The 72,089-nt window shown below is 36.8% G+C and overlaps 1 protein-coding gene and 1 long non-coding RNA gene across 2 annotated transcripts; one reads left to right on the top strand and one right to left on the bottom strand.

Moving 5' to 3' along the window:
* Positions 1-20,273: 20,273 nt before the first annotated feature.
* On the bottom strand, positions 20,274-40,959 carry LOC122689682. The gene is made up of 4 exons (XR_006339883.1): positions 40,839-40,959; positions 37,258-37,367; positions 26,622-26,716; positions 20,274-20,304 (listed from the first exon to the last, which is right to left on the bottom strand). It is a non-coding gene; the product is annotated as an uncharacterized LOC122689682 (long non-coding RNA).
* A 336-nt stretch (positions 40,960-41,295) lies between these two features.
* On the top strand, positions 41,296-43,840 carry DCAF12L2 (DDB1 and CUL4 associated factor 12 like 2). The gene has a single exon (XM_043896585.1). The coding sequence runs from the start codon at positions 41,439-41,441 to the stop codon at positions 42,828-42,830; it is 1,392 nt and encodes a 463-aa protein (XP_043752520.1). The 5' UTR covers positions 41,296-41,438; the 3' UTR covers positions 42,831-43,840.
* The last annotated feature ends 28,249 nt before the right edge of the window (positions 43,841-72,089 follow it).

Genomic DNA, 72,089 nt, shown 5'->3' with positions numbered 1-72,089 from the left:
TTTGGTGTTCCTACTATAACTTGCTTAAAGCTCAGATGATGGTTAGCATTTTCAGCTGTAATTTTTTAATTAAGGTATGTACATTATTTTTTAAGACACAATGCTATTACCCAGTTAATAGACTACAGCATAGTGTAAACATAACTTTTACATGAACTGGGAAACCAAAAACTTCATGTAACTCACCTTATTGTGAAATTCACTTTATTGCAGTGGTCTGCAAATAATATCTCCAAGGTATGCCTGTATGGCTTTTTTTGAAGGGTGACACAGTTCAACACATAACAAGTGGTACCACAAAGTGCCCTTCACCATTCACACCACCCTTGTCAAATGTCCCTTCTACAGCATGATGTCCATGACTGAGTACTCTACTACACAGAAGCTTAACCCATACAGTAGACTGATGCCCAATCCCCTTTAGTCTGAACATTACATATTTATTTTAGTCTGGACACTATATATTTATCAGTACAGGCAAGGATGGTACTGACTTATCTTTATCAGTTTGTGTTTTTGAATCTGAGGTCTTTTGCACAGACTACTGTCAAGCTAGGCCCCTTCCACCAAAATACACGATGTTCATTTTTTTATTCTTTTTTTTTTACATTTTTCCTTGTGAAATTGTCTTTTATTGTTATTTTTGTCTTTAATTTTTAGTCCATCACTCTAGCCCCTGAAAAAAAGTGATGAAAGTGCTAGTCATTCAGTAGTGGCTGACACTGCAACCCCATGGACCACCAGGCTCCTCTGTCCATGAAATTCCAGGCAAGAATACTGGAGTGGGTTGCCATGCCCTCCTCCAGGGGATGTTCCTGATCCAGGGATTGAACCCTGGTCTCCTGCATTGTAGGCGGATTCTTTACCATCTGAGCCACCAAGGAAGCCCTGTGGGCTAGCCCCTGAAGTTACACACAAATATTCTATGTATAAAAGTATCTCTTTCATCACCTAATCAGAGGATTCTGAGAGCTTTGTGAATATTCAGTCTATCATTTAACATCTAGTTACCACTCCAGGTTTGTGTTACCTGCAGATTAGATAAACTGGATTCTGTTTGCTCACTGAAATTATGACCCAAGTGTTGACCAAGATAAGACCAAATTCAGAATCTGGCAACATGGGAGGAGACCTCCCCATAAACTGACTGATCCATTGATCAGCACATATGAAGAGGAATACAAATTTACCTTATTCTACTACCAGGCATTCATCATGGTAACCATTCCACAAACACCTGTAAAGGAGCCACATGTTCCAGTCACTGTGTTAGCTATTCAGAAGCACCTTATTGTGAAGGAAGACAAAAATAGCACAGTAAGTGTGAACAAACAGACAAATGCAGTAAGATACAAGCAAGACAACAGATTTTAAGAGGTGGGATATGAGAGTGAAGGGAAACAAAAGCAAAGATTTGAGAAATGACCAAAGTCATCTTTTAGTATTTTGGACAATAATCTTTTGAAAAAATAATGTACATCTCTTGCCTCATTCTCTTCACCCAATGATCACTTCTTCATTGCTTCCAACCAGTCTCCTGCCCTTGACAACTCCAGTGGATATGTCTTAAAGGAGGTCATGAAGTATCTCTTCTCTATCTTTGAGATATTTACAGCTAAACTTATCCTTCATTATCAAACCCCCTCTTTCATTCACCTCTTAAACCCTTGGTTCTCTTCTCACTTCTGTGACCACATCTTACATGTTTGCTTTGTTGCCTGATATTTCTCCTTAACATGGGCATTGACATGTTCTACCCTCAATTTTCTCTAAATCTGATGTTATAAAATAAAAGATGGCAGGAAACCTATAGATCATCTTCAATCTCCTCATGAAGAAGAAATAACTTCCCCAGCCAATCTTTCCATTTGGAAAAATCTGTTTCCTCTTTTGCATATCAGACTATTATATGCTGCACAACTCTACTCTCCCTTCTTCAAATAAATGTGGATCATTCACAGGCTTTATATATGTATACTTTTCAGGCTTCTATAACAACATAGCTCACACATGTTAGCTCATAAAGAACAGAAATGTGTTTCTTAAAGTTCTGGAGTCTGCGAATCTAAGATCAGGGTGCCAACATGGTCAGGTTCTGGTGAAGGTCCTCTTCTAGGTTCCAGGCTGCCAACTTATCTCTGTGTCCTCACATGGTGGAAGAGGCAAGGGATTGCTCTAAGGCAGGAGCCTCCAACCCCCAGGTCATGGATCAGTACCAGTCCATGGCCTTAGGAACCAGGCAGCACAGCAGGAGGTGAGTGGCAGGCTAGCAGCAAAGCTTTATCTGCATTTACAGCCACTCCCCATCACTTGCATACTGCACTCTGCCTCCTGTCAGACCAGAGGTGGCCTAAGAAATGTAAGGCGTGTGAATCATCTGGAAGCCACTCCCCACTCCTGGCCCTCCACGGAAAAATTGTCTTCCACGAACCTGGTCTCTGGTGCCAACAAGGTTGGGGACCACTGCCCTAAGGTTTTATTTATAAGGGAGCTAATTCCATTCATGAGGCTCCTGCTCTCATGACTAATCAGCTCCCAAAGGCCCACCTCCTAATACCATCACGTGGGGGATTAGGACATAAACAAATGGATTTTAAGGGACACAAACATTCAGACCATAGCATTAAGGTTAGTAGTGCTTTTGAAGAACCTATCTTTGTCTACAGAGAACTGACTAAAGCTGCCAATTAATCAGGAACAAAGCTTGAAATTATTTTGAATTATTTAATCTCCCTTATTTCCTATATCTAGTCATCATTGTTCCTTATCTTTATCTGGATGGTTCTTAACCTGAATTCTAAAAGCCCATGGATAACAGAAATGGAAATAATAAGTATATATTTTCACTAACTTCTGATCGAGCATTTCCTTCAATAATGAATGTAAGTGGCTTCTCTTTAGTACTTCAAATATCCAGTTAGTCCACAAAATCTGCCAATGCTTTCCTCAGGCTATTATTGCTATAATATGGGTTTACAAATATCTGTTCAAACCTCTGCATTCACTTCTTTTGGGTGTAGATGCAATATTGGAATTGCAGGATTATAATTCTATATTTAATCTTTTGAGGAAATGCCATAATGCTTTCCACAGTGGCTGCACTATTTTATATTCTCACCAGCAGTGTGCAAGAGTTCCAACTTTTCCACATTCTCACACACATTTGTTATTTTTGGCTTTTCTTTGATTTTTTTTTTGTTTTTTCTTTTGTAATAATAGCCATGCTAATGGGTGTGAATTGGTATCACACTGTGGTTTTCATTTGCATTTCTCTAATGATTAGTGCTACTCAGCATATTTTCATGTGTTTTTGACAATGTATATATCTTCTTTGGAGACTGTTTATTCAAGTCATTTGTTTACTTCTAATAGAGTTGGTTTTTTTTAAGTACTGAGTTATAGGTACTAAATATCAATCTTATTTTGAAATGGGATATTAATTCCATTTCAGATACAAAATTTGCAAATATCTTTGCTCATTTCATGGGTTACTTTTTAACTCTGTTGATAGTGTATTTTGATGCATGGAAGCTTTTGATGAATTTCAACTATTTTTTTCTTTTAGTGACTGTATTTTGGTGTCATATCTGTGAAATTATTGCCAAATCTAATGGCAGGAAGCTTTTCTGCTGCTTTCTTCTGAGAGTTTTATAGTTTCAGCTCTTACATGTATGCCTTTGATCCATTTTCAGTTAATTTTTGTATACAGTATGTGTCCTATTTCATTCTTTTATACATGGATATCAATTTTCCCAATACAATTTGTTGAAGAGACTATCTTACCCCAGTGAATGGTCTTAACACTCTTGTTGAAAATCCTTTGACCATATTCCTGGGCTGTGTATTCTATTCCATTCGTCCAAATATATTGGTCCAAATATCTGTCTTTAATATAGTACCACTGTTTTAATTATGGTAACTCTGTAGCAAGTTCTGAAATCAGGATGTAAGAGACCTCCAACTCTGTCCTTCCTTTTCAAGATTGGTTTGGCTATTTGGGGTCCCTTGAGATTCCATCTGAGATTTAGAATGAAATTTTCTATTTCTGCAAAAACAATCATTGGGATTTTGAGAGGGATTGCATTAAATCTGTAAATCACTTTGGGTAGTGTTGATATCTTAACAATATTGTCTTCCAATCCATGTACACAGATATTTTCCATTTATTTGTATCTTTGAAATTTCTTTCGGCAACATTTTGCAGTTTTGTAGTTTTTAGTTTATAAGACTTTACCTCCTTGGTTAAGTTTATTCTTATTTTTTATTCTTTTTTGATGTTATTATAAATAGAATTATTTCTTAATTTCATTTTTGATTATTCATTATTAGTGTGTAGGAATGGAACGTGACGTTTAGTATAGACTTTTATATTCTGCTACTTGGCAGAATTCATTTATTAGTTCTGGCAGGTTTTTGCAGAATCTTTATAGAGTTTTCTACACAGAAGATCATGTTATCTGCAAATAGAGATAATACTTCTTCTGTTCCAATTTAGATGCCTCTGCAGGTAACTTTTAGGGAAAGTCTTCATCATTAATTTCTAGATTCTATTCTCAAATACCTTGAATACTCTTTGTGGTAATGTGCCTACATTTGCTTCCACACTGCTATCCCACATTTACTTTCATTACCAATGTCTCATTCATTGAAGAAATATTTGGACATAAAATCCTACTTATGTGCCAGACATTGGGACCCTGGGATAAACTAGGGTCCTCTCTCCTCTTCTGGAATCTACTGCACACATTCACTCCCTAGAGAACAGCAGCACAAAATTTGAACAATATGATCTTGCAGAACCTCAAGACACTAAGTTTTTCATGATTATTGTGTGATTGACAGTCAGCTTTTATTGACACTTGAATAATAGAAATACAGTTTTATTTATTGTAAGAATGACTTCCTAGTTATATCTAATTTTGGTGCTACAACATTACCAGTAATTTCATTTGTCAAACACAAACTGTATACTTGAAATGAATGCCTTATTATACCTCAATAAAGTTGAAGAGAAAACTTATTCTCAATAAAGAGGACCCCTTTAAGTGAAGGATGGTGCATACTAGAATCCTACTTAGACTGAATAATTCAAGCTAAAGCTTATTTGCATTGGTAAGAAAGACTGAATTATAGCAATTTGAAATAAAATATATACATATATAGATAGATTAGCTATATACATATACCTTTAGGTACATATACAAAACTGTTTTTATTAAAAAGATTTACCTATAAGCCCTATAAAATCTTAGTTCAAGAAGCAGACAAGATTCAGCTATAATTGACCTGTTTGCTTGCAAATTAATGATCCACTTAAGACAACTGACTTTTATTTCGAGTAAATAATTTTCTTTCTGCTTTATTTATACTTTTAGTTTGCTCAAACAGGGTCCTCATTATTGAAACACAATAGTAATTGATCTATTGAGATCAATTGAGATCTGTGATTAGATTAGTAACTGAGTCTATGATCTCAATCTGACCTAATAAAATTAAAAAGCTCAAGTGCTGAATTCACCACATGCCAGCTATTTGATCTTGAGTAATTTATTTACCTTGCTGTGTCTCCATTGCTTTCCTTCTAGAATCAGAAAATGATAGCATCTACTTCACTAGGTCTTTGAGATAATTAAGGGAAGGGATGAATGGGAAGCACTTTAAAAACAGTGACCAATACATAGTAAGTACTCAATAAATACTAACTGCTATTTCTGATGATTTTCCAGCTTTTTGAGAGTAATTATTTGAGACTTACTTTTGGTTCTGTCCAGAGAGAGGAAACTGAATATAGTTTAATAACTTATTGTGCAAATAGCTTTAGAGTTATTTTAGATACTGTTTTCAGTCCATGAAATGATGAAAACTGCAAAGATTATCAACTTTTTACTCATTTTCCCCTCAGTTATTTTTTTAATATGTGGTGTATTAGTTTTGAAAATTAAGATTGTCTTGTCTCTTAATCACTTGAATAATGTGGTTAAGACATTCAACCAAACATCTCCATTTTGTTGGCTATCACGTTAGTTTTTTTTTTTTTTTTTTACTGATGATCAAACTGGATTTGCTCTACTAAAAGACCTAAATAACTAGACTCAAACAGTTTAGTTACTACCTTTGGCCTTTGGAAAGAACCAAGGTGATAGACAAGTTGGACTTCCCTGGGGGCTCAGACAGTAAAGAATCTGCCTGCTACCTCTGGGTCGGGAAGAGCCCCTGGAGGAGGGCATGGCTACCCACTCCAGTATGCTTGCCTGGAGAATACCATGGACAGAGAAGCCTGGTGGACTACAGTCTATGGGGTTGCAAAGAGTGGGATATAACTGAGCAACTAACAATTTCACTTTCACTTTGAATGTGATAGACAAATTTCTTTGATAGACATTGAAAGATCATATTTACTCTTAAGTTTTAGTTATTTAGCTTAAAATTAGCAAAATTCAAATCAAAACATCACCTTTATAACTCAAAATGTGCTTCTGGCTCAGAGACTGGACATTTCTATGAATCTTCAGAGTCACAGTTTCCCAAAATGTTAGAGCTGGAAGCAACCTTAGAGTTCATCTAGACTAACTCTCATTTATGTTTTGAGACACTGAGATCTACAGAGGCCAAGAGCAAGTTCTAGAGAAAATTTATGTCTCCCAAGAGTCAATTTTTAAAACATCTCTACTTTTATAGGTCTTTGATTAGGAAGCTGGAAAACATATGTGTGTTTATGCATGTATGTCTGTTTTGTCTTCATAATCATTTTATAGGTTTCTCAAATGCTCATGACTCTAGTATCTAGATCAGTTGGCTCCTAAATTGTATTAAAGTCTGTATTAAGTCCCTCATTCCCAGGCTTCACTTTTAATCATTATATCACTATTTGGGTTCCTCAGTCAACAGTAGATTACAAGCACCAATGAAGAGGCTGCCAGACCTGCTGTACCAAAACTGAAAGTGTGCTTCAGCTATGATGAAATTCACCAGAGTAAAATATTTTAATTTATAGATCTATTTATCTGTCTCTACCCCTATCTATTTATCTATTGAGGGAGAGATTGTGTATACTGTTTTACCACTTTGGGCTTCCCTAGTAGCTGAGATAGTAAAGCATCTGCTTGCAATGCAGGAGACCCAAGTTCAATCCCTGAGTCGGGAAGATCCCCCGGAGAAGGAAATGGCAACCAACTCCAGTATTCTTGCCTGGAGAATTCCATGGACAGCTGAGCCTGGCAGGCTACAGTCCATGGGGTCACAAAGAGTTGGACATGAGCAACTAACACACACACACATTTTATCGCTTTTTTATTTCTAAATGGTCTTTCAAAAGAAGCACATATAAACATAAGAAAAATACAGATTATGTGTCCTAGCCAGCTTTTTTATTCATAGGTCAAATAATTATTAATCTCAGTTAAAACAAGCAGAATTGGAATTGAATTCCACTGTCTATGGAGCTATAGCATAATTAAAAATGTGTCTGCTTAAAGCCAACACTCCTAGTTTTGTGACAGTAAACCAAAAGGAAAAATAAGAAAAGAGCCTTTATACTTATAAATATTTCTTCATGAATTCTAATCAGTTATAATTCTATCACACCTATGCACATGTGAACAAGAAGTATGATGAGGAACAATAGAGCATTTGTTTAGTAAGAGGTTGATTCATGTCAGTTGGTTATCTAGTGTGTTGTACAACCAACACTTAAGATATACAGAGACAAGTAATTTCAATATAGTTTAAGAATGGGGCTTCCCTGATAGCTCAATTGGTAAAGAATCCACCTGTAATGCAGGAGACCCCGGTTTGATTTCTGGGTTGGGAAGATCCACTGGAAAAGGGATAGGCTACCCAATCCAGTATTCTTGGGCTTCCTTTGTGGCTCAGCTAGTAAATAATCCACCTGCAATGAGGGAGCCCTGAGTTCGATCTCTGGGTTGGGAAGATCCCCTGCAGAAGGGAACAGCTACCCACTCCATCATTCCATGGACTGTATAGTCCATGGGGTCGCAAAAAGTTGGACACGACTGAGCAATTTTCACTTTTTCTTCACTTCTTATAAACCATATGGTTGTGGTTTCCTACCACATCAAAGCAATCAACTCTAGTCAATTCTGCCTCTTAATGTATCTTGAATTTGTCCCTATTTCCATTACTTGTACCAGTACTTTTGTATATGACCCTCATCAGTTTCATTTGGAAGTTTGTAGTTGCCTAACAACTGTCCTCTTCATCTACAGGCTTTCTCCAATTACGATTAATCCTGTACTCATCTACTAAATTAATTTTCTTAAAGAATAAACACAATCAAATCACCCCTGTACCCAAAAACCTTCACTAGCTCTCCACTGACTACTAAATAAGCCCAAGTACCTTATTTTGTCCAAGAATGTGGACAATCTAGCCCTAAACTACGTCTGCACTCTTATGACTTACATTTTCCCTGTTACTATAACAAAAATTGTTAATACTTTCACAAACAGTCCACTCTTTATGCCTTCATGTCTTTTCTCTTATTCATTTTAATTCAAATACTGCCCCTTCATTTGGTGAATATTTCCTTATCTTTTAAAACTCAAGCCAGGTGCGGCTTCTTCTCAGAGTTATTCTCTGACCCTTTTAAGATGTATCAGGTGTCCCATATGTATAATTATATTAATTCAAACCTCAATGACTGAACTTACCATATTTAATCATAATTTTCTATTACTGAGACTTTCCCCCTTATTAGACAATTAGCTCCCTGGAGCAAGGGACTGTGTAGTATTTACCTTTATACCTTTAACTTCTGGTATATCTTGGATGCTCATTAAATGTTAACTGAATGAATGCAGATGCTTCCCACATCTGTTAATGCAGCCTCGAATTCTCTGGACACCAGTTACACCTTTCCATATGCCTGCAGTACAAATTTAAAATAAATCAAATTTACTTCCTATCCTCTTTTTTAACATCTACTAGTTAATTTTCTTATATTTCCCATCACTGTTAATGGCAATACTACCCTCCTGGTTCCCCAGGATCAGCATTTCAGAGGCATATAGCTATTCGTGATGTATCTAGAAAAGCATTTTTCACATCTGTTTCATCTTTTTAATTTTTCTTGCTTCTACCCTAATTCAGGTCTTACAATATCTCTCATACGGACCATCACAATAGCCTCTTAACTGCCTCCACACCTATCATCTGTTTTCAAATTTTGAATTCATTATTCATGCTTCTGCCAGATTAATCTTTGTAAAACAAAATCGTATCACCTCATTCCCTTGCTCAGGAAAAACTTCAGCAAGTCTTACCGCTTAGGGAAACAAATTCCATTTCCTCAGGCTTATGCTTAAGTCTCTGCATCATCTGACAATCATCCATCTTTCAGGCCTTACCTCTACCACCTCAATACAAGTTCCTTGTAATTCAGCTAAATAAAGCTGCTAATTTCCAAATCTGCCCCTCACTTTCCCCTTAGATTCCTTTTCACATACAGTTTTCCCTCTACCAAATGCTTTGTTTGACCTTTAATTGCTCAAATCTTTTAAAGATCTGCAGAAATGCCACACACTCTATAGAATCTTCGTTGATCCTCATAGTTGGAAGCAAACTTTCCTCCTCTGAACTAGTGTAGCTTTTTCGCTCACTGTGTTTTTTCATGATATTCATCATCATTTTTTAGTAATGAGTTGTCATCTCCCTTACTAGACTATAAAGTACCCTGAAGCAGTGATTAGGTCTCTTTCACCTTTTTATTTTACTTCATTGTATTTTATATGACACTTAGTAGAGTATTTTGAGTGGTCAATAAATATTTGTTGCAAGAATGGATCTGAATGTGTTTATCAAAATGCAAAGTATTGTTAGGTTATTAAAATAGTATATTAGAGACAGAAGATAGAAGCAGAGGAGAATTTCAATCCTGTGGATAATCTTTGGGCTACATATTCTCATTGGAATACGATAGAATAAAGGCAGTAGAGTAGCAAGTTATAACTGATAGAATACACTTGAAAAATATGTGACCTTTGAAATGCCAATAGCATAGGCTTTGGATTTATCTGCACTAAGGCTTACCAAGCAAATAAACCATGTGAAATCAAAGCAGCAGGGGAAATAAAGATGATTTTAGGTGTTTATACTATGTATAATTTTTCATTGTTTATGTTTACTACCAAATAGTAAAAGGTGGTGCATAAAAGTGACATGTGCATCTCTTTACAGAACATAGTATAGGAATGTAGTATGTATCTTACATATACACACTCATCTTAATACTTATAAAAGAGAGAAATGTGTTCTTTACAAAAATAAACTCTGACCCACTAAAACAGATCACTGAAGACAATTATATCATGTGATAATATGCCATTTAAATGGTAAATCATTACCATAGAATCATTATCCCCAATATATATGGGTTAATCTGTACTTGTAATATTTGCACTTGGTTCCCCCAACTAGATTTAAACCCTTTAATATGAACTATTTTTGTATTACTCTTAAACAAAAGTTGTTCTACAGTTTCTCAATAGTTAGTTGACCAAATGCATAATGAAGTGTCTTTTAGATAGAAGCCTAAATCTTGTTCCTGCAATTTATCATCTGCATTTTTATTTATATAATGTGCCTCAGTCACATACCTGGTATAAACTATGACTCACTGGAAGACTGTTTTTAAGGTTTTCTTTAATGGGGACATTTGTAATTAGGGTCTTTGAAAGTCTCTAGAGAAAAGACATTGCATTCTAGACTTTCATCTATGTGGCAGATTGAATTGTTTAACACTGTGCCATGGTTTTGCCTGGGTCATATTGAAATACTTCTATAGTACTTCCAGGATTGCTTTAAGTAATGAATGTACTGTAATACTGTAAGGAGACATGAGGATTAAGGTTGACATAAAAAAATGCTAACGTTTGTAAAAGGAAAATTGTTATGGATTTCTTATTTATTTCTTGATATTTGGAACTTTGAAAGGTCTGGGATTTCATTACATAATCTTAATGTGGCATGGATAGTGAATTTTAGCTTTCACAAATATGTCTATAGATTCTTATAGGAAAAAATAATGGTTTCCTAACATAACACATATCAACATAGTGTCTTCTGGGAAATACATTTTATTAATGATTTAATTTCTTATTTTTCCACAGGATTTGAGGTTCCAATTAAAACCCTGTTTGGGCCATTGCGTTACTGTCTGCAAGTGCTTAATCTTCACTGAAAGCGTCATCACTTATTTTAAAACAAAAGAAGAACGTGGTAAGGAGAAAAGTAATGAAATGCAGCATAACACATCTTTCAAAGTAAGAGGAAGCAGCTTTTTAAAAATGATCTAGGATCAGTGACATTCAGAAATTATTTGCTGTACACTAAATGTGCTCAAGTGTGGCATCTGAATTCCAAGGACTCTATGTCTTCTATTATGAACTGAACCACACAGTGTTAGTTTTTTCTCTTTGCTGTTGCAGTAGCCTAAGGTAATAATTATTAATGTCACTGATATACCACATATGGTAATATGGATTGCAAAATGAATATTCTTCTTTAATAGAGATTCTATGATGCTCTGGTGCTAAAATAATGAGTATAACTGACAACCTTAAATGTTATTTTTTTTAAATTCACAATTCTAGTATTATTCTCAAAAACAGATCATGTCTGTATTTGCTCATATCTTGGGTCATATTTAACAGCTTTCTGTCTAATACATCATGATGTCTTTTAATTCTTATGTTGTTAATCCATCATTTTTGAAACAGCCTGATGGTTCTTTGGAGTGTTATGTTGTACTCAGTAACATTGCCTATATCAGAGGAAAGATATAATCAGAGATGTCATTGAAATATTCAATGAAAGTGAAAGTGTCAGTGACTCAGTTGTGTCCAACTCTTTGCGACCCCATGGACTGTAGCCACCAGACTCCTCTGTCCATGGGGATTCTCCAGGCAAGAATACTGGAGTGAGTTGCCATTCCCTTCTCTAGAGGATCTTCCCAATCCAGGGATTGAACCCACATTTGCAGACAGATTCTTTATATCTGAGCCACCAGGAGAGGCAGTATCAATTCCCAAATTTAAATCTAATGAAATATGTAGATATTAAAAGATAGTTGAAAAGTATTCACACTTTCCCCCTAGTAGTCTCTAATAATGGGATGTTTTACCTTACATTAAAAACTTGAATAAACAATTATTTGCCACCAAAGACAGATCACTCCCAAATGAATTGACATGAAACATTTATATTCACAACAACTGGAGTTGACTTATTGAAGATGACAATTATTAATTCTGGATTTTCAAAGTATAAACATGTTAGGTAGTTACAATAGGAAAAAGGAGTCCAGAATGATGGTGGCTAAAAGACAAGGAAGGGAAAAGCCCGCGAAAATAGAACAAAGGAAGGTCCAAGGACCGGAGTGAGGACCTCAGGTAAAACAAACAGCATTCCTGACTAGCCCACTTTACACAGGGCAGGCCCAGGGGGAGGAGAAAAAACATATAAAAAGAGGAGCCAAAATTGGGCCGGGGGGCCTCTCTTCTTTTTGCGTCTTTTGGGTTGGAATGCCCTCACAACTCCAGGATGTATGTTCCTTTACTTTCTAAATAAAACTGAGCAGTGATGTGAAGCTGTAATACTTGTCTGTTTGAGGGCTGAAATGCTGGTCCATCCGTCACTTCAAATTTTTGTTGCGACGAGACAGAATCCAGGAAATTACAAACTCCCCTGACAAACAGGTAAAGCTATGGCTATAGTAGTGGTAAAGTTGCTAGTTTTGTTGGATCTGTTAGCCTTAGAATGAACAATACTTTCAAGTGTCTCTGGAACTTTCATTACGTTTGATAAGATTCAGGAACTGTGTATTAATCTCTGAATCTCAACCCTTCTTTTAGGGTTTATCAGGGTGCCTATATTTGTTGAATGTTGGAAGGTAGAGAGCAAGGGAGCAAGGGAGAAAAGAGTTATGTTTCACAGCAGCCAAGAAATTGGTCTACTGCCCTGTGTAAACAAAGTTTGCTATTTGGCACTAAGGATTTTGATAAAATACTTCGTTTGGATTCTCTTTCTTATAGTGGTCTCCACTTAAGAGTTTATTAATGAGCTATGCCCATGGTCCTCATTAATTCATCAGCAGCTTCGTTACTGTCTTTAACTTCCTTTTAAGCCCCAGATCGTAGCTGCTGAGAACACCAATGGGAAAAGTTTAACAGCCAGCATAATATGCTAATCTCTTTTCAATAAGATTTTATTTTCTTTTACTCTAATAGTTGACTTATGTATGAGATTCACCCTATAATTTCATGATACCCCTTTTAGTGTCTGTATCCTAAAAAATTAAAATACATCTCTGTGAAATATAATTTATTTTTATTGGAAATATCAGTGCTCATATGTTTATCAGGTAAATGGTAGCTGGCTTATGTACTGCATGTTTGTATATTACCTAGTCTTAAGACCTCAAACTAAGAGTTTGACTCACTGATTCTCATAGTTTTTTTTTTCTTCATTTATTTTCATTAGTTGGTGGCTAATTACTTTACAATATTGTAGTGGTTTTTGTCATACATTGACATGAATCAGCCATGGATTTACATGTATTCCCCATCCCGATCCCCCCTCCCACCTCCCTCTCCACCCGATTCCTCTGGGTTGTCCCAGTGCACCAGGCCCGAGCACTTGTCTCATGCATCCAGCCTGGGCTGATGATCTGTTTTACCCTAGATAATATACATGTTCCGATGCTGTTCTCTCGATAGCCAGGACATGGAAGCAACCTAGATGCCCATCAGCAGACGAATGGATAAGGAAGTTATGGTACATATACACCATGGAATATTACTCAGCCATTAAAAAGAGTGCATTTGAATCAGTTCTAATGAGATGGATAAAACTGGAGCCCATTATACAGAGTGAAGTAAGCCAGAAAGATAAAGACCAATACAGTATACTAATGCATACATATGGAATTTAGAAAGATGGTAATGATAACCCTATATGATTCTCATAGATTTTATAGGTACAAGTAAGAGGAGACTGCCCTCCCTTTAGGATGTGGAAAAGGAATGCCTCAAGGCTACCTCTGCATTGAATCACCGCTTAAGTCCAGTTTGTCAAATAAATATTGATCACATTCCATTCCAGGCAACGTCTCTAGGTTTATAAAAATTAATAAAACACGACTTTTGTTTTCTCAGATCATATAATGATGGAGGAAGCCAAGTATATACATCATTTAATATAAACTTTCTAGCCTTCTGAGATATGTGTAGGATGATAGTGAAATCCTAAAGAGGGACATTCAAATCCGCTTGAAGAGGAGGTTAGGCCAGTGAAGAAATACTTAAAGGGATAATTCTTAATCTAGCAAAATATGAGTAGAAGGCAGTCAGGCTAAAAAAAAAAAAAAAAACGGAGAGTTTCATGGGGCAGCAGGGAGAGGAGGTGTAAAGTCACAGATCTGATTAAAATGAAGGTCACCGCTCAGTGGATGATATGGCAGTGAAAAAAGAATGCTTCCTGAAGAAAAGAGGCTTCCTGAATGAGGTAAAGGTTGATAGAAGTCTGGAAGCATAAGTATGAGTAAGCCCAATAAAGAATTGAGAAAGAATGTTTTCTAAGCAGAAAGAATAACATCCAAAGATTGTGTTCATAAGCTTGCTTGACGTCCATTTGCATGCCATCAGTGAAAATAAATTTAAGAATCAATGGTCCTTTTTTTCTCATTCTCTACATTGTTAAGTAGTCAGTGCATTGATTTCTACCTCTTTGAACTCTGAGAAAATCATACAAATATAAACATGAAATTACAAAACTGAAGAAAACGAAGTTTCTACTTCATTCAGACTCTCATTTTCTAGATGAAGAAATTGAAGAAGCTCCGAGGAGTCATATGACTTGTTCAAGGGTGAGCTGTTTTGTTATTTTCAGAGCCTCAGAAAAATCCAATACCCCCATATCAGCAGAAACTTAAAAACTGAAGTATTTTAGTATTGTTTCCCTCAATTCCAGCAGATTACCATTAGAGGCAGTAAAGTGTAGAGCTTAAAAGTGTCAGCTCTAGAGTTAAAATATTTGCTTTCACAATGTACACATTAAGTGACTTTAGGCAAGTGATATAATCTCTTTTTGTTTCAGATTTATCATCTATAAAATATGAGATAAAAATGCAAAATGCTTAGATCAGTGTCTAGCTAATAATAAGCACTCCACAAATGTGCTATTATTATCTGTCATTAGGCAATCAAGCATTAGCATACATGCAGAGATTGTGCTATGGGCACTCTTGAAATTGATTTGATTATCCAAATAATTTTAAAAATTTTGTTGTAATAACTGTCACATCACCAATTTTACCAAAACCTTTCTAATTTATGTTTTAGAACTGCCATGTACATAGAATCCAAATTATATGATTTTAAATTATTATCATTAATGGAAAATATTAAATTTTTATAAATTAAGCAATACAAAATACCTGTTAATGGACAGTCAAGTAAGAATTGGAAATCTATTAATTTCAAATGTGAAAAACATTCTTACTCTAAGCAAAATTGTCCATGAATCCATTTCTTATATGAGAATATAAGAATGGCTATATAACCTCGCATTCGATCACAATCTTATGTTCCAGTACCCCTACTATATAAAAACTACAACAGATTAAACCTGAAAGCAAAGAGTATAAAGTCCATACTTCATGGAATAAAAAGATTAGTACTGTCCTGCATGTCAGAAGGATGATGGCCTTTGCTCCTTTGGCAAAACCACTTTAAGGACATTTTTATTCTTAAAATGTTTTGGTCTAATACAAATTTCCTACCCAGTGGATATCAGACTTTTGCTGCAAGTCTTTTGGACATTAGATAGCTATTTATGTCATGAGATACCTCAATGCTTCCAAAGTCATTATATTCAGTGCTAATGAATTGAAACGTTTAGATCTATAGTGTGGTTCATAAATCAAGATAACATTTTATACACATTTATGCGATCTATCTTTATGCACAAAGAAATTAACTAAACAGAACTATTACCATCTTGGGGAAAATATGAATTTCTTTTGCAATTACAAAGATTTTTAAAAATAATTTTCTATGTTTGGAGAAATAAGTAAGTAATTTATAAAATGCAGAGGATATGATTTTAAAAATAGAGGTTTACAGTACATGACCTACAAATAAAACTGTTACCTAAAATATCCAATGAGGAGGCAGTCATATTTCATAAATCATAGAATGCTGGGTTTTCTTAACACAATGATATCATCAGTGTTACTGTATTATGGTATAAGTTTCTATATACTATTATGAGAAACATTTACTTTCTGCTATTTAAAAACTATAGTAGTAATAAATGTTCAAAGCTTACAAGTTTAGATTACATTCTTTAGGAAGCAGAATTCGACAACTCCTTTCTCTCCTTTTGGAAAAAGAAACATAAGGGAAACCAGATATTAAGAATCTGTTTTAAAAACATACTTTCAGATAAAAGCTAGAGTGTATTTTCTCTCTCCACACTGTTCTACTATGAGAACTACTATGTAAAACAAATTTTCAGGTAATCCATGGTTTACATTTATGACCTGATTTATTTTATGCTCACAATAACTCAGCAAGGAAGGCAAAGAGGCTATACAATTTAGAAAGGTATTCACTAAAGGTGGGATAGAATCCACCAGGGAAACAAAATGGTCCTGAGCTTTTCTTTGCTCGAAGTTTTATTCAATGTCCTTTTATGCTCATTCAATGTCCTTACTCATCTTCTCAGATTTTCTGTCTCTCTATGATTCAGTTTTGGTAGGATGTATGTCTCTGGGAATTTATCCATTTTATTTTCTAGGTTACCCAATTTGTGTGTAATTGTTTATAGCAGTTTCTTATGATCCTTAGTATTTATGAGGTATCAGTGTCATATCTCCTCTTCAACATCTGAGATTGAAACAAGAGATCTTCTTCCTAAGACTTGGTCAATCAAAACAAAAACAAAAACCAGCAGCAAACAAAAACTAAAGCCTGCATTCCTCAACCATTCGTATTAATTGAAGTTTTACTAAGTTCATTATATTTTAAAGATGTTTTAAGTGTGCATTTTCATATCAGAAGTCAGCCTTCAATTTCAAACATCTACTGACAGCTAATTTTCTATGCCTATTATTCATGATGTTTTTACTTTCTTTTGTATCACTTTATAATATCCTCCTGAAGCTATTCTGTCTCAAATTTTTAAGTTTAGACATGAAACTCCTTGACCAAAAGTGACTAAGTATTACATAGATTGTAAATATTGTCCTCACAGCAACTGGTTTCCTTGAAAGAATGGTATGCGTGAGTGTATAAGTGTGTGTTTCTGTGTATCTGTGCCTGTGTCCATGTGCATGTGTGTGTCTGTAAACATGATAGAGGGAAGAAAAGAAAGAGGGAGAGACTGAGAGGGAGAGAAATCACTAACTTTTATTGAGGAGAAAATTCAAGTAAGTTAAATAGGTGAGGTATACTAAAATTCAAGGAAGGAAGTAAACAGTAATTATTCATTCCTAGCTTAACCACACATATATATATATATACACACACACTAATGAGACTTCATTAAATTTTAATTTGAGGCTGGGTTTGGAAAAAAAATTTCTATAGTAAACAATAAATTTATTGACCTATTAAAAGTGTAGTTTATTTCAAGTATAACTGAATTCCTCATAAATGGAACAACTTTTGGAAAACAGTCTTCATTACACTTGATATAATCCAAAAAAAGTTAATCAATTTTTAAGGAGTGAAAATGTTTTTTTTCCCTGACCTTTTATTCCATTTCAAAACCATTATTTTGGGTTCTATTATTATTGTTGTTGTTGCTTTGAGTTGACTAAAGATGCTTTGGGGCTTCCCAGGTTGGCTCAGTGGTAAACATATTCCTGTTGATGAAAGAGACATAAATTCATTCCCTGGGGATCGCCAAGCAGGAGATGCACATTTGATCCCTGGGTCAGAAAGATCCCCTGGAGAAGGAAATGGCAACCCATTCCAGTATTCTTGCCTGGGTAATCCCATGGATAGAGGAGCCTGGCAGACTAGAGTCCATGGGGTCACTAAAGAGTTGGACGCGACTTAATGACTAAACAACAACAACAAAGATTCTTTTACAGCATTGTATTAAAGACAAAAGAACATTAACTTCCTTTCATTGGAAAATTAAAGTTATGCTTGCATTCAGGATTGTTTTATGGGAGCATTCTCTTACTTTAGCAAACATGTTTTGGTTTGTACCATTAACTGTGAGTCATTTGGATCTACAGAAAATGAATTGAATGCCTGTAACTTACATATTTATTTTCACTAAGGCCTCATCAGTAAGATGGAAAAACAATGCAGAAAAAACTCTAGCTCCTGGATTTCTTCTCCATCTTAGTAAATACAGCCATTTCAGTAATATTTTCCATTTTGGATGTACATCACCAAGAAGGTAATTTGTGGAAGATAATTTGTCGGATTTTGTGATTACCTATTTCTTGGACACATTTGATTTCCACCAAAGTCTCTCTCTCTGATTTTCTGGCTTTAAGATTTATTCTCAAATTCCTTTTGTATTTACAAATAACGTGCTTGACAGATATGTTACAAGGGTTGTTATACATGTAGTAGAGTGTTTAAAAAAATTACTCTTTGCTTATAAACCAATTTATTGTCCTTTGTGCAAAGTAACAAGCCATTCTGTCATGGATGAAAGATCTTGATTTGAGTGTTTACAGTGCACAACTCCTTCATGGCTGAAAGCTTCTAGTGATTTCAATCTTTCTGTCACCCATGCAAATCTCCTATCTACATACAGTTTGATTACAATAGATAAAGATTTATTTTCCAGTTATTAATTGCAATAGTTTCTTGATTAAATGTCTCTATTACTAACTGTCCCATCCTTTCATGACTTCTACCACCCCCTCCACCACCACTCTTCACGCAGCTGCCATCATAAAATTCATTGACAATAAAACACCATTTCAGATTTTTGTGTGGATCAGGGCTCTCTGTCAACTTATTTTAAATTAATTCTTTGATTTTTAGCATATCACTCAAGCTTAAAGACATTATCATGACAATGCTTAATGTCAATTCTACATGTAAATGATTATACATTTAGAGAATTTTAAGGTTCATATTTGGGTGTTATTATCATGAATGAATAAGTCGGATTCTTACAACGGAAAAGCTACTGCCTGGGAGTGAACTACTTTTATTGACATTTTGGAACTACGACAGTTCCATTTAGTAAAATGTTAACATAGTATTATAGTTTAACAGCAGGGGAAACTCTGACTCAATGCCTTTCTTAGCCAAAGAAACAGACTGGATAATGAAAACTCCTTATTGACAATAAGAAACACCCTGTTACATTTGCAATTACAGTGGTTCTCTTAATCCAGTATCTCAGTATGTGTTATCACCCTTGAAATTCTAATATTAATCTGCACTAATTGGAGTAATTCTTGCTCCCATTTTGAGAACTAAGAAATGAAAAAGTAATTTTTTCAAGGTCACGTATCACATCTGTGATAGAGAATGAAATAAAAATTTATCATTGCAGATTATGTGTGATGTGTTTCTTAAGCAATTTCTGTCATTATTCTCAGTCAATTCTCTTAACCATGAAATAACTGCTTCTGACAAATCAATGAAGACCAAGTCAAATCTAACACATGGAAAGCAGATCATGGATCTTGGCACTTTACAAAGTATTTTCACACCAATTATCTCACTTTTTTTTCTTATAACAACCTTAGAAGCAGGTAAGGTGGGTATTTTATCCTCATTTTAGAGATGTGGAATGTAAAACTCAGAGAGGTGAAATTACAGAGTTAGGAAGTGGAAGAGCCAGGATTCTAATGTATATCTTTTGTTTCCAAACACAGCAACATCAATACTAAAATATAGTGCCAGTCTTAATACTAAAATATAGTGCCATCCAAAAACTTAATATTGAATCCAGACAAATATCTAAGCATTCTTGTCAAAACTCAAACATCATTTATAAGATAATTGCATTTTAGTTAAGTATACCTTTTTCACAAAACTATGCATGTTAAGAAAGAAAATATTCAGAAAACATAGATTTAAGAAACTGTTGTATCTAAGTATCTGTTCTATTCAACTATTTATACACCGATGAAATTTCATATCTGTTATTTAGTTATATAAGTTGAGTATGATTAACCACATTTCATATGTGAAGAAACAGACTCAGAAGAGTTTAATAACTTACCTCAGTTTGCAGTTTGTAACATGGTAGAGCCGGTATTCAAGCCAGTATCTGTCTTGTTCTCTAAGGCTTTGCTTTTTCCTAAGCCATGTAAACAATCAAGAAAGAAAAGAGCTATTTTATCGATGGCGGGAATCCTTTCTCAACATTCACATATATCAAATCATGTCCAGTTCAGTCACTCAGTCAAGTCCAACCCTGTGACCCCATGGACTGCAGCATGTCAGGCTTCCCTGTCCATCACAAACTCCCCAAGCGTGCTCAAACTCATGTCCATTGAGTTGGTGATGCCATCCAACCATCTCATCCTCTGTCTTCCCCTTCTCCTGCTGCCTTCAATCTTTCCCAATATCAGGATCTTTTCCAATGAGTCAGTTCTTTGCGTCAGGTGGCCAAAGTACTGGAGCTTCAACTTTAGCATCAGTCCTTCCAATGAACATTCAGGACTGATTCCCTTTAGGATTGACTGGTTTGATCTCTTTGCAGTCCAAGGGACGCTCAAGAGTCTTCTTCAACACAACAGTTCAAAAGCATCAATTCTTTGGTGCTCAGCCTTTTTTATGGTCCAACTGTCACATCCAAACATGACTTCAGGTAAAAACCATAGCTTTGCTAAGATGAAGCTTTGTCCGCAAGCACAGAGTCGGACAGGACTGAAGCGACTTAGCAATGTCTCTGTTTATTAATATGGTGTCTAGCTTTGTCATAGCTTTTCTTCCAAGGAGCAAGTCTCTTTTAATTTCATGGCTGCAGTCACAATCTGCAGTGATTTTGGAGCCCCCCAAAATAAAATCTGTCACTGTTTCCATTGTTTCCCCATCTATTTGCCATGAAGTGATGGGACCAGATGCCATGATGTTAGTTTTCTGAATGTTGAGCTTTAAAGCAAACTTTTTCACTCTCCTCTTTCACTTTCATCAAGAGGCTCTTTAGTTCTTCTTCGCTTTTTGCCATAAGGGTGGTGTCATCTGCATATCTGAGGTTATTGATATTTCTCCCGGCACTCTTGGTCCCAGCTATCAAATCATGTAGTACACTTTAAATATATTACAACTTTATTTGTCAACTATACTTCAATAAAGCTGAAAAAAGTTACTTTGATACTGTAGGCTTCCTTGTATAGGAATTATTTGCATATTTCACATATAAAAGTTTTTGTTAAATATATAACCGACTATAACTGGGATGGACATCACCAGATGGTCAAAACAGAAATGAGACTGATTATATTCTTTGCAGCCAAAGATGCAGAAGCTTTATACAGTCAGCAAACACAGGACTGGGAGCTGACTGTGGCTAGGATCATGAACTCCTTATTTACAAATTCAGACTTAAATTGAAGAAAGTAGGAAAAACCACTAGAACATTCAGGTATGACCTAAATCAAATCCCTTATGATTATACAGTGGAAGTGACAGATAGATTCAAGGAATTAGATTTTATAGACAGAGTGCCTGAAGAACTATGGACGGAGGTTCATGACATTGTACAGGAAGCAGTGATCATGACCATCCCCAAGAAAAAGAAATGCAAAAAGGCAAAATGGTTTTCTGAGGAGGCCTTACAAATACCTGAGAAAAGAAGAGAAGTGAAAGGCAAAGGAAAAAAGGAAAGATATATCCATTTGAATGCAGAGTTCCAAAGAATAACAAAGAGAGATAAGAAAGCCTTCCTCAGTGATCAATGCAAAGAAATAGAGGAAAACAATAGAATGGGAAAGACTAGAGATCTCTGCAAGAAAATTGGAGATGCCACAGGAACATTTCATGCAAAGATGGGCACAATAAAGGACAAAAATGGCATGGACCTAACATAAGCAGAAGATATTTAGAAAAGGTGGCAAGAATACACAGAAGAACTATACAAAAAAGATGTTCATGACCCAGATAATCACGATGGTGTGATCACTCACATAGAACCAGACATCCTAGAATGCGAAGTTAACTGGGCCTGAGGAAGCATCACTATGAACAAAGCTACAGGAAGTGATGGAATTGCAGTTGAGCTACTTCAGATCTTAAAAGATGATCCTGTGAAAGTGCTGCACTCAAAATGCCAGCAAATTTGGAAAACTCAGCAGTGGCCACAGCACTGGAAAAGGTCAGTTTTCATTCCAATCCCAAAGAAAGGCTATGCCAAAGAATGCTCAAACTACCACACAATTGCACTCATATCACAGGCTAGCAAAGTAATGCTCAAAGTTCTCCAAGCCAGGCTTCAACAGTACGTGAACTGTGAACTTCCAGATGTTCAAGCTGGATTTAGAAAAGCAGAGGAACCAGAGAGCAAATTGCCAACATCCGTTGGATCATTGAAAAAGCAAGAGAGTTCCAGAAAAACATCTATTTCTGCTTTATTGACTACGGCTTTGCCATTGACTCTGGATTACAACAAACTGTGGAACATTCTGAAAGATATGGGAATACCAGGCCACCTGACCTGCCTATTGAGAATTCTGTATGTAGGTCAAGAAGCAACAGTTAGCACTGGACATGGGACAACAGACTGGTCCAAATAGGAAAGGAATACGTCAAGCTGTATATTGTCACCCTGCTTATTTAATTTATATGCAGAGTACATCATGAGAAATTCTGGACTGGATGAAGCACAAACTGGAACCAAGATTGCTGGGAGAAATATCAATAACCTCAGATATGCAGATGACACCATACTTATGGCAGAAAGTGAAGAAGAACTAAAGAGCCTCTTGATGAAAGTGAAAGAGTAGAGCGAAAAGGTTGGCTTAAATCTCAACATTCAGAAAACTAACATCATGGCATCCAGTTTCGTCACTTCATGGCAAATAGACAGGAAGACAATGGAAACAGTGACAGACTTTATTTTTGGGGGATCCAAAATCACTGCAGATTGTGACTGCAGCCATGAAATTAAAAGAGGCTTGCTCTTTGGAAGAATAGTTCTGACCAATGTAGACAGCATACTAAAAAGCAGAGACATTACTTTATCAACAAAGCTCTGTCTAGTCAAAGCTATGGTTTTTCCAGTAGTCATGTATGGATATGAAATTTGAACCATAAAAAAGCTGAGCACCAAAGAATTGATGCTTTTGAACCATGGTGTTGGAGAAGACTCTTGAGACTCCCTTGGACTGCAAGGAGATCCAACCAGTCCATCCTAAAGGAAATCAGTCCTTAATATTCATTGGAAAACCTGATACTAAAGCTGAAACCCTAATACTTTGGCCACCTGATGTGAATAACTGACTCATTTGAAAAGACCCTGATGCTGGGAAAGATTGAAGGTGAGAGGAGAAGGGGATGACAGAGGATGAGATGGTTGGATGGCATCACCAACTCAATGGACATGAGTTTGAGTAAGCTCCGGGAGTTGGTGATGGACAGGGAGGCCTGGTGTGCTGCAGCCCATGGGGTTGCAAAGAGTCAGACATGACTGAGAAACTGAACTGAACTGAACTGGGATTCCTCAAATACTTAAGAATTCAAGATCAGAGATACCTTGAATAGGTTAAAGGTTGTAGGGAAGGACTTAAAGATAAGCTTGAGATGTATTCATACTTCTATTCTATATTTTAGAGTAAAGGTAGAATAAACTCTTGGTGAAGATTTCTGTCAAATAATATCCTGAACCGTGGGGATAGAGAGATGTTTAAATCATGGCTCCTTTCCTTTAGAAGCTAATAGGAAATTCACTCATTTATTTATTCAAGAAGTATTTATTGAGCATCTAATAGAAAGATAAGAACAAAGAAAAAATGGTATATACCTACTTAAACAGTTCAGTCACTCATAAAATAGGAGGTATTTATTTTCTGAAATTCTCTAATCATTCTAGTTTTTTTCATCTTTAAACTTCTATGTTAACTTAAAAATAGTTAAAAGAATCACTTTTAAATGCTCCCAAATAATATTATTTATACTCTTTCATGCTGCATAGTGAATATATATTGAAAGTCAGCATTCGCCCCAGTTTTGCTTAGTGACAAAGTGTTGTTAAGACTGTTAATTACCAAAATCAGAAAGGGTTTTGGATAGTTGAACTTCAATGTGATACCTTGGGCCAATTTACATATTATAGAAAATATAAGTGAGTCTTAATAATATATGTATGTGGTCATTTGAACTTATCCCAATAATCTCTATTTAGCTGGTCAAACAAACAAAATAACTCTGCAAAATTGTCTACCTTCATGCCCCGAAGTTTGTAAATCAATTAATCAATAGCTCAGAGGGGATGAAATTAATCCATGATAAAAGCACAAGGCTAAATAAAGGCAAATAAATGCCTCTTATATCCCTCTCTCTGTATAATATTTTAACCTTAGTTCTCTTTCGCTATTTTGCTGGCAGAGGTTGTGAAATCAGATAATTCTTATCTTTATATGCTTCCAATAATAATACTTTTATTAGTATGAGAATTTCAAGACACAATGAGTAAACCTTATGACATTCTATCATCTTTTCTTTACCTTTGCTGGTGTCAATGTGTCAATAAAAGTTAGAATGTCTGATTCCTCCTAATCCTCAAAAGCTTATAGAGTGACACATTTTATTTACACTTTTAAAATGCATATTTAATTCTTTTCTTCTGTGAACATCAATATTTTTCTGCTCAGTGGATGAATATTGAGTAGGGCAACTTGCCAGCTCTCCATTGGAGAGCTGGGACCTGGCACTCCTTCCACTTTCAAAACACACTCAAGCAAGGCTCCTTGTTCACATAGGGCTCACATTAAAAAGCAAACTCAAAATATCTTCAAACAACACGAGACACCCTGCTTTATGTACTTAGAGAAGGTCAGTAGTCTTTCTCATGCCAAGGAAAGCATATGATTTAAATTTCAGAACATGATTTCATCTAAAACTTGCAAAAATGTTTTTATTTGACTGGAAAGTTAAAGAAGAAAGGAAAGTTGTTGCTGTTTGCATATGTTAACTCAATGCCTTCAGTGACATTTCTCTAACAACCACAAACTGTTGGATTCTCTATGGCGGGCAAATGTAATTTTTTAGTTATTAGGCTTTCAAAATGACATTTTGTACTTTTGTGATAAAATAGCTTGTCTACCAACCAAATAAAGAGTTTTTGAAACTCCATGGCAAATCGCAGTAGGTGGGGTGGGGGGGAACAACTTAACGAACATATACAAGAACAGCATGTTTAAGCTCTTAATTTTATTACTGTAAATTTATTTTGATTTGTCTCTGGAACACAGCAGGAACAGAAGGGGGAGATTGCGTGCAAGAGAACAAAAATAGCTCATTTAAGTGCATAAGTTCTGTAGATGTAAATTAAGTTCTCCTTAGTTTCAAAGCTTAGAAAGTTTTAAAATAAATCATTAGATCTCTCTCTTGTTACCAGTGACATGTTTCTATCTATTATCTTATTTTCATTCTTTGTACTCTTGGAACAGGCCAATTTGTACAAAGAGAAAAGAGACTGAAACAAAATTTTAAAACTTGAAAGTTCTTGTCTAAGTCCCTTTGTGTAACCCAGGACTCCATACCTAGTCCAAAGAGGAGGCAGGGTGTCCCAGGTTTTTCTTTTTTTTAATTTCTTTAAAATTTTCTTTTCTGTTATTTTTAAATGAAAAGTGTATATGTTTAAGGTGTGCAACATGATGATTAGATAAACATATACACAGTGACAGGATTACTACTATATTCATTGCAGCATTATTCACAATAGCCAATGCATGAAAACAAACTGTCTATTAGTTGATGAATAGATAGAGAAATCGTGGCATATATGTGCAATGAAATATTATTCAGCATTAAGAAAGAATGTGATCTTGTTGTTTCTGACAATATAGATGAACTTAGAGGACATTACACTAAGTGCAATATATCAAACACAGAAAAACTGTACGATCTCACTTATATCTGAAATCTAAAGAAGTCAACTGCATACATCAAAGAGTAGAATGGTGAACACCATGGTAGGGAAGTGAATCAGATGTTGGTTAAAGGATACAAAAAAAGAATTTTGGAGGTGACCAGTATAAACAATTAGAGTTGTCAATATTTTGCCCAATGGGTTACGAAGTTTAAAATTTTATTAAATCACTAGCATCATTATTCATATTTATTGAATAGCTACTGTGTGCAGTGCATTAGAATCCACTCCAGTCAAATATAGCATCAAACTGGTCTGAATGCACTTTTCTTGGAATTTTCAACCAGTCGTTTTGACATAATATAGCCATGAACCAAGTTCTAGAAGTTCACATTTCTTGAGTTTTTTCTTACTTTTTTCTTCATGTTTTCTTGTCCCATTAGCAATTTCATAGAACATTTGGACATGAAAGAATACAGTATTTACCTTCAAGTTTCCCACACACACATATAGGATGCTTTTGCAAACCACGTCAACTCCTTGTATTCCCACTGTCATTTGGGCACAAGTGAGATTATACACACCTGCCTTCAAAAAGCAATGATGCTGGGACTTCCCTGGCTGTCCAGTGGTTAAGACTCTGAGTTTCCAGTGCAGCGGATGGATGTGTGTTCAATCCCTACATGGCAAAAAAAAAGAGAGATGATGCTGAAGGCGGTTGTTTTTATAAGCAGAACACAGTTTTCCTTGCCAAGAGATAAGAGAACATCTGGATGAGATGAAATGACAACCAGCACTCAGTCCTCTACTTTTCACAATGCTCTCTCCACCATCCCTCAGTATTATCTTTTGCTAAGTTTCTAAAGAATGGGAGTTATGATGGTGCTACAGCATTTTCTGTTTTCCCTAATACCTACCACCATATTTTATTTAGGAATTCATAACATGATTTTTAGCATTTCAAAATAACAAATCCTAAAATTTACTTTATACCTTCCAGTATAAGAAATTAAAGAATACTAAGGTTTCGTTATTTGTGACTGCTATTATGAGGAAATCAGGAGAGATGTCTCAAAGGAACTTTTCAAGTTAAGAGGAGGATTCATTTCTTTCATTGCTTTTTTAAAATTGAGCCATCTTAAATTCACTTGTTCAATACTGAATCAATTTAGAAATCCACATCCTCACTTTCTTTGTGTCCTCCTTTTAAATTTTGTTTTCTCTGTCAACTCTTAAGCTCAGAACTTTGTAGCCACTTGACTACTTCTTCATCTCATCTGCCCAGGCAATACACAAGTCTTGTTAGCATTATTTAGACATGTTTATACCTTAAATTTCATTTCCAGAGAAAATATGTCATTCTAAAACACTATTCCCCTGTGAATGGATTAGTACAGCCTACTTGTCTCTACAGTCTTTTTTATCCTTGATTAAGTCCACTCATAAACCATGGCTAATCTAATTTCCTTTGAATGATACACCCATCATCTCATTCATCTTCTCAAAAACCTATGGTATTTCCCTATTTACCAGTTCTACTCTGCATGACTTCCAAAGCCTTCTATAATTGGATGACCCTTAGCTTAATGTTCAAGTCAATTTCCCACTTTTCCATAACACAATTACTCTGCTTTCATCAGGCTATTTTATACACTGTGCTGCTCATGTTATCCAGATAAACTTCAAGGTTCAAGGTCACAGCTCCTCCATGAATTCTTCTCTCTGTGTCACAGCCTATACCAAGTAATTTTCTTCACAATTGTCCTATCAGTATAAGACATTTTATGACTTCTTTATGACTACTTATGTTGGTACTTAATTTTATACTTGGGAATTTTAAAAATTATTATAAATGTCATGCTATTTTCATCTTACTTTTCTAACCAAAGTAGGATGGCATGGGACGTTATTTGTTATATCTTGCAGATGTTCTACACAACCAAGGATATCATTACATATGTAATATATCCTCAATGAGTATCTGCTGATAAAGAGACTGTCAATATTTATTGATAAGGAGAATCAAATGAGTTAAATCTCATTTCTGAATTTTTTACTTACTGCCATCACACAATCCACCCAGTAAATGAGAATGTCTGCCATATATACCTTCTTCCATCATTTAACAGGAGAACAAAAGTGGTTCCTTGTTTAACATAGCCTGTCAATTTATAAAACTTTACCAAAATCGAGCTAATAACTTATGCTTTAAAAAGATATTTTGGCAATTTTGTGATTCTGTATATTGTGTAGATAGACAGTCATCATCTACTGTGTACTGTGGTAGTCGACATTTCTGTAGCATACAGGTCAGAATATGCCATTATTTTTCCTTTCATTGTCACATGTATAGCCTCCACATTCTGAAATTCACAGTTTACAAAGATATATAACATACTTATATTTTTCAGTTTCAGTCTTTTTTTTTCCATTTATTTTTATTAGTTGGAGGCTAATTACTTTACAACATTGTAGTGGTTTTTGCCAGTATAGCCTCCACATTCTGAAATTCACAGTTTACAAAGATATATAACATACTTATATTTTTCAGTTACAGTCTTTTTTTTCCATTTATTTTTATTAGTTGGAGGCTAATTACTTTACAATATTGTAGTGGTTTTTGCCATATATTGACATGAATCAGCCATGGATCTACATGTGTTCCCCATCCCGATCCCCCCTCCCACCTCCCTCTCCACCCGATTCCTCTGGGTCTTCCCAGTGCACCAGCCCCAAGCACTTGTCTCATGCATCCAACCTGGGCTGGTGATCTGTTTCACCCTTGATAATATACATGTTTCGATGCTGTTCAGTTACAGTCTTAATCCCAAACTTTCAGAGCATGACAGAACCTTAGAGTTTATCTAGTTCAAATGACCAATCTAAAGCTTGAATCTTTAGATTCGTGTTGAAATTTATTCAACACATAGTCCCTGAACACCTTATATGTACTAGTCACTCAAGCAGATAGTACTTGACTATATGTAGTAATTTGCAACTCTCAACAGCATGAAGTCACCAATTCTATCAGATAATGTCTGCTTGGAGACATCTCTCTTGCATTTCACTAAAATCTGCTGTCTGGAATTTTCTTTCTTTATCTCATTTTAGTTATTGGGACACCATGAAACAACTATAGTATCTGTTCTATAGGACAAGCCATCAGTATTTAAAATAACTCTCATGCTACCCTAGACTAATATTTCTCTTCTCTCTGTCACACTACTTCACTTCTTTCCAGTTTCCCAAACGATTTGTTTCCAAGTCTCCTCTCCACTCTGCTTGTTCTGCCCTAAATATGTTCCAGTGCTGTTCTTATCAAGCTTATCAGATTTAATGACCATATTTTGCAACATCCCCTTACTGAAATTAAACTCATAAATAGAGCCTACTTATACACATCTATTACAAAAATCTATATAATTCTTGAAATTTAATATAAATGAGAAATTCAATGAAATAAATTTATAGTAAATACAATAATTTGCAATGTGTAAGTTACAACTAAAAATTTTGTTTTTTAATACAAAGAAACACCCCCACAAGTTTTCAAAGTTTTTCTGGGGGGCAGCAACCACCCACACAATACCGTGATAACATATTTTACCAGTGGGTCGAAAGTTCTTTAAAATAGGTGACTAATTTGAATGCAGCCCTTCAGAGGTAATCTAGCCTACTCATAAAGAGTAAAACTTGCTTTTGCTATGTTCTGCACTTTTATTATTACAGTCTAAAATCAGAGGACCTTTCTTATTCACTCTTTGGTTTTATTATTAAATAAAATCCCAAAGTCCTTTAACATGGATTTCCAAGTGTGAAACCATGTCACTTTCCTTTTATACCTGAAAGTTTAAAATATGGAAAGACAGCACATGTTCCAGTTAAAGGTAATCATGCTAGAACTGGAATGTAGCTCCAGTCTATTGATATCTTTGAATCATGTTTCTTATGCATCATATTTGTTCTGCTTCCCAGTTTAATTTCATCTATAAATTTGATCAATATTCCTTTTATGTCCTTATCAAAAAAATAAAAGACTGGGAGAAAGAATCACTTAGGTAACCTCTAGGAAATATACTGAGAATATGTATAGTTGAAACAACATGGCTATCTATTTAAGAATGCTTACTCTAGAGTCACAGTGCCTGTGTGCCTAGTCGCTTCAGACGTGTCTGACTCTTTTTGATCCTATGAATTGTAGCCCCCTAGCAATACTTTGGCCACCTCATGCGAACAGTTGACTCACTGGAAAACACCCTGATGCTGGGAGGGAGGGATTGGGGGCAGGAGGAGAAGGGGATGACAGAGGATGAGATGGCTGGATGGCATTACCGACTCAATGGACATGAGTTTGGGTAAACTCTGGGAGTTGGTGATGAACAAGGAGGCCTGGTGTGCTGTGATTCATGGGGTCTCAGAGAAGTCGGACATGACTGAATGACTGAACTGAACTGAACTGAGACTCCTCTGTTCATGGGATTCTCCAGGCAAGAATACTACATTGGGTTGCCATTCCCTCCACCAGGGGAATCTTCCTGACCCAGGGATGGAACTTGCATCTCTTATGTCTCCTGCACTGGCAGGCAGGTTTTTTTTACCAATAGCGCCACCTGGGAAGCCCACAGTCACACTATTAGGTAAGAATCAAAGTTTTACTACCATATTGGCTGTGCAAACTTGGAAAATTCTGTTCCTCAGTTTCCTTATCAGCAAAATGGGATTGAATACAGTATTTCCATCCAGTTGTTTTAAAGAACTAAGATAAACTCCTATGGGTCAAGTACTTGGTAAGTGCTCAGTAAATGTTTTAATGTTTCAAGAACTCAAATCATGTATTTGTTGCCATGTTGAGTCACTAGCCCAGCCATTATTTTGGTTGGACCAACTATTAAGAAATTTGGGAAAAATTTCCCTCCAGTATATGAATTATTTATTGCTATGGAAAAATTATCCCCAAACATAATAGCTTTAAAAAAATAAACATTTATTATCTCAGTTTGTGTAGATCAGAAAAATCTGGGCACATGTGAGCTTCAATGGCTCCAACTGTGTCATCAGGTTACAATCAAGATGTCAGCCTGGGCTGTGGACTCATCTCATAGCTCACTTGAGGGCACGGTGGGGGAAATCCACTCCCACTCATGTGGCCATCAGCAGGCTGTCACCAGGTCCTTTACCAAGCGAGTCTTTCCAAACGGCAACACACAACATGGCAGCTGGCTTCTCCCTCAGAGTAAGTCAGTGAGAGATCAAGGGGGAAGATGGAGATCACAGTCTTTTGTATTGGGTTGGCCAAAAAGTTCATTTGGGTTTTTCCATAAGATGCTACAGAAAAACCTGGATGAACATTTTTGGCCAGCCCAATAAATGACTCATAGACATCCCATCATTTCTGTCATATTAAGTTGATTAGAATCAAGTCACTAGGCCAGTCTGGTGCCAAAGGAGAGGATTATATCAGTTCAATTCAGTTCAGTCACTCAGTCGTGTCCAGCTCTTTGCGACCCCATGAATCGCAGCATGCCAGGCCTCCCTGTCCATCACCAACTCCCGGAGCTTATTCAAACTCATGCCCATTGAGTCAGTGATGCCATCCAGCCATCTCATCTTCTGTCGTCCCCTTCTCCTCCTGCCCCCAATCCCTCCCAGCATCAGGGTCTTTTCCAATGAGTCAACACTTCGCTTGAGGTGGCCAAAGTACTGGAGTTTCAGCTTCAGCATCAGTCTTTCCAATGAACACCCAGGACTGATCTCCTTTAGGATGGACTGGTTTGATCTCCCTGCAGTCCAAGAGACTCTCAAGAGTCTTCTCCAACACCACAGTTCAAAAGCATCAATTCTATAAGGGTATGGAAACTAGGAGCTCATTGGAGACCACCTTAGAGGCTACGGACACAACTAGCAAGATGCTGGCAGGGCAAGATATGAAGGCTGGGAATTACCCAGGTTGGGGTAGATCTCCAAATCATTCAGTGGCCAGGCAACATGACTGGAGCATATTGATTTACCTCGTGCCACACTCAACACTTTTTTGGTACTAGGAAAGGTCCAGAAAAGAATATTGTAATGGACACAGTGTGATAGAGGAAAGGACACTAGCCTGGGTTGGAATCAATCTTGCCTCTGTCACTTATTAGCTAATCACTAAACTGGAGTGTCTTTATCTGTAGAAGTGAAAGAATGTCCTCTGTCACACAGATGTGTTGTGAAGAATACAGATAATATATGCAAAACCTGTTGTGCAACATAAGTAATCAAACACTAGAAGCTATAATAAATATAGATAAAATATATATATGATATTTTATATATATATATATTTAAATAGATGCATATATACATAAGGGCTTCCATGGTAGCTCAGCAGTAAATAATCCGCCTGCCAATGCAGAAGATGTGGGCTTGATCCCTGGGTCAGAAAGACCCCCTGGAGAAGGGCATGGCAACCCACTCCAGTATTCTTGCCTGGAGAATCCCCATGGATAGAGGAGCCTGGTGGGCTACAGTCCACGGGGGCGCAAAAGAGTTGGACATGACTGAGCGACTAAACAACAACAAAATATATGTTAATAATAACTTTTAATCTAAAAAATATATGTGATATACCCATACATCCTGGCAAAGTTCCCGATATATAATAGTTATCCATGTAAGTGTTTGGTGAATGAGTTTTGTCTCCTCTCTTTCCATTCTGTCTTTTTGTCACACTATAATGACAATTCATTGAAAGACTTTATGTCTCATTAATCTTAGTATTTGCTAATATTTAATGCCATCTAGCATATCATAGGCATGTAATAAATCCTTGTTGAGTAAATACAACCATTAATCATTAATCATTCACACTGCAATCTATCTTATTGTCCAAGGATATTGCCCATTTTTTTCCATATTTTTTTCACAATGATATCTATGATCATTTTAAATGCATGTTCCATAATAAGAAGTCTCTTTAGTTAGAGAACATATTGTAAAGCAATTGTTTCTTCTTTACTTTATATTCTAAAGAACAGTATGATATGATCTACCTGAAGGAAATTAGGATTATGAGCCAAATCAGTAATCTGCATTCTTCCCTTATTTCCAGCTTTTTTTCTTTTTAAAATATTTTTACCATTTTCCCCCTTCTATTCACTTCTTCATGCCTTTTTCCTCTAAGCAATCCTTCCTGTCTTTGATCTTATTATTTCTGATGACAAGTTAGTAATACTTTAATGCATATTTGTGTGTTTACATTTCAAGAGTTCTGTTGGGAGAGGAATCTCTAATGGTGAGATTTAATATATTGTGGCACCTAAAAGGGGGGATATGTAGAAATACTGGGGTTTCTTCTCTGTGCCTTAAATCTCAACATTCCCTACACTACATTAGTCTATGATAATTATAACTTTAGGGTTTCTAACTAAAGGAGATTTTGTTGTTGTACTTCAGAGTTCAGAGGTAATAATCCTTTTACACAGTTTATATGCATTCTTTCCATAATGAAATAGTTTTAAGAATAAAATTTTTAAAAAAATCAAAATCAGCTCAAGGAAACACGGAAAGGTTGACATAACTGCTATAGTTAAGTATCACGTTTGTCTCTGTGCTTCCTAGCAGCCAAGGGGAAAATATTATATGATTTTTATTGCATACTGAACACATATTGTGTGCCAGGAACTTTGCTAGCTGCATTGACCTTATATCTATCTTCACTACAGCCATGGAAGGTAGGTGTTATAATCCTCATCTTGCAGGGAAAGTTTCTGAAGTTGGAACATTATCTTGCCCAGTGTCACAAAACTAAATCTTTAAGTGGACCCAAGATTCAAATCCAAGGACTCTCTGACTTCATAGTCTGTTCCCTTATATAATTCTCATGGTCAGAAAGGAGAAAATATAATGATTCCAGAGATAAAGACTTTTGTCATTATATTATAAAATCAATTTTCTGTGTGGCATTGTATAAAGGGGACATTGAGCAATGTGATGAACGGTGCCCTTCATAACAGATTTACAATAAATGAAGAAAGAATATCCACATAGCTGTTTGACTATTTTTAATGACCTCTGATAACTGTCTAAAGCATAACATTAAAGTGCAAGTGAGTGAAACTGATTCAGCAAATACTAAGCTAATACGATCCTATGGTACAGTCCTCTGGTGGCCTAAGGTGATTAAAAAATAAAACTGAAAATACATGAACCAGACTTCAGAATGCTATGATATTATCAAGGGTTTTGATAAAGACCAAATTCAATTGTTCATTCATTCAGCAGAAGATTATGGGTCATCTATATGCCAGGCATTGTGCTAGGTTCTGGGGATCCAAATATATCTTGAAAAAATATTTCTACTTCAAAGGAGCTTGCATTTATTTTAGAATTAGATGAGCCAGTGCCTGCAATGAAGTAAGTTAATTGCTATAATGGAAGTGTGTACATATTGTACAAAAAAGACACCCTTAGACCTATCTGGAAGAATCAATGAAATAATCACAGTGGAGGAGTTAATGTTTGACTAGAAGGTAGCAAAAGTTCTTCCCCTCCATGCTGTGTTCAATTAGAAGCGGTTGATCAAATAGCATGAAGTTTTGAGTTCTGATGTACCAGTTAAAGATCTGAGGCCTCTAAAATTTCAGTCAGTATTATTAAAAAAATATTGGCTGACTATTTCTGTGACATGCTCAACACTGGAGTTACACTAGTGAGCATAACAGATACTGCCTCTGTCCTCATGAATTTTTCATTTGATCTTTTGGTAGATACAGACATTAAATAAACAAAGAGTCACAGGAGTATCAATAGTCATGCCATTTCACCTATGGTAAATGACACGAAGTAAAGTTAAGGGGATCTCCATGTATAGAAGATCAGACCTAGTCTGGGTTGGTCAAGGAGAGTCTCTATAAGAAAGTGAAAACTTACCTAAAATCTGAAGGATAAGAACTTAACAAGGTCAAGTACCTGTGGGAAGTAAAGGTGGGAAGATCTACAGGTAGAAAGCATTCCAGGCAGAGAGAACAGCATGCAAAAAATGATCTGAGGCATGAAGTTATGTAATGTCACAGAGGAAATTAAGGGCCAGCATGTCTTGAGCAGAAAAAGCAATGAAAAGAAGATAGTAATGTAGCTGGAGAACCTAAGAACATAAGATCATGCTGGGTCTCGTAGGCTATGTTAGAGATTTTGGTCCTTATTTTAAGACTGTAGGAAAATATCAGTTTGTTTAAATCAGATCAGTGACATGGCTATATTTGCATTTTGAAAATAGTACTTTGGCTGCAGTATGGAGAGTTTAATGGAGGAGACCAGAAGCAGTTGTAGGAAAATCAGTTATAAGACTATTCTAGTGTCTGGTCAAGACCAAACAGTGGCTCAGGAAAGAGTGGCTGCTGTGGAAAGGGTGAAAAATGAGTGGATTTGAAAACTGTTAGAAGATGGATGTTGGACCCGAAGATGGGGAGCACTGTGTGTCAAGGACAATTCTTAGGACTCCAGTTTACTCAGCTGAATGGACGATGGTGCTATTCATTAAGACAGGAAATGATAAAAGATCAGGTATGTGGGAGTCAAGTTAAGATCTTGAACTTACACGTGCTGAGTTTGTGTTTTGATGTCCAAAATATCAAGTAGATAGTTGGCCATGTTAGTTTCAGACAAAGAAACTAAAGGTGAATTTCTTCATTTTGGAAAAGAAACTGAAGTAAGGTTTAAGCTAAGTGTAAGTGGGTATCTAAGTTAGGGAAAATAATAACTGGTATCTCTATCCAGTTAAGACACTACAGAACATGGAATAGAACTGTTTATCAATGAACTTCACAGGCTTCCTTCATGTATCTATCTGATATTACACCGTGGTCTGTATAGATTTTTAGTCATTTCTGTCCAGTTTAACTACTATCATCAAGTGGGCAATGGTAGGCAATGTCCTCAAATGAAAGAGAAGATCTACTTTTTGCACAGGAGTTCATATTTATTTTGACATCTATGAGCAACAGGAACTTCAATCTGGCTGGTTCGCAGAATGAAACCTTCCAAACTATTCCTTGATCATCTACTTCTTGTTTAGTTGCTAAGTCATGTCTGACTCTTTTGTGACTCCATGGACTATAGCCCACAAGGCTCCTCTGTCCACGGGATTTCCCAGGCAAGAATGCTGGAGTGGTTGCCATTTCCTTCTGCAGGGGATCTTCCCAACCCAGGGATCAAATCTGTGTCTCTTGTGCCTTCTGCACTGGCAAGTGGGCTCTTTACCACTAAGCCATCACGGAAGTCCTGATCATCTACTAGCATACTATAAAGTTGTTTCCACAATAAATTCTTCCCATATGAATGCTTATCTATAACCCTATAGATAACCCTAACCCTATAGATTAGACAGAATGTTTATCTATAGATTGGACAGATAATCGAGATTGATGAGCTGTATGTGTGCAGACAAGCAGCTATCTCTGCAAATATTTTGTCCCTGTGTGTACTAGTTTTTAGTAAGGGTGTGTAAGTGTGCATTATACTGCAGTGCACACTCAAAAACTCCCATTTCTGAGACTTCCAAATTGTAACTTTAAATATGGGAAAGGAGGGAAAGTCATTAAGGTTTAAGAGAAATTAAAAACTTCTAATCTTCCACACTGTTCTTAGTGTTTTTTATGTATTTAATCATCAAAACAACCCAAGGGCATAGGTTTTATTATCCTGTTTATAGATAATGGAAAAAGCCCAAAGAAAGTATACTAACTCACCCAGTTCCAAGATGGGAAAACCACAGAAACAGAATTCAAACCATGCTATGTGGCTCTGAGGTCCACTTTCTTAAGCAATACACTGTTGTGTGTGTGTGTGTGTGTGTGTGTGTGTGTGCGCGCTAGGTCACTTCAGTCATGTCCAACTCTTTGCGACCCTAGGGACTGTAGCCCACCAAGTTTCAATGTCCATGAAATTTTCCAGACAAGAAAACTACACTGTTGAGCCTCCCATAAAACATACAAGCAGCTCTGAATCTACCCTCTCAATAAACAAAGCCCAAGCTTGGGCTCTGAGGCATTCTTTCAGCTTAGAGGAGATAGACAGGGAAAGGGCAAGGAAGAGGTCATAGAGTCAAAATTGCCTCTTTCCCTATAATTCTGTTTCTAGTAAATGAAATACTGTGATAAATCTTTCCTTTATTTCCCCATCTGACAGCATATGCCTTTAGTAGTGCCTTTGTCAGGGAAACATAGCCTGCTGAGTCATCCTTACCAGATTCTGCTTCGTGAGGTTGGGAACAAGTCTCTCATCTTGACTACAAACCAGGTTCACAGCTGCTTATCTTCGGAAACTTGACAAGGTCACAGCTTGAAATGCTATGGCTGTATTATAATTAGAGATTAAGTGACAATTTATTCAATTTAATAATTCAAGAATAGTTTGCCTTGTCTGTTATAAATAACAGGCTATCATTATCATGTATTATTTTAAAAACAAGCCTAATTAACTACATTTCTTTATTTTTTAGTGCCTTATACTTGTGGATAAAGATAATGGAAAGGTATACATGTAAATATAGACAAGATGTCAAAAATATTCTTGAGAATAGCCTTGCTTTACATCTATAGACTATGTATCAGAAAGAATTATATAACCCCATTTCTGAAGACAGATACCTTTATACCTGAGAGTATACTCCAATCTCTAAAGCCTCTATTTCTAAAATCTATTTTTGCATGGAAGAATACATAAAAGATAGTTTAAGAACACTTCTTCCAAAAGACTTGTTACTAACCTAACAGTTTTATTATTACCCTGCCTTTCTTTTTCAGTGCCTTTGTCCTGAGACAAATAATTTAACAATCAAGCTTATGTTCACGATACCACAGTGAAATAATCAATCTTCTCCCTTAACTAATTTTAAATTGGTAATCTAACTTGCTTTTCAGCTAGACAGATCCTTTTCTTTATTCATAGATTAGAAAGGTGGACAGACACAGTTGATAAAATGATCCAGGAGGCTGAAAGGTACCATATATAAATATAGAAAGATAAATAGATATAGATGACAATGCCACATAACTTGTTTGAATATATGTAATATATAGACCAATACAGATATCTATATTGACATTATATATATATATATATATATATATATAAAACATCAAGTAAGTTATGTGCCAATATTATAAATCAAATCCTTCACTTCCCCTACTCAAGTAATTTGATTTTGAAATATCTTACTTGTAATTTTTTTGATATTTCATTTTGTTTTCTCTCCTTTGTTCTTTTAGTTTATCAATAGGACAAGCAAGTTTTACAAACCATTTAGTGTATAACTGGAAGGATATGATGAAGGAGAAGAAATAGGAAACATCACCTGATCCCTTGAGGAGTTTACAATCTGATTAAGAAAATAACATTTAAACATAGTAAGTGATTAGAGAACAGGATGAGACAGTGCCCCGAAACCACTCATATAAGCCCCTAACCAATAGAGGGGAATGTGTAGGGGAGATAGGTGAGGCCAATACAAATTTACTTAGGGATATGTTAGTAGCACAAAGAAATAATGAATGTACAAATGGATTAGTAAGGACTGACAAGATGTTGTCATACATACAGTGGCTCTCACAGGTAACAAAATGTAATGGAGACCCTGATACTCAGAAGGCTATGCAGACATCTGAAATTTTATCTTCAGGCCTTTATATCTACTGCTTTAACTGTAAATGCACTTTAACAATAAATGTGTGTAAACTTATATATTACCAGACATTGTGTTTTCCAAAAACTGGAAGCAATCAAATGTAAATAAAGGTTCAATTTTGTAAGCTAAACAAAACTGTATATCTCTCAACATAACTTGGCTCTGGTCTGGAAGCTTTACATCTTGAAGTGAAAAAGCTCAAAGAAATCTGATAGTATTGACATAAATAAAATGTGTTTCATGTACTCTAGATGAAATTCACACACCTTGTTTACCAATACAAAATAATAATCTGTACATTGTCTAAAAACACATCACTATACATACATATTGCATAATTATATTATCAAAAAAGTAGAGAGACATAATACTAGGACTATTTATATGGGCGTTATTTTTACCAAACAAAAACCAAACAAATGTAGGCATATATTATTACATTTTATAAATATTATTTTAAAAGAATTTGTAAAAGAAAAAGTGTTTCAGACATTCTATTTTTGCCTTTAAATATCCTATGAAAAGTGTTATACATAATTTGCATTCAATATTTATTCACGCATTTTAGAAATTATGGCTGTCTTTAGAAAGTGCACAAGACGCAACAACTGTAAAATTTCCATGATGGGATAGTTGGCACGGTTTTTAAAGGGACAGAAATAGAAAAACTGTAGTTATAAAATAATGAGTAGTTGTTATTTACTCCAAGTAAAAGCCTTGGAGTCAGACAGGGATTCACAATCTGACTTTTCCATTTACAAGCTGTATGACCATGAGGGAGTCATCATTACTCTTTCTGGGCCTCAGTTCTCTCATTTTAAATTATGGCTATAAAAATAGAACCTACCTCACAAAGTTACTGTGAGACCGAATGCACATAAAACATTTGAAGTGCTTAGCACAGCCCTCCAGTGCATGACACAAATACACTCTCAATAAATGATAGCTGTTATAAGAATTACTTTTACAATTGAAATATATCTGTATTTATCTACATATATGTGTGTATACATATATATGTATGTGTGTATATATATATATGTATATATATATATACACTTTCCAAAATGTTCAGCCTTATTTTGTTCTACCACAACAGGAAAAAGCATGCCATGAAATCTTATTGTATAATATCCATTTTTATGAGGTGGAATAAGAAAAAAAAAGCATTATGGCATTATGGTAGGTTAAGTTAAAGGAATTTGCAATCAGTTATTCTCTAGTGATGTCAGTTCTAACTATGAAGTTGTCAGCACTCTTTTCATTGTCAGGTCTCTCCCTATCTACCATCCTCACCCACATCCTGATATAGCATTAAACATGGAGAGGAATATGGGGGAGGAGTGGGCACTGTGACTTTCCAGTTGTGACCACTCCAACTGGGAAAGATCCACGGTCTATAGTTAATTCACTTCCCTTCCCCAAATGCACCCACTGAGCAAACACGGCTTTAGATAAGATTAGGGTGCGTGCAGAGTTGGTTTCGGCCACCAGCTACGTGTATCTCTGCGTAATTGAGCATGCCTGGACATACTGCTAAACCCATGCTCTGAATTCCTGCTCTCCACCATTGTGTCTATGTGGTTTTATCCTTCTGGAAAGTTCTTCATTATCTGTGCTTCTGGAAATCCTGTGTATCCCTCAGGCCCTGCCCCAACTTCCCACCAAGCCTCTCACGTATGACAAGTCTCCGCCTGGGATTCCCCCATCCTGAAGCTTCACTCTCGACCACAAGACCCTAACCCCCGCCCCCGAGGCGGGAAGTGGAGCCTGGGGAATTACATTTGGAATGCACCCCTGAAGGATGCCGGTGCCAGAGCTCAGGGAACTCAATTTGAGAACCTTGGCGGTGGGGTGGGGGCGGGGAATCGGCTGAACATTTTTAACAGATTTCAGTAGAGTGGTCAAACAAGAGGAGCCACAGACAGCCCTAATGTGGAGGGTCCTTTGCCTCTGCCAAAGACCACCAACCCTGGTCAAGTTCACTAACTGCAGCAAAGACGTTCCACAAATCGCACCAACTGCACATTTGTTTCTTCGACAGATAACTTTCAGCGCTCCTTCTAGCCTCATACTTGACTGTACTTCAGCTTTCAGAACTATCTCAGTAAGGATTTTATGAAGGTTAGTTGGTTGTTACCGTCCTGAGGGTCGTGAAACTCCCCAAGTAGGCGATCGGGGGCTTGGGCAGGCGTATTAAATGTGTCCGCTCAGAGACCGCTAGGGAATCCCAGAGCGCTGGTCCTGGGTGAGTCTTCCTCGGCGGCTCCATCCACCCCTCCCTCCTGCCCCCTTCCGACCCCTCCTTCCTGCCCTCTTCCGACCCCTCCCTCCTGCCCCCTTCCGACCCCTCCCAGCCGGGCGCGTGCTACCCAGCCCCCCACGCCCGCCCCTCCCGCCGCCACCGCCCCCTCGTGCTCGCCCCCTGCGTAGTCCTCGTCCCACGTCGACTTCGCTCTCGCAGCCCTCGCCGCCGGCCGCACTTCCCGCCCTCGCCTGGATCCGCGTCGCCGCCGCCCTGGCTACCGCACGCCGCCCCGGGCTCCGCTCGTCCGTCCGCCTCTCCTCGGCGGGCCCGCCAGCCCTCGCCTTCGCCTTCGCCTCCGCCTCCGCCGCGCCCGGGGCTCAGTCGGCTCCGCGCTCCTGGCCGCCCGGCCCCCCCGCCGACTCCACCGCTACCACGGCCAACCCGGGAGCCACGCGCCGCCGCCGCGCCGCCTCCACCCGCCCGCCGCCCGGCATGGCCCCGCAGCAAACAGGTAGCAGGAAGCGGAAAGCGCCCGCGCTCCAGGAGGCCGCCGCGGGCTCGTCGTCTCAGGGCTCCGCGGGGGTGGACGGGGACGGACCGCTGCCGCTCAAGAAGCCCAGGCGGCCGGCGGCGCAGCGCTCGCTGGTGAACTACCTGAAGGGGCGCGAGGTGGGCGCGCGGGGCCGCGCCGGGTTCCCGGGCTTCGATAGCGAGCTGCGTGGTTTCGCGGTGCGGAAGCTGCCAGAGCTGCTGCGGGAGCGCGAGCTGCCCTTGGGCACCCTCAACAAGGTGTTCGCGTCGCAGTGGCTGAACGCCAAGCAGGTGGTGTGCGGTACCAAGTGCAACACGCTCTTCGTGGTGGACGTGCAGTCGGGCCAGATAACGCGCATCCCGCTCATGCGGGATCGCGGGCCCCCGCCGGCCCGCGCCCAGCCGGGCTGCGGCATCCATGCCATCGAGCTGAATCCCTCCAAGACGCTGCTGGCCACCGGGGGCGAGAACCCCAACAGCCTGGCCATCTACCGCTTGCCAACGCTGGATCCCCTGTGCCTGGGCGACCGCCACGGCCACAAGGACTGGATCTTCGCCGTCGCCTGGATGAGCGACACGGTGGTGGTGAGCGGCTCCCGCGACGGCACCTTGGCGCTCTGGAAGATAGACCCCGACGTATTCCAGGGCAGCATCGCCTGGCACAGCGACGCAGGGCTCCCCTTGTACGCCCACGTCCGTCCCCGGGATGTGGAGAACATCCCCAGAGCCAGCACCAGCCCCAGTAACCGCAAGGTGAGGGCCCTGGCCTTCAGCGCCAAGAACCAGGAGCTGGGAGCTGTGTCCCTGGACGGCTACTTCCACCTGTGGAAAGCCCGGAATACCCTGTCCAGGCTGCTGTCCATCAGGCTGCCTTACTGCCGAGAGAATGTGTGCCTGACCTACTGCGATGAGTTGTCCGTGTACGCGGTGGGCTCCCAGTCCCATGTCTCTTTCCTGGATCCACGGCAGCGCCAGCAGAACATTCGGCCGCTGTGCTCCCGCGAGGGCGGCACGGGTGTGCGCTCCCTGAGCTTCTATGAGCACATCATCACCGTGGGCACCGGCCACGGCTCTCTGCTCTTCTATGACGTCCGCGCCCAGAAGTTCCTGGAGGAGAGGGCCTCGGCCAGCCCGTACTCCTCTCCGCGGCATGCAGTGAGGAAGCTCAAGCTGACCTGTGGCAAAGGCTGGCTCAACCATAATGACCTGTGGGTGAACTACTTCGGTGGCATGGACGAGTTGCCCAATGCGCTCTACACCCACTGCTACAACTGGCCGGAGATGAAGCTCTTCGTCGCTGGCGGCCCTCTCCCTTCAGGCCTCCATGGGAACTATGCAGGCCTCTGGAGCTAAGGATGGCCGCCCTGTCCTCAAAGTGCCCAGATTTACCTTCCAGTCGGCTCCCACTTTTCTCCTTTGCTCTGCGTTTGTGCTTTTGACTCTGTGTGGCTTTTATCTTCCAGGGGAAAGGGGTCCAGTTTACCTCCGCTTAGATTATTAGGCTAAGAGAGAGAAGGCAAAAGTGGTCTCTTGGGCAATCAACACTTGGCTTTAAGATTTTTCTGCACCTCCTCCAACCACTGTCTCTTTTGCCTCTCTCACAGAATTTTGGCTAATCCTTAATTGTGTTCTCATTGAATGATTCACACATGCTTTCTCTTGGCTCAGTTATGGTTCCTACTATAATTTACTACTTTAGTTTTATCAATGTTTCAGTAGTAACTTCAGGTCTTTTACACATTTCAGATATACTGTATTTCTGGGAAATGTGTGCTGCAAAGTGTCTTTTGGGCTGATCCGAGGAACTACCCATCATATAACAGAGCAGGTTTATAGCCCTACTCCAATTAGAAAATGCATTTCAAGTTCTATGTTGTCACCATTTGGGATATGTTCCATTTGGATGTTGGAAACTGTGTTTCTTGTTTGTATATTGTTGATGTATAAAATACTTTAAAATATGTTCTCTTTTAAAAGAAATCTTATAATTATGTTCATCCTATTAGTCACAATTTTCATTGTTTAGTAAAAAACTTAAGCATCAGTACCCCCAGGCCCTCAGTCTTCTTGTCTAAATTTGCTATATTATGGCCTGCTTACTTGGGTAGTATTTATGCTACAAATTTTAGAGCTAATCAGAACTGGCCTCTATGTGGCAGGACAATCAGGGAGGTACTTTTTGGGGTGAACGTTTCTTTATATTTTAGGTAACACTATCCAGGCAGCCATTTATGGAGAAAGGCTGACTGTTGTGCTCAATGTAGGTGGTGTTGACCATTTTTTATTGTATATGTGCATAAGCCTTTTATCTGGTTTGAATATGTGGTGTACTGCGGGAAATAAAAACAAAGTATGTTCAGCATTTTGGCAATTAAGTGCTAGGCTAAAGTTTCTGAATGCTTAAACATATACTTTATTTTTTCTTAATTGTCCTTCTAGGAATATATTAAAGTCAAAATCTTCCAGAAGAGAAACAAGGTGAAATATCACCTATGCACATAGTACTCTGTATGTTTGTTTTTGACAAGCAAACTTACGCTATTATCATGGGTTAAAAAATTGAGTGACATCTTGAATACCTTCAGGTCAGTTGCTCAGTCATGTCTGACTCTTTGCGACCCCATGGACTGCAGCACACCAGTCGAATACCTTATCTATATATGTTTGCTACCTGTTAGGACAGTTAGGTGTCTTGTGTTTTTAAGATGATTTAACACACTGGTTTTCATTTACATGACCATACATATTGTGCTCGTAATCACCTACTCACATATACTATGTACTTGGGTATGTGTATATGTTACTTCCCATGTGAGAAAAAAGCATAAATATATGACATTTTACGTATGCAGATATTTCATATATTTTAAACTACATCTATCAAGACCTCCCACATTTTGTTTTAACTTAAGTAACACATGAACGTGAAAAAAGAATCATACTTTATGAAAGTGTATAGTGAAAATTTAGTCTCATACCCCAAGTTCCCTGATTTGCCTCTGGGTCAGAAGAGTACATCTTGTGCTTCTGTCTGCTTACAGATAGTCTACATATATACATTGTGTGTGTGTGTGTGTATGAAAGTGTATACATATGTGCGTATGCAATTTTTATACAAATGATAACATGTTTTATATACCTGTGCCTTTTTTATAATCAAACCTTAAAGATTTTCTCTGATACATATCTACCTAATTCATTTTAATTGTATAGTATTCCCTAAAATATGGTTGGGGCATATTTTATTTCTTCATAACATTTTTGATGAGCATTTATATTGGTTCTGATTTTGTTACTATGAACTGTTTTATAGTAATTACTTAGGTGCATACATCTTTATGCACATGTGAAAGTATATCTACAGGATAAATTCCTAGAAGTGGAATTGCTGGGTCAATTTTATATTTAATAGCCATTGCCAAATTACCCTCCAAAAGGGTCCCACCAACTTAATCTCCCATAAGTAATGTATACACGCCTGATTTCAACACACTCTTGCCAAAAGTGTGTCATCAAATTCTGCACTCCTTGCCAATCAGATATCCACTTAATCTTGATCCTTTGTTTCTAAGCCACTGTAGCCGAGTTAATTAGATTTGTGGTCAGAGTACCAAGTAGGTTCTGAAACAAAGATCAAGAATATGAGGAAATGAAGGCAAACAATAAAAATACTGTCAAACCAAAGGCAGAGAACACCTGCAGTTGAGGTTCACATATGTGCAGATGGGTTACATGAGACTACATTTCTTAAATGCTCAGCTGAACCTAGTAGGGTTTCCTGGTTTATTGTACCCTGGCTTCACTTGGATTCAGTGCATCACATGTTACTGAAGAAAATCCAAGGAGATGATGAGAGCCTGCACTAGGATATTTGAGTTAAGTGTGGAGAGGGAGGGAGGTATTAGGAAAAATGAGGGGGAAATTAAGTGAACAAGCAGTATTTGGTATTTCACTTGAAGGGTGAATAAAGCCAGAGGATTTAGGTGGGCTCTAAGACTCTGGGATTGAATGTCAGTGAATAGTGGCAACAGGTGAATATAGAAAATAGAGCCACAGAGGATATGTGTGGAGGGTGATTAACTCAACTGGGGACATGTGAAATTTGCGGTGCCTTTGTGGCAACTTGGGAACATACCCAGTAAAGAACTGGTTACATATTCCAGAAGGAGATTTCTCACTGCTGGAAAGGTGAGTGATAGGAAATGCTGGGAAACTCTCCCTTTTAGGGGCAAGCAGAATAGAAAAGCCTTTAAAAGGGGGGGCAGGGTAGGCAGAATATAAAATAGAAGAGGCTTATTTTACCCACATGCAAGGATGTCGTCAGCATGAGAAAAAACACATTTCTAATTATTTTATAATAATTTTTATTATCCACCTCAGTCAAAAAGGGCAGTTTTTTTCTCAGATATCATCCCTAACTATTTGCCCCAGGATCTCACATTGGTCCACTAATGAAGCTTTATCTTTGGTCAACTGCTGGTACCTTCTTGGAGAATGAAAAGTCAGACTTTGGTCACAAAGCAGGACTTCACAGTGATTGCTGTACCACTTAACCTGCTGGTCTGAGATGTCTCCAGCACTCTCAACAGCCTGCTGGCACTGGCAGGCTGGCAGACATGCCAAAGCCCTGGCAGCCTCACAGAGGTGGAGTATCACCAGCTGCTACTAGCCCGTGTTTGAGTTCCTGCCTCAGCTCCACAGGTGCAGGGCTCTGCCACTTTTCCAAGGCTACCAAAGGACACGGGGTATCCAGTGGAGGATGCTCGTTTCCTCGGAATTACAATCACAAAAGCGCACACGGAGAATTTAGAGTGAAGAAGAAACAACCACAAGCACAGATTTATTTATAAGGTGTGCGTGCATGCTCAGTTGCTCAGTCGTGTCCGACTCTTTGCCACCCTATGGGCTGTAGCCAGATAACTGTAAAATCTGAGTGAAGAAATTACTGGAAGATAAAAATAACTAAACTTTTCCCAAGAATAGATAAGAACAGACCATTAACTCTAGAAAACTCTGAATGCTACTTTGTTTACGTAGCCCTTCCTCTCAGAAAATCACACATATAAACATATAATTATAAACATGTAATAGGCATGCTAATCCTGATGGTCTCACAAAGAAATTATTTCACATTGTGAAGGAATATTTCATTTTGAGCCACTTTCAGAACCCAAAGAGAAATGTTTCCTTTTTTCTATAGGAGGGCAGCATAATATTGATTTAAAAACTTTACTAAAATTGCACAAAATGAGAAAAGACTAGTTTTACACATATAGGTAAATAAATACAATGTGTTTTTCAAATATAGTGAATTTTCATTTTCATTTCACTATAACCTTGCAAAAAAAAAAGAGAAGCCCTATTTTTAAACTGAACTTCATATATATTTCTAAATTTTTTTGTGTGTTTTTGTTTTTAAATACTGTATTTTAAAGAGTCTAACCTCTATGCTAGATTTTTAATCTTTGTTTTTCAGTATGTGATATAAATTTTGGACATTTAAGAATCCAATATTCAGTTCCCATTTTTATTCAGGAGTGTGTTGATTACTCTCTCCCACTTTTGACTCTCCGTTTTCTACCTCAGAACACCTCTATTTCCTCCTTTCCCCTTCTCTTCCCAATCCAATTCTGTGAATCTTTGTGGGTGTCTGGGCTACGGAGAACACTTTGGGAACAGTGAACTGGGTAGATCTGTCCCTCTCCTCCTGAGTCCCCCTTTTTCTCCTGCTCATTTCTATCTCCCTCCTCCCTCTCCTCTTTTTCATGTAACTCTGTGAACCTCTCTGGGTGTCCCTCACGGTGGAGAATCTTTTCACCATTAACCTAGAAGTTTTATTATCAGTGCTCTATAGTTGAAGAAGTCTTGAGACTACTGGAACAAATATAGTGAATTTAACCCATCAGTGTATTAAAGGGAAACCATACCATGCAAAGTGAAGCTAATTCTTGTATGCAAAGAGTGTTGCACTATTGAGAAGTCTATTATTTCAATGTATCATGTTAACACATCAAATAAGACACATGATCATGTTAACAAATTCTAATAAATAATAAAACCCTACTACAATTCTGATAAAGTCCTTAATAAAGTATGAAGAAATACAGTCTTCATATGGTGAGTGTGTTCGTGTGCTGTGTTTCAAACCTGAACTACAGGTTTAGTGGTACAACATTGACTAGAATTAAATAGAACAATAAAATTCCTAACAGAGGAATTCCTATGAAAGTAAGGAACAAAACAAGGATTCTAAAAATCACCACCAGTATTATAAAAATTCTAGATGTGGCAGTTTTTAAAGATAGGAAAATGAAAGATAAATATTGGAAGAGAAAGAAATTATAATTACTTGCAGATGATATGACTAAAAAAAATAGAAATCCAAAAGAACATTGATAGCAAGAGTGATTTTTGAAATGGCAAGCATGGTTGGAGGACTGTCCATGGATATGCTTGGCTAGTTAGATTGTTCTCCAAATGATGGAATACTAGAGAGCTGTTAAAATTCTGGAGTTGATTATTTACTGACATGGAGAAGTAGCCTTGATAATGTTAGATGAAATAAGTAAATTGCAAACCAGAGGCATGCTATAATCCCATCTTTGTTTAAAATTAGGAGGGGGAAGATGAAAGGAATAAGCATACATTATACATAAAAATATATATAAAAGGGTTAACTGTATGTCTCTAAGATGTGGTATAATATGGGACTTTTTTTCTTATTTTATATATTTATGTAATGTTTGAATAGTTTGTACTGACACTGATTTCTTTAGTAAACATAAGGGGAGAAAAACAATGAAGACATATTTTAAAATGCCTGGTTGGGGAAGAGAGGAAAAGAAGAAAGCAATGATAATGGTGCTCACAGCAGCAAGAAGCTAAAGATGAGACAAATACATTTTCATGGAATATGGGAGTCCACAGAAACCTTTTGCCAGAAGAATTGCAATAGCAATCAACTGAGTATTTTCCACGAAGGATAAAGGTTTCTGTGTGTCTCACAATTGATCATGGGATCTTTGGTCCCATTAACACCTGACAGACTGTGGTTTTCTATTTATTTCTTCTCATCTCCTCAAACCAGTTGATTTTGAACAAGTAGTGTGAGTTACATAGGTACTACCTCACAGTGTCTGCAGAATAGTGATGTGAACATTCTTGATTCAGATGCGGAGGTGATATGACCTAGCACCTACCAACTTCAAGAATCTGTGTTGTACTTTAGCCTTTCCTGGTTGAAGTTTTAATATGTTATAATAATAATTGTAATATATATGGACTATATATACATATATATGTGTGTGTGTATATATATATAAAATTCATAGCCAGAGGCTAATTTGATAACTTTAACTGATAATAAGGCCAGTCCTATATTAATCTGTGCTGTGCTAAATTACTGCAGTCATGTCTGACTCTTTGTGACTCTATTGGACTGTAGCCCACCAGGTTCCTTTGTTCATGGGATTCTCCAGGCGAGAATACTGGCCTGGTCTGCCATGCCCTCCTCCAGGGGATCTTCCTGACCCAGGGATCAAACCCGCATCTCTTACATCTCTTGCATTGGAAGGCGGGTTCTTTACCACTGGCGCCACCTGGGAAGCCCCTACATAAATCTGACCACTGACAAAAAATGGTACTTAAGTTTTATTATTTGTAGGGAACTAGGAGAAAAATAATCACTAATTACTTTAAAAAGGTGTATAGAGTCTATAGTCACAGGTAGGGGAGAAACATAACTCATAAAGTCTTCTTTTATTCTTAATATTAGGACTTGAGCACTAGTAACATGTGGGAACATATTTGCTCTGATATCTATACACTTTCACTTACAAAGTATTAAATATCATAAATATATAACACTGGGAATATAAAGTAAAACTGAGATATAATACATAATTTTGCTCATTTGTCTTGCTTTTCACTAGCTTTTATCCAGTAATTAGTCATGATATTGGCACACAACATAATAGCTGGTTGATATAACTATGAATAGATGAGTTGATTCATTGAGAAGCATTCAAACCAGTGATTTAGATTAATATGAACCAAGCCACCAATTGAATGACAGTAATAATCTTTCTCACCCAGCCATCTAGCTGTTTTGAATTTGGCAACCTGAGAATATTATTCTGGAAAACCAAATAAATATTCTCTGTAGAAGAAGATAAAAAATGGGCATTAAATACTTCTCTTTTAAAAGGCAGTTTCCCATAAGGAAATAGAGACATAAGCAAAAAAGAGACATCATAGTAGGATCAGAGCCTTCTGCTGAGACAGAGCATTGGATAGAGACATATATTTGACCTTCAAGATCTCAATAGAATAATGATCCTTGTGTCACATCTATATACATAAGTAGTAGCCAGTATTTCATCTTCACTTACAAAGGGATTTTATTACTATGCCTGTTTATTGGGGTCTCTATCTTTGAGTGCTCACATATATAAACACTTACATCCAGACAGAGATAAACTATCTTCAATGTGAAGAGCTCAAGGTAATGTCTTATTAAAATCTTGAATCTTCTTTATTTTACTTTATAACTCTCCATGGGTGACTCACCCAGTCACAAAATGAAAAACACAAGTCAAACTAATGGCAGAATACTGCAGTCACCCACGACATCTGTTATTGTTGTATTTTTTTCCAATTTGCTGGTATGAGCTTTGAGTAATGAATGATAACTTGGAACTACCATTCTTTGAGAATATGTAAAATTTTTTTAAAAATCTCAAAAACTTCTAATAAACATACTAAACAGTTCTTCATTTTACCTTGATATTTTGAGTTGCTGCTCAGATAACAGCAATTAGTCCTGACATTGTAAATGTCAAATATCAAGGCACAATTGTATACTGTGCTTTGTGCAGTGCTTATGGGAAATCAGATTCTGGAAGTGACTACTTTTCAGAATCTAAACTACCAATTAAGCTTATCCCTTAAGGTCACTTCTTATAAAGTAAAAGAAAGTGGTATAAATAAATATGACAATTTATTCATGTCATCATTAGAATGCACTTATCACAGAATATATGGTCAAGAATAGGTAGATGTATGTCTATACATTAAACATCATATAGGATAACACTCATTTTTAAGGATCAAGGTATTTTTATAATGGTCATTTTAAAAGTATTTCTTGACTTTTAATTTTTAAAATGACAAAATGTACACATAATGTAAAAAAATTCATGTTTCTACTGTTTAGAATTAACTGAAAGTAAAACCATGGATGAAGTAGAAATCCTCCGTGAACACTGTAATTTACCTTCTTGTCTCCCCAGAGGTAAACACTCACTGTAACCGTTCAGTAAGTATCTGTCCAGTTAAAGTTTTATAGTTATCTATTTATATTTATTTAACAAATTCTTAAGTACTTAGTGTGTACTAGATGGTTAACACTTTCCAAAGATTTGCTTACTTAATCCTCATAGTAATCTACATTTTATGGATGCTCATTTTACCAAGGAGTAATTAAATAACTTGCCCAAGGTCTTAAGAGGTAATAAGATGTTGAGTTATATCCAGAGTCAGTCTGTACATATTCATGTTTTTATCTATAATATTTAGAAAGAATTTCATTAGTTTTCTGTGCCTTACAAAAGTTACATGAATTATATACTGAATTTATTCAGCAATTTGTTCTTTTTTTCACTCAACATTACGTAACTGAGATCTTCTAATGATATGTGTATGTATCTATTTAGTTTATTTTCACCATTGAATTATCTGTTACATGAATATACCACAATAGATGTATTACATCACTGGATAATTGGGTTCTTCCCAAATTGTCTGTATTGAAATACACACATTTAAAAAAAAATATTATGATGCACACATGTGATAACTGCTCTAGATTTTTATAAGAAGAGAATTTGTTGTTTTATAGAGTGTGTGCATTTTTAATTTGCTTCGTGCTGCCAAAACAGAACTCTTAAATGTTCTGGGGTAAAAGTGATGATCTGAAAGATGGCTGGCCCCAGGTATACATAAACCTTCTCCCAGCAGTACAAGAAATAATCTGAGTTATGCTGTTAAGGGATTTTGCAGATATAATTAAAATCCCAAATCAGTGGATTTTAAAATAGGGAGATTATCTGGGGTGGACTTAATAATCAGGTGAACTCTTTAAAGGGACTGGGCTCTTTCCACAGAGAAAAAAAAATTAAACCACAAGAGATTTTTGACACAAGAGATGTTCTCTGTTGCTAGCTATGAATATGGAGAAATGATATTAATAGGATCTGTGGGTGGCTTTAGGAGCTGATAATGACCCCCAACCAAGAGTCAGCCAGAAAATGGGAATTTCACTCCTTCAACCACACACACACACACACACACACACACACACACACATACACACACACACACACACACACACACACACACCCCTGAATATCGACAACAACATAAACACGCTTAGTAGATTCTACCCCAGAGTCTCCCGACCAGAACAGAGCAAGTCAAAATCTTGATTTCATCCCTGTAAGAATCTAAGCAGGTAACCCAGTTATGTTGTGTCTGGACTTTTAACCTACAGAAGTATGAGGTAATAAATGGATATGGTTTTAAGCTGCTCAGTTTGTGGTTATTTGTTAGGCACCAATAGAAAACTAACACTGTGTCAAGTTTTACTCTTATAAACGGTATATAAAATTTCCTTTAGCTTCATATCTTCACCGACACTTGATATTTTTAAATATTTTAATTTTTCCAGTCTGGTGGATAAAATATGACATGCTATTGTTGTTTTAATTTGAATATCCTTGTTTACTAGCAACCAGATGATTTTATAGATGATTAAAGTTAAACCAGATTGAATGTATTTACTGTCATACAGCTAATTAAGAAGCAGAACAAGGATTAAAAGTTTGACTTAATAAAGTGAGATATAACTCTTCTGAAAGCCCGCTAAAAAACTTTTATCTCAGTCATTCAATAAATATAAAGAGAATGTATGTCTTACATCTGCATCACTATACATTATCTTCCTTAGTAGCACAGATGGTGAAGAATCTGTCTGCAATGCAGGAGACCTGGGTTCAATCCCTGGTTCAGAAAGATCCCTTGAAGAAGGGAATGGTAACCCACTGCAATATTCTTGCCTAGAGAATTCCATGGATAGACCATGAGGTCGCAAAAAGTCAGGCACGACTGAGCGATGAACACACACACACACACACATTATCACTGTAATATAAATATATTCTACAGCTGAAAGACAATCTGAGAAAAATATGGTTGAGATGAGGAAAGGGATAATTATGTGTTTCATTGGTTTTTCATAAAATGTGTCCTATTGACTAAATTTTTACTAATCATTAGAGCTGCCACTGTCAAAACAAGCATGCACTGTTCCCTAATTCTTTTTCCATTAACAATTAAATAACATAATGACAGAACCTGACAGAATAAACATGCACTATGAATTCAATACCTTTTTACAGTAGTTACTATGTAACTGCTACCCAAGATCCTGATATGCTCTGCAAATATAAAATGGTGATAGGAAAACTTCTGTAGATTACAAATTCACCTCTGAAGTAAAAGTCACAGATTTTTATTTGGCTGTTTATTCAATATAGTAACAGCAATGCTTTGCATGCTAATTGTATTTTTCTTAAGATATTGAAAATTAAATAAAAAAATAAGAATGGCAGTCCTTAAAGTAATAATGGTAACTGTTAAAATGTTCAAATCTGTAATGAGTACACTTTCTCTACCAATGAATTCCAGATTTTAGTTAATTGAATATTAGCAGAGTTTAGAGGGAATGCCTCTATGTGGCTAAACATTAAAAAACAAGTTTAAACATATGTACACTTATCAAGGTGAGGCCTAGACATAAAACAGGGCTTAAGTCCTCCTAGACTCCTTGCTCTCCATTCCCCTAAATCACCAACTTATTCATGTCCAGCCTAAGATGTCTCTTGGATTTTTCTCCTCAGGTTACCTCTTCTACTATTGGCTTAGTTCTGATCCTCATCTTCTCCAGATGGAATTTTTGAATATTCTCTTATCTTATCCCCTGCCTATGTCTTCATTCTTTACCAATCCACATTTTAATATCAATATTTATCTTCCTAAACCCAGGTCTTCTTCTATACTGTCCAATATGGTAGCCACTAGTGACATGTGGCTAGTAAAATTAAAATTAATTAAAATGAAATAAAATTAAAATGTCACCACAGTTTCTACAAGTGGTTAATAATATGTAGCCAACAGCTACTACTTTGCACATTGCCAATACCCACTATTTCCATTATTACAGAAGATTTTGATAGGTGGTGAGGCTCTCAATTATTGGTTTACAGTTTTAGTAGGATATCAGATTCAAACTCTGAATCCACACAAAATTTGTACAAGAATGTTTATAGCAACATTATTCAAAATAGCCATTAGTTGAAAATAACCTAAATATCAATCAACCAAAAAAGGATAAACAATTCATGATATATCCATACAATGGTATACTATTCAACAATAAATTGAGAATAAAGTATAACACTTGCTACAACATGAATGAACCTTGAAGATGCTAAGTGAAAGAAGCCAGACACAAAAGACCACATATTTTATTATTCTATTTATATGAAAGGTCCAGAATAAGCAAATCCATGCAGGTAGAATGCAGATAGTTCTGATTTTTGTAACGCTTTGTAAATATACTATAACCAAAGAACTATAAACTTTAAAGTTGTGAATTTTATGATATGTGAATTGTATGTTAATAAAGATACAATTGTTTAAAACAAGAACAACAAAAAGAATTGAATTGTGGAGGTTTTAAACATCAGACCCTGGATCCTGACTCATTCCCACAAAATAACAGTCTCTATGCAGGATATAGGAAGATAGATAGTGCTAGAAATATAATATATAATATTTATATAATATCTATCTATTTATCTATCATATATCATTTATCTCATCTATATATATATATATATCTATATATCAATATCAACGGGCTATCCTGATATTCAAACAAGGTTGAAAACTACTGCTGTTCGCTCTGATTCCCTGAAGGACAGGGACCATGTCTTACTGAGCTTTTGATACTCAAAAATACTATAAATGAATCAAAATGGAATTGTAAAAAATGTTCAAATAACCTACAGGAAGGCAGTAATAGTAAAACAGTCAAACAGAAATGGAGAGAACAAAAGACATAAGCAAATGAATACAATGGCCTTACCATAACGACAATTATATTAAATGTATATGACCTGTGCCGTGCTTAGTTGCTCAGCTGTGTCCGACTCTTTGAGATCCCAGGGACTGTAGCCCACCAGGCTCCTCTGTCCATGGGGATTCTCTAGGCAAGGATACTGGAGTGGGTTGCCATGCCCTCCTCCAGGGGCTCTTCCCAACCCAGGGATCAAACCCAGGTCTCCCACATAGCAGGTAGATTCTTTATTATCTGAGCTACCAGAGAAACCCCAGAATACTGGAATGGGTAGCCTATCTCTTCTCCAGAGGAACTTCCTGACCCAGTAGTCGTACCAGGACCTCCCGCTTTGTAGGAATATTCTTTACCAGCTAAGCTACCAGGGAAGCCCATATGATCTAAATATACCAACTAAAACACAGAGATTATCACATTGAATTTAAAGCCTGATCCAACTGTATTCTGTGTACAAGAAACTTTCTTCAAATATAATAATATAGGCAAGTGTAATATAAATATATATATATAATAAATATAAATATATATTTAAAACACAGAAATTATCACAATGGATCTTTAAAGCCTTACCCAACTCTATTCTGTGCATAAGAAGCTCTCTTCTGCTGTCTCGCATATAGGGTCATCATTACCATCTTGCTAAATTCCATATATATGCATTAATATACTGTATTGGTGTTTTACTTTCTGATTTACTTCACTCTGTATAATAGGCTCCAGTTTCATCCACCTCATTAGAACTGATTCAAATGTGTTCTTTTTAATAGCTGAGTAATATTCCTTTGTGTGTATGTACCACAACTTTCTTATCTATTCATCTGCCAATGGACATCTAGGTTGCTTCCATGTCCTAGATATTGTAAAGAGTGCTGCAGTGAACATTGGGGTACACGTGTCTCTTTCAATTCTGGTTTCCTCGGTGTGTACAACCAGCAGTGGGATTGCTGGGTCATATGGCAGTTTTATTTCCAGTTTTTTAAGGGATCTCTGCACTGTTCTCCATAGTGGCTTGATTAGTTTTCATTCCCACCGACAGTGTAAGAGGGTTCCCTTTTCTCCACACCCTTTCCAGCATTTATTACTTGTAGACTTTTTGATAGCAGCCATTCTGACCTGCATGAGATGGTACCTCATTGTGGTTTTGATTTGCATTTCTCTGATAATGAGTGATGTTGAGCATTTTTCATGTGTTTGTTAGCCTTCTGTATGTCTTCTTTGGAGAAATGTCTATTTGGTTCTTTGGCCCATTTTTTGATTGGGTCGTTTATTTTTCTGGTATTGAGCTGCATGAACTGCTTGTATATTTTTGAGATTAATTCTTTGTCTGTTTCTTCATTTGCTATTATTTTCTCCCATTCTGAAGGTTATATTTTCACCTTGCTTATAGCTTCCTTCATTGTGCAAAAGCTTTTAAGTTTAATTAGGTCCCATTTGTTTATTTTTGCTTCTATTTCCATTACTCTGGGAGGTGGGTCATAGAGTACCCTGCTGTGATTTACATCAGAGAGTGTTTTACCTATGTTTTCCTCTAGGAGTTTTATAGTTTCTGGTTTACATTTAGATCTTTAATCCATTTTGACACAGATAGAAAGAACAGACTTTTGGACTCTGTGGGAGAAGGCGGAGGTGGGATGATTTGAGAGAATAGCATTGAAACATGTATTACCATATGTGAAATAGATCACCAACCCAAGTTTGATGCATGAAACGGCACTCAAAGCCAGTGCACTGGGACAACCCTGAGGGATGGGATGGCGAGGGAGGTGGGTGGGAGGGTTAGGATGGGGGACACATGTGCATCCATGGCTGATTCATGTCAATGTATGGCAAAAACCACTACAATATTGTAAAGTAATTAGCCTCCAATTAAAATAAATTAATTAATTTTAAAAACACATCATCAACTAATGCTGATCCATATTGATGTATGGCAAAACCCATCAAAATATTGTAAAGTAATTATACTCTAATTAAAAAAATTTTAAAAGAATGAGAACAGATCATCCAGAATGGATAAAGAAGCTGTGGTGCATATATACAATGGAATATTACTCAGCTGTAAGGAATGCATTTGGGTCAGTTCTAATGAGGTGGATGAATCTAGAGCCTATTATACAAAGTGAAATAAGTCAGAAAGAGAAAGACAAATATGGCATGTTAAAGCATATATATGGAATCTAGAAGGATGGTACCGATGAACCCATCTGCAGAACAACAATGGAGACACAGACACAGAGAACACACTTGTGGACTCACTGGGGGAAGGAAAGGGTGGGACAAATTGAGAGAGTAGCTCTGACACATATACATGATCCTTTGTAAAACAGAGAGCCAGTGGGGATTTGCTGCGTGACTCAGGGAGCTCAGCCCAGTGCTCTGTGACAACCTGGAGAGGTGGGATGGGGTGGGAGGTGGGAGGGAGGTTCAGGAAGGAGAGGATATGTGTGTACCTATGACTGATTCACACTGATGTATGTCAGAAACCAACACAATATTGTAATTGTCCTTCAATTAAAAATAAATAAATTTTAAAAAATAATCTATAACAAAAAAAGTTCTCTTCAAATATAATCATATAGGCATGTGGAATGTAAATACATATGTGTATATATATATATACACACACACATACATGCATGAATGCGTGCTCAGTTGATTCATTCGTGTCTGACTCTTTTGTGATGCCATGGACTGTGACCTGCCAGGCGCCTTTGTCCATAGAATTTTCCAGGCAAGAATACTGGAGTGGGTTGCCGTTTCCTACTCCAGGGGATCTTCATGTTCCAGAGATCGAACCTGCATCTCCTGAGTCTCCTGCAATGGCAGGCAGATCCCTTACCACTGAGCCACCTGGGAAGCCCTTAAAATACGATGCTACTTACAATTTCCTCAAAAAAGTGAGATATATCAGGGCTGTTATCTCTGTCTGGGCAAGGCCATAGGCTGCCCTCTGTTGTGAGGCAGAGCTGTAGAATGAGCTCTGCAGCTGTCCTGGTCCTCTGCCCAAGCTTCTTGGTTGAGCAGGACTGGAGACTATGCTCAACAGTTTGTAAGGGCTGCTCATTTGCTTCCCTGTCTTGGTTAGTCACAGAGTGTACTCCATAGCTGCCAGACATCTATGGCCATGGTTCCTGGTGGGGTGGACCAGAGGTTATGCTAAGCAGTTAGATGGGGCAGTAAACTTGCTTCCCTTCCTGGGGAGGACTATATATAGCATGGGCTCCATTGCTAGTATTGTATGTTAGCTGCAGACCCATACTAGGCAGAACCACATGCTGAGCTCCCCGGCATTCTCTGCTTAGGAGCCACCACCTGCCAGAAATGGTCTGCCAAGAAGCAGCTGTATTCTCTGCCCCTACTTTCTGTTTATCTTTTGTCTTTCTTTTTTAAAATCTGTTCCCTAGTGGTCCAGATCCACAGATTACCCCAATGATCCCTGTGAGATGAAAACCAAGTGGTTCTCCCAGGAAGTGTCCTGCAATGCTAGAAAAACTGAATGTTTACCCTGGGGTCTCTTTTTCTCACTGGAGAAATCGTAGGCCCAGTGTAGTGCTAAGTTAAATTTTTGCCACCTTTTTCAAGGACAATTCTGCAATATGCATCACACTATGTCTACTTCTGCATCTAGAACAAGTAAATAAAATTGTATGAAAAATTATGCAAAAGTATGTACAAACATCAGCATCCACAAAGTGGAAAGGGCTGTTGAATTTAATATTTAACTTTGGATATAAAGGTCTGGAACTTTGTGCTGTGCTGGTTCTAGAAATGGACTATGTACAATTATTGGAAGAATTCTGAGTGCTATTCCAAAATAGTTTATGGGTGACTTTGCACGGTGCCTGACATATTTTCAATATGTTCATTCCAGTGGAAATAGTCTCTAAAAATTCTTGATTAAAAAAAAAATGGTACTAGGAGGGATAACACATAAACCTATTCATATTTAGAGTGAATGGATTCCTCATCTAAAATACAGAACATTAAAAGAAAAAAAAAAACTATTTAAGGGATTCTTTTCTAAATTTCCCTGAAGATGGTATAGAAATAGAACCATTCTAGATGCACGAGTATAGTCACTTCATTACATACAATGACAGCCTTAGGGCATTTGTTCTTAATTTTAATTCTCTCTCTAGAACCCAAATGAGAAATGGTAGCAGTTACTGAAATGAAAATCAGAGAATAGGTTTCTAATAACCAGACCCTGCCTGCACGTAATTGTGGATAAGGGGGAAAGCAGGAGGGACAGACCTAGGACATGGGGTATTATCTAGGATACTTAGACTGATGTGGTCAGCTCTGTCATGGGGCCCTAAGTAACAAGAGGAAATTGAGCCCAGTCATTCATTTATCTGACGAATATTCATATATACACAGACTCTGGTAGGCATCAATACAATAAAGAAAATAAAATATAGTCCCTGTCTTCAAGACTATGCTAAGCAATTAGTTTTTTAAACTACATAATTGCTAAATAAAATAAATACTGAGGGAGAGGGATGGACTGTGAGTTTGGGGTTGGTAGATGCAAGCTATTACATTTAGAACGGATAAACAATAAGGTCCTAATGTATAGCACAGGGAACTATATTGAATATCCTGTGACAAACCATAATGGAAAAGAATATGAAAAAATGTATTTATGTGTATAATTGAGTCACTTTGCTGTCTAGCAGAGACTGGCTCAACATTATAAATCAACTATACTTCAATAAGAAAACAATTTTAAAAAGTAAATATTAATCAATGTGTTAAGTGATTGTATTTGTTTTCTATTGCTGTGCCACAAATCACCATAAATCTAATGACTAATTACACATCCATTTCTTACTTCATGGTTCTATAAGTCAGGAGTCCAGACACAGGTTGGCTGGGCCCCCTGATCAGGAAGTCATCAGACTGAAATCAAGGTGTTAGCCGAACTGTGTTTTGATCTGGAGCTCAGGATTCTTTTCAAAAATCAGTCAGGTGGTTAGAAAAGTTAAATTCATTTGCAATTGTATGCTTGAGATCTGTTTTATTGCTGGCTTTCAGCCAGGCATCACACTCAGTTACTAGAGGCCACTGTAGGGTCCTTGGGACACAGCATGGTGTCTTCTATAGGCCTTCTCATACTTTTATGCTTCAAATCTTTCTCACTTCAGAAAGGGCTCAGTCCCTTTTAACAGCTCTCCTGATTAGGTCAGGCCATGCATGATGATATTCCTTTTGATGAACTCAAATTAAACTAATTAGTTCCCTAATAATGGGAGTAATATCCCCATCGTATTCACAAGCCCTGTCCACAATAAAGGGAAGAGGATTATACAGTGCATATATACCAGAGAGTGGAAATCTTGGGGTCTATCTGAGAATTCTGCCTAGCACAGTGATATTAAATACATAGATAAATTCAATGCCCCAAACCACAGAGCGGGGGCCATCAAACACTGTTTAGGGCAAGAATAGTAAGCAGCAAGCTCACCCGACACATTCTTCCTTGCTGGTGTCAGAACTCCTTTGCTAAATGGCTCCAGGCAATTTCTCACTGAACTGAAATATGGTTCAACAATCCATTTGTAACAAAACAAGTTGAAACTGCTTTCTCACTCTTAGCCTAGGGTAATTAGGTAAGTTGTCCCAGAGGACTTGATGTTTGTGCCTCTAAGAATGAATACAAAAAATCATTATCTGTAAAAGCAGAGGAAGTACATACAGTTCAGGCAGAAAGAACTATTTCTGCAAGAATATAAAGGTATAGCAAAGCATGGGATTTTCAGGGTAAATAGTTTCATGTTTCTGGAGGGTAAAATACAAGTAGAAAAGATAGAGTGCGAAGTACAGCCTGGGGCCAGACTATAAAGAAATTCAGAAACTGTGTTAGTGATTTTATCCTATGGATAGGTTGACCATATAATATATCATCTAAACTGGAACATTTTTGAGATGGAAAGGTGAAACTATTAACGATAATGCCAGGACTACAGGTATAAACTGGAATTGCCCCAAGCAAACCCTACTTAAAGGCACTGACAAAACAAAGGAGGATTTTAATCTGGAGAGTAACCTTGAACAAGGGCATAGAAGAAGGTGGTTGGAAAATCAAAGCCCTATTTTATTCAAATGCAGTTTCCCCCTTGGCCACTCAGCTGCAAATTGTACCAATTTGTTAGATGGTCCTGGCTTTTGGTAAAGGTTTTCGTCTAAATTTTTCGTAATCACAATGAGAGTCGTACTAGCTATTTTAGATTATTGCTGAATTACATCTGGATGATGTGAAAAAGAATGCTTACCCTCCTATAACATTTAAGGCATCATGTAGCTATATATGACAAACCCACAGCAAGCATCACCCTCAATGGTGAAAAATTGAAAGCATTTCCCCTAAAATCAGGAACAAGACAAGGGTGCCCACTCTCACCACTACTATTCAACATAGTTTTGGAAGTTTTGGCCACAGCAATCAGAGCAGAAAAAGAAGTAAAAGGAATCCAGATAGGAAAAGAAGAAGTGAAACTCTCGCTGTTTGCAGATGACACGATCCTCTACATGTTAAGTTATGACGATAACTTAACACACAAACACTTGAAAAGTTTATAAAAGAATCCAAATTGTGGTTTTTCTACCAATCAGAAAAACCACACCAGGCTTCCCTGGCGGCTCAAGAGTAAAGAATCTGCCTGCAATGTGAGAGACCTGGGTTTGATCCCTGGGTTGGGAAGATCCCCTGGAGGAGGGCATGGCAACCCACTCCAGTATTCTTGCCTGGAGAATCCCCATGGACAGAGGAGCCTTGCTGGCTACAGTCCATGGGATCTCAGAGTCGGACACCAATGAGTGACTAAACACACACAATAAATACAAATTGGAAACCATCTTCAATTCCGTGATGCTGTTATTTTCTGTGTCATTTTGTGAAAACATAAGCTGAATAAATAGCTCAAGTCATGAAAACACAGCAGGAAGAATGCTATTCCTCTGAATAAATACCCTTTAATGAACTGAACTCCATCGTGGTGATATAACTTTAGATTCAACCATGTAAAATAGGTACATGATTCTAAATTACTCTAAAGTTTTTATCTGGATAACAAATAGAAGTTTGCTTTTCTTATTTTTCATCATCTGGGATGACATGATGTGGTTAAATATCACTTAAATTCACCATGTAAATTGGATAGAGACTATTTTATAATGTGAACCATTAACAATGGAATAAATTCTAGCTATTTTCCCTTGGGTATGGTATCTCAGTTTATGAATGTATTTGTACTTCATAAATCATTCTCAAGAGCAAAGATAAAAAATGGAAATCCATTTTCTATAGACCCCATGGGTCTTCATTTAATTTTTAATGAAATAGGGAAGATACTTTATCAATGGCAACAAAAAAATAGTTTCAACATTCAGCTTTGCAAAAAGACTTATTGAAAATGTCAAAGACCTTCCAAATATAATGGACTTGTAAAGGAAGATGTGGTGTGAGAGAAGAAGAAATATAATATTTAACTATGAAAAGTGGAGAATGACTAAAATTTAACAATATATGATAGCATCATGCAACACTTCCCATTTCAGCAGGAAACAGATAAAGAATGTTGGATATTTAAAAGACCAATTAATTTTCCAAGGCTAATATTTGTCACTGTGCTACCATATTTTCCAGGAGATTTGCTCATTATTTGAAATCTATACTTTTGGATTGTGACAATCATCAATTTGTACTTGATATGTTAGTGTCTGCTTGACTGAATTTTTTAGTTACATCTTGCAAATTGTAACAAAAATAGGAGAGAAAAATTATATCTAACTGCGAATTTTGTTGACCCAGTGAATACTTTTGTCTCTAATTTTCTTTTCCACTTACACCCTTTTTATATTCATATATTCACTCATTCATTTGTTCATGCATTCATTATTTATATAGGGACTGTTTTATGCAATAAAACAGACAAGGTACAGTGATGGATAGCAAAATATGTGTCTTAGTTCTAATAAGATTTACAGAAGGTAATTTAATATAAAACAAAGTTTAGGTCAGGTCAAGAGAACTACATATAAAGGGAAGATTCAGGAAAGGTGTGATAGAGAAGTTGACTTTTAACAAGACAAGGCAGGTTGTGGAAGTCAAGATTTGAAAGAATGAGTTAAGAGAAAGGATAGCAGATGCAAAAAATAAGAGTCTAAAAAAAGCGAAAGAAGATAGAAAATATCAGAAGAATAAATAGTCATGTTTTCCTGGACATTTGGTAATCATTTCTAGTGTATGCAGGTCAGTGGAAGGAGAGAAGTGTGGAAACGTGGGTTTGGGTGAAATTGGGCAGTGACTTGAAAGGCAATATGAGACACAGTTTGCTAAACTTGTGTATCATTTGGGCTTCCCAATTGGCGCTTGTGATCAAGAACCTGCCTATCAATGCAGGAGACCTAAGAGATGTGGGTTTGATCCTTGGGTTGGGAAGATCCCCTGGAGGAGGGCATGGCAGCCCACTCCAGTGTTCTTGCCTGGAGAATCCTCAAGACAGAGGAGCCAGGTGGGCTACAGTCCATAGGGTCGCAAAGAGTCAGACATGACTGAGCGACTAAGCACAACTCATGCACAGAGTATCATTTAAGACTCTTTTTTGTTTGTTTATTTTCTAATGTAAATCATATTTTAAATCAGATATATGGAGTCATAATTTATACATAAATGCATCCATTTTAAATCTATAATTTAAGGAATTTTGACATATATATAAAACCATGTAACCACTACTAAAATCAGACAAGAAACATTCCCAACATCCTAATCTCTCCTTATGCCCCTGTGCACTTAACTTCTAACTCCATTTCTTTTGTAACTAGTAATGTTGAGCATCTATTTGTATGCTCATTAATCACTTATACATCTTCATTTGTGTCATGATATTCAAATTTTTGCCATTTTTATTGGGTTATTTATCTTTTCATTTTCCATTTGTAGGCATCCTTTACATGATCTAAGTCCTTGGTTAGATACATGTTCTATAAATATTTTCTCCCAGTATATATTTTGTCTTTTAATTTTACTTTCAAAGAGCAGAATTTTTTTCTTATTTTATTCAAATTCAATTTACCATTTTAGGTTTTTTTTGTTTGTTTTTTTAGTAATTCCTGCCTTTCGTGCCCTATATAACAAATCACTGGCTACTTTTAATTCTAACTGGCTACTTCTACTTCTAAGCACAAGCTACTCCAGTACTCTTGCCTGGAGAATTCCATGGACAGAGGAGCCTGGTAGGATACAGTCTGTGAGGTTGCAAAGATTTGGACATCCCTGCGTGACTAACACATGCACTTGTAATTTAGGGAAATATGCTGTTTTTCCCATAAATATTGTAGTTTTGTCTTTTATCTTTAGGCTTCTGAATAATTTCATATTATTATTTTTTATTTATGGCATGAGGTTCAATTTAAGGTTTATACTTTTTTTTTTTACATAAGGATACCAGTTATTTTATCACCACTTGTCAAAAATACTGTTGTTTCCTGTGTTTTCTATTGCTGCTGTAACAAATTTCCACAAACTTAGGAGCTTGAAGCCGAGCACATTTATTATCTTACCGTCTGTAGTTCAGAAACCTAACATGGGTCTCAGCAGGCCAAAATCAAGGGGTTCTCAGGCCTGTGTACCTTTCTGGAGGCACTCAGGGAGAATCCATTTCCTTGCTCTTTCAGGCTGTTGGTAGGATCCAGTTTCTTATTGTTGCAGGAATGGGGTCCGTTTCCTTGTTGGTTGTCATCTGAGGGGTTGTACTAACTTCTGGAGGCCACCTCTAATTCCTGTGTCCTCTTTCTATATTCAATGCCAGCAACTGTTAGTTAAGTAAATTAAAAGATGCTTACTCCTTGGAAGGAAAGTTATGACCAACCTAGACAGCATATTGAAAAGCAGAGACATTACTTTGCCAACAAAGGTCCATCTAGTCAAGGTAATAGTTTTTCTAGTGGTCATGTATGGATGTGAGAGTTGGACTATAAAGAAAGCTGAGCGCTGAAGAATTGATACTTTTGAACTGTGGTGTTGGAGAAGGCTCTTGAGAGTCCCTTGGACTGCAAGGAGATCCAACCAGTCCATCCTAAAGGAGATCAGTCCTGGGTGTTCTCTGGTAGGACTGGTGTTGAAGCTGAAACTCCAATACTTTGGCCATCTGATGTGAAGAGCTGACTCATTTGAAAAGACCCTGCTGCTGGGAAAGATTGAGGGCAGGAGGAGAAGGGAACGACAGAGGATGAGATGGTTGGATGGCATCACCGACTCAATGGACATGGGTTTGGGTGGGCTCCGGGAGCTGGAGATGGACAGGGAGGCCTGGTGTGCTGCAGTTCATGGGGTTGCAAAGACTCAGACACGACTGAGCTACTGAACTGAACTGAACTGAAGCTTTGAATGTCTCCTGTCTCTTCTAGTGTCTCTTCTATCTGACTGACGCTTCTGCCTTCACTTTTAAGAATTCATGTGTTTACATTGGGCTTCTCAGGTGGCCCTAGTGGTAAAACCTCACCTGTCAATGCAGGAGATGTAAGAGACGTGGCTTCGATCCCTGGGTCAGGAAGACCCCTGGAGGAGGTCCTGGCAACCCACTCCAGTATTCTTGCCTGGAAAATCCCATAGACAAATGAGCCAGGCAGGCTGCAGGCCATAGGGTCACAAACAGTCAGGTATGACTGAGTGACTAAGCATGCACACACATGTTTACAGTAGGCCCATGTGGATTATGCAGGACTATCTCCCTACTTATGGTCCTTAATTCTAATTCCACCTGTAAAGTCCCTTTGCCATGAAACACAGCATACACAGGCTGTAAGGGCCAAAGATTATGAGAACCAAAATACTGCCTACCACAGTTCCCTTCCAAATCACCTTGACACGTGTATGTAAAATCAATTATCCAAATATGTGTGGTTCTATTTCTGGACTCTCTATTCTGTTTCATGGATCTAAATTTCTATTCTATGCCAATAACGCACTGTCTTGATTACTGTAGATTTACATTAAGTCTTGATAGTTGGTAGTTCAATCTTTCAACTTGTTCTTTTTCAAAATTGTTTTGGCTCTACAGGGTCATTTGCATTTCCATATGAATTCTATATGCAGATTGTCAATACAATCAGAATTGAATTGAATCTATAGTTAAATTTGGGGATAATTAGTATCATAACTATCTTGCATCTTCCAAATCATGAGCATGATACACTTCATTTCTTTGGGCTTTGCTGGTGGCTCAGATGGTAAAGAATCTGCCTGCAATGCAGGAGACCCAGGTTTCATCCCTGCTCTTCCAAATCATGAACATGATTCACTTATTTAGGCCTTTCTTAATTTTTTCTTTTATTAAAGATGTTAATCTTTTCAAAGGAATTTGCGATGTGAATTCTGGTCTCATGAAAATAGCTGGAATACATTCATCCCTCTTATATTTTCAAAAAAGTTTATTTTTCCTCCCTTGATATTTGATAGAATTCACCATTTAAACCACTTCTGGGCCTATTACAGTTTTCTTTATGAGAACATATTTCATTTCAAATTCCATGTCTTTAATGGATGTATTTGTATTAATATTTCCTATGTTTACTTGCACCAGTTTTAGTAGTTTGCATCTTTAAAGGAATTTTTCCATTTCATCAAAGTTATCAAATTTATTGGCATAAATATTATGTTTATTTATTTATGTTGTTGCTGTTTTAGTTGCTAAGTCGGGTCTGACTCTTGAGATCCCATGGACTGCAGCCCACCAGACTATGTCCATGGAATTTTTCAGGCACCAATACTGGAGTGGGTTGTCATTTCCATCTCCAGTGGATCTTCCTGACCCAGGAATCAAACCCACATCTCTAGCACTGGTAGGCAGATTCTTTACCACTGAGCCACCTGGGAAGCCCATGTTTATTCATAATATTCCCTTATTCTTTTAAAATGTTGCATCTCTAGTGAGTTTCTCTTTTCCATTTCTAATATTGCTAATTTGTGCTTCTTCTCTTTATTTCTTAACTCATTTAAGTAGAGCCTTTTCAATTTCACTTATCTGTTTTTTTTTTTTTTTGTTAAGAACCAGCTTTTGGTTAACTCTACTGTTTACTCATTTTCTCTGTCATGGGTCTCTTCTTTTTATGTTTTCTTTCTATTTCATGTTTATTTTGCTTGTTTATTTTATATATTTATAAGGTTACATCCTAAATCGTTTATCTTAGATTTAGCTCTTTTTTAAATACAAGTATTTAATCCTGTACAGTATCCTCTGAAATCTAAATCTGCTGAATTTCACATTTTATATCTTTTTTCATTATAATTCACTTCAAAATGTTTTCTAATTTCTTTTATGATTTCTTATTTGATCCAAGGGTGATGTCTCTTTGCCAAATGTTTGGGTATATTTCAAATATCTTTTAGTTATTGGATACTAATTTAGCTTTTTAAATATTTTAATTGTAGGATAATTACTTTATAATATTGTGACGACTTTTGCCATACATCAACATGAATCGGCCATAGGTATATATATGTCCCCTCACTCTTATACTCCCGCTCCCACCTCCCTCCCCCCGTCCCTCCAGACTGTCACAGAGCACCAGGTTTGGGTTCCCTGTATCACACAACAAACTCCCACCAGCTATCTATTTTACATATGGTAATGTGTATGTTTCAATGCTATTCTCTCAAATCATCCTACCCTCTCCTTCCCTCACTGTGTCCAAAAGTCTATTCTTTATGTCTGTGTCTCCTTTGCTGCCCTTCACGTAGGATCATCAGTACTATATTTCTAGATTCCATATATGTGCATTAATATATGAGATTTGTCTTTCTGTTTATGACTTATTTTGCTCTGTATAATAGGATTTTTCTTTCTGTTTATGACTTATTTTGTTCTGTATAATAGGCTCCAGATTCATCCACCTCATTAGAGGTGACTCAAATGCATTCCTTTTTATAGCTGAGTAAGATTCCATTGTGTGTATGTACTACAATGTCCTTATCCGTTTATCTGTTGATGGATATCTAGGTTGTTTCCACATGCTAGCTGTAGTAAATAGTGCTGCAATGAACACTGGGGGTACATGTGTCTTTTTCAATTATGGTTTCCTCAGGGTATATGCCCAGTACTGGAACTGCTGGGTCATATGGTAATTTTATTCCTAGTTTTTTAAGGGATCTCCATATTGTTCTCCAAATTTGATATTATTTTCATCAAATTTGGAAAAATAGCCGTTTCTTTTTTCAAATTTTTTTTTGCTGTCTACCCTCTCTCTCCTCCTTCTAGATTTCAATTATGTGTATTGTAGACAACTTGATAGTATCCTACAAGTCACTGTCACTCTCTTCATGGATTTTAAAGCTTTTTTTTTTCCACTGTGCATTTCCTTTTTTATAATTTCCATTGCTGTAACTTCAAGTTCATTATACATACATAGTAGATGTATCAATTTGCATTCCTGGCAACAGTGTAAGAGGGTTCTTTTTTTCCCATATACCTTGCAAACTTTAATCATAAGACAGATAGATTGGCTCCATTAATGTCAGAAAGTGTAAACTTCAAGATAGTAAGTATCACCAGCGGTTAAGAGGGGCATTTTATGAATATAGTAGTTCAATTCATTAAGAAGATCTAACAGTCCTAAATATGTCTGTACTAAAAACAGATATTCATAATACATCTCCACACTCTCTCCAGAGCTTATTGTTTGTAGACATTATGATGATGGCCGTTCTGACTGCTGTGAGATGATACAACATCATAGTTTTTAGTTCTAATTTAGTTTTATTCAAGTTCACAGGGAATTGGGATACACATGTGGTTTCATCTTATTTAACTTTATTGAGACTTGCCGTGTGGCTCTGAACATGGTATACCTTGGAGAATTGTCTATGTACACTTGAAAATAATCTGAATTCTGCTGTTTTTAGGTGGAGAGTTCTACAAATATAAACTAGGTCAAATTTTTCACTAGTGATTTTATGTTTCTATATATTTACTGATTTATCTTTTTTCAATTACCTAGAAAGAAGTATTAAATTATCCAACTACAAGTGGGATTTATTTTTCTTTCCTTTCTTTTTTTTTGTTTTATATATTATGAAGACCTGTTTTTAAGTACATACACATTTAGGACTGTTAGATCTTCTTAATGAATTGAACTACTATATTCATAAAATGCCCCTCTTAACCTCTGATGATACTTACTATCTTGAAGTTTACTCTTTCTGACGTTAATGTAGCCAGTCTAGCTGTGTTATGATTAGTTTGCATTGTATGTCTTATTCTATCATTTTACTTCTAACCAATCAGCAATATTTATATTTAAAGTGAGTTTTCTCTACATGGCATAAACCAGTTCCTTTTTAAACAAATTTTATAATCCCTATCTTTTAATTTGAGTGTTTAGAAATTTTATGTTTAATGCAATTTTTATATTGTTGGCTTTAAATCTACCATTTTCCTATGTTTTTCTATTTGTCCATATCTTACTTGTTCATTAATTTCCATCATTTCCCACATTTGTTGAGGACAACTGGGTATTATTTTTTTTCAGTATTCCATTTTATCTCCATTCTTTACTTAATTGCTATCTCACTTTTCATTTAAGTGTCTGTTTTGGAATTATGATATGCATCTCTAACTTTTCATTGTCTATCAAAATAATATAGCATTTCACATCTAATTTAAGAACTCTAGGACTTTATAATAGTCTATTTCTATTTACTCTTTTGGTTATTGTTACTTAAAATTCTACTGCTACATATTTTATAAGCTCCACAATACAGTGATATTATTTTAGCTTTAAATTTCAATAATGTGTTTAAAATTTATTAAAAGTTTTAAAAATTATATTTGCCCACATATTTAGCATTCTCATTATTTATCTTTTCAGAGTCAAATTTTTATTTAGTATCATTTTTCTTCACTCTAAAGAACTTCTTTAAAATTTCTTATAATGTAGGTTCACTAAAATTCTCTCTGCTTTTGTCTATTTGAAAAACTATTCATTTTGCTCTCATTTTTGAAGAATATTTTCCTCTGTACAGAAATCAAAGTTGACAGTTTATTCTGTCAACAGTTAGAAATTGTTTCATTATCTCCTGGCTTGCATTATTTCTGACAGGAAGTCTGCATTTATTCTTGCCTTTATTCCCTTATAATAATGTGTCTTTTTTCCTCTGATGATTTTAAGATTTTCTCTGTATCACTGATTTTCAGCAATTTGATGTGCACTGGTATGTTGTTCATATGTATCCTATGATACTTGTGCTTTGTTGAGTTTCTTGGTTATGTGGGTTTATTATTTTCATCAAATTTGAAAAAAGGGTCATTTCTTTTTTCAAATAATTTTTACTGTCTACCCTCTCTCTCCTTATAGATTTCAATTACACATAGGTAGACAACTTGATAGTATCCTACAAGTCACTGTCACTCTGTTCACGGATTTTAAGATTTTTTCCCCCTCTGTGCATTTCATTTTTTAATAATTTTCATAGTTGTAACTTTAAGTTCACTGATCATTATTATGCATTATCTAACATGCTGTTAAACTTACAGTGTGAAACTTGTTTCAAATATTGTATTTTTAGTTCTAAATGCTTTGTTTATTGTATCTTTAATTTACCTCTTCATTCTGTTCATACTTTTCTTTAAACCTTGAACATATTTAATAGGTCCTTTCACTTCTTTTTTTGTTAACCATATCTCTATCATGTATTCTATCAAATATAATGTACTCTATTGAATGATATTTTCTCCTGTACCTCTTCATTTGTCTAGTAATTTCTGATTAAAAGCTAAAACATCAAAGTGGTATTCAATTTCTAGAATTTGTTATCACCCTTGAAGGGTTGTTGAAAATTATTTTTCAAGTTGTTAGGTGAAACGTAAGTCAAATTGATCCTTTTGTGGCTTGTATTAAAACTTTTTTATGGTGCTATCTGTAGTAGCTTTAAATTTAGTGTTATTTTAGCCTCACTACTAAGGTGTGACCTTTTTAGTGTCTTTACCAAATGCTGTGGATATTCAAACAAATTATCCAGTCTGAAAAGTGAAAATTAGAATGATTCCCAGCCCTATGTGAATTCTAGCAATTTCTCAGCTTGTACCTCACTGGTAGTTCCTTACCCAGCCTTGTGGGATTTCAACTTAAGCATGTATCACATAGTATTCAGCAACAGATGTAAGGATGCATATGTGGATTTTTAGAAACTTATCTCTGCATAGCTATTCTATTCTCTTGTCTTCTGCCTCAGACTCACTAAACACTGCTCTCTGAATTTTCAACAAAGTAATACCACTGTTATCTCCTTGAGATTTCTCTCTCTTGCTGAGACCCAGGGACACAATTGATATGTCATTTTTTTTCTTTTATGGATTATGCTATTGATATTCAGATTTCATTGAATTTCTGGATCACAGGGTTTAGTATAGTTTTCATCAAACTTGGATATTTTTCAGCCACAGTTTTTTAAATATTTTTTTCTGTGCCTCACTTTCTCATCCCATTTGAGGACTGCAATTACACATATAATAGGCTACTTGAAGTTGTTCCAGAACTCCCCAGTGCTATTTTCATTTTATTCTCCACTCTTTTCTGTTTCATTTTGGATATTTTCTACTGCTAGTTATTCAAGTTCACTAATACTTTCTTGTACAATGTCTAATCTGTTTAATCTTACCAGTATATCTTATCTCAGTTATTTTTCATTTCCAGAATTTCATTTGAAATTCTTCTATTTTCCATGTCTCTACTTAACATTCTTGATTCTTAACATTCCACATCTCTACTTAACATATCTTCTTAAGCATGTGTATAGTAACTCTTTTAACATCTTTGACTCCTAATTCTATCATCTCTGTCTTTAAAAATCTGTTTCTACTGATTGGATTATTGCCTCATTATTGGTTATATTTTCCTATTTTATTGCTTCTTGGGTAATTTTTTTATTAAATACCACATATTGTGAATTTTACTTTACTGAATGCCAGATTTCTTGTATTCCTATAAATATTCTTGATCTTGATTCTGAGACATACTTAAGTTATTGAGATTCAGCTTGATTCTTTCAAGCTTCACTTTGAAGTTTGTTAGGTATAGCCAGAGTAGACTCTAGCCTAGGGATACTTTTGACCCACTAGTGAGACAACAGTATTCTGAGTACTGTACCCAATTCCCTGTGATTTACAAGGATTTGGCTTGTAAAATTTACAAGGATATGGCTGGTGGGAACAGGTACTTTTCTTGGCCGTTTGAAATATTCATGGATTGTTCCCTCTGTTTGTTATGGATGGCGTTTTTTGTTTTTTGCCTCACAGTTAGATTTTAGCACATGCAAGAGCTGATAGATATTTGACTCAACTCAAGAGGAACCCTCTGCAGATATCCAGAGTGCTCTCTCAATGCAACCCTTGCCTCTCCATTACTCTATCCTG

Source organism: Cervus elaphus, chromosome X, assembly GCF_910594005.1.
Source record: "Cervus elaphus chromosome X, mCerEla1.1, whole genome shotgun sequence".
NCBI lineage: Eukaryota > Metazoa > Chordata > Mammalia > Artiodactyla > Cervidae > Cervus > Cervus elaphus.
Note: the sequence above shows the minus strand (reverse complement) of the source record. Positions and strands in the feature narration are given on the sequence as shown.

What these genes read in the sequence shown, in the direction of transcription:
- DCAF12L2 (XM_043896585.1), top strand. Translation starts at nt 41,439, where the DNA reads ATGGCCCCGCAGCAAACAGGTAGCAGGAAGCGGAAAGCGCCCGCGCTC.